The sequence below is a fragment of the Mixophyes fleayi genome, chromosome 1 (genome assembly GCF_038048845.1).
Source record: "Mixophyes fleayi isolate aMixFle1 chromosome 1, aMixFle1.hap1, whole genome shotgun sequence".
NCBI lineage: Eukaryota > Metazoa > Chordata > Amphibia > Anura > Limnodynastidae > Mixophyes > Mixophyes fleayi.
This window is the reverse complement of record NC_134402.1, coordinates 318,275,526-318,347,614: the sequence shown is the minus strand read 5'-3', so window position 1 is coordinate 318,347,614 and position 72,089 is coordinate 318,275,526. Positions and strand designations below refer to the sequence as shown.

Genomic DNA, 72,089 nt, shown 5'->3' with positions numbered 1-72,089 from the left:
ATGTACCTTTTATTGAGGCCTACTTCAGATTATGTAGGGTGTACAGAACATAGATATGGGTGTAATAATAATCCTAAATGAGCATCAAGAATTCATTACCATCTTGTATAGCAAAGCAAAAATACACAAGACTTGAACTGGAGTGGAACATTTGGTAGAAAACACAGGAAACACAGCGACACGAAGTCAACATTCAGCATTCACCTGCTACTCCATATTTTACTCCTGATGTCTCCATCTCTCTCTGGCTGCAAGCTTCACAACTCTAGAACTCTGTTTTGAACTTTGAGCTTATTTCCTTCTCACCTCAAGAAAGTTTGTTTTATCTGTCAGTTTATTTCACTGTATCATCCCCTCCGTTTTCTATATAATTCATTCATTGTATTTTCAAGCCTACTCAAGGCTTTGCCTGCAATCCATCACTAATATGATGAGTTGTAACTGAGTTTGAACTGGATCTGGACTGGACATTGTCCACTCTCCTATTTCATGATTCTGCAAAGTCTCAACTACTACATCTCCTGCACCTTATTTCTCTCTATTCAACGCTACCACCCATCCCCCCATATGGCTCCCCACATCATTACTCCATATTGCAGACCCAAGCCTATCGACTGTCGCTCCCACCTTCATTACATATCACCCTGTCCCCTTTGAACATCCAATCCCGCCAACTTTATTCCCATCCTTTCTGTCCTGCGCACTCTGGAGCGCAAGATTTGTCTGAAACAAACTGACTCCCATTCACGACCTCTTCCTCTCCAACTGCTTTGGTCTCCTGGCCCTTACTGAAACTTGGATCTCCCCCTCTGATATTATTTTCCCTGCTGCACTCTCCCACAGGGGGTCTCTCCTTCTCCCACACTCCCCGTCTTGGGGACCACCAAGGAGGTGGTGTAGGTGTCCTTCTGTCTCCTGGCTACATCTTCAGTGTTATTCTCCTTGAACCTTCCCTCTCCTTCTCCTGCTTTGAAGTTCACTCCATGTGCCTCTTCTCTCTATTTCACCTTCATGTTACTGTTATCTATCTCCCCCTCTGGCCCTTTCTCCCAATTTCTTGATAACTTTGCTGCCTAACTTTCCCATTTCCTCTGTTCTCATCTTTCCACTATTATTATTGGGGATTTTAACATCCCTACCGACTCTTCTATTACTACTGCTGGCTCTAAACTCCTAACACTCACGTCCTCCTGTGGCCTCTCCCAATGGACAACTTCCGCCACCCACCATGATGGTCACTCCCTGGACCTAGTGTTCTTTCATCTTTGTGACATCTCCAACCTCTCCAATTCTGTCTTCCGCATCTCTGACCACAATACCCTTTCCTTTACCCTCACCTTACCCCCTGGCCCCCCTCTGCCACCAACAGTTGCTCGCACGCTGCACCCCATAAACAGCATTGACTCCATCATCTTTGCATCCTACCTCGAACCCTTACTCGCTCCCATTTCTTCCCTATCATGTCTCAAAGCTGTTGTCTCTCTTTACAACTCCATGCTCTCTGTTGCCCTTGATACTGCAGCCCCCACCACCCTCCTTCGTCCCCGCCAATCTAAACGCCAACCCTGGCACTCCCCTTTTACTCGTCTCCTCCAAAAGTGCTCCCGCTCGTTTGAATGCCAATGGAATAAATCCTACTCCATTGCTGACTGCACCCACTATAAATTCATCCTTTCCTCCTACTATTCTGTCCTCTCTCTTGCCAAACAATCCTATTTCACATTCCTCATCTCTTCCCTGTGAAATAAACCCCAACGCCTCATTGCTACCATTAACTCTCTACTGTATCCTCCCCCACCTATTCTACCCTCGTCCTTCAGTGCTTTTGACTTCGCCACCTACTTCAAAGACAAAATTGACTCTCCCCACAATGATATCTGCCTCCCCAACCTGTCCTATGTAACACTCACTCTGCCACACTTGGCTCCTACCCTCCTGTAACTGTGTCAGAGATCCTCTTCTCTCCTCCTCTTCTTATACAACCTGTCTTCTCGATCCTCTCCACTCCAAGTTCCTCTGCTCCGTCACTCCCACTGACTGTTGTCACCTTGCTCACTTCTTTAACCTCTCTCTTTCCACTGGTATCTTCCCCTCGGCCTTCAATCATGCTCTCATCTCCCCTATTCTCAAGAAGCCTTCCCTTGACCCATCTTCTCTCTTCAAGTATCGCCCCACATCTCTGCTTTCCATTGCATCTAAAATTCTCGAACAACTTGTCTTCAATCATTTGACTGACTTTCTCTGTTCCCACTCTCTTCTTGACCCTTTCCAGTCTGGCTTCTGTCCCCTTCACTTAACTGAGAGTGCCCTCACTAAAGCAAAAATTAACTTACTCTCAGCTAATTCCGAAGGTCACTTCTCCCTTCTCGTACTCCTCGACCTCCCTGCTGCTTTTGACACTGTTGATCATTCTCTATTCCTCATCACCCTTCATTCCCTAGGACTTCGTGAAACAGCTCTCTCCTGGTTTGCCTCCTACCTCTCTGGCTGCTCTTTTAGCATGTCTGATTCCAACTCTTCCTCCCCCCTCTTCCCCTTTCTATTGGAGTCCTACAAGGCTCTGTCATTGGCCCTCTGCTTTTCTCTCTCAACACCACCTCTCAGTGAACTCATTCAATCACTTGGCCTCTAACACCAGCTCTATGCTGATGACACGCAAATCTATCTTTCCTCCCCTGATCTCTCTCCCGCCTTTCTAGCCCAGGTATCTAGTTGTCTCTCTGTTGTAACTACTTGGATGTCACAGCGATTCCCAAAACTCAACATGCCAATGTTGCTATCCCTTCCAATATCTCCCTCTTGGTTGACAACATCACTCTCTCTCCTGTCACCCAAGCCCATTGCCTTAGACTGACCCTTGACTCAGCCCTCAGCTTTACTCCCCATATCCAATTACTCACCAAATCCTGCCACCTCCTCCTCCATAACATTACAAAAATCTGTCCCTTTCCCTCTCTGGAAGCAACCAAAACCCTGGTCCATTCACTTCTCATTTCTCGTCACGACTATTGCAACCACCTTCTCACTGGCCTTTCTGACTCTCACATTTCTGACCTTCAATCCACACAGAATGCTGTGGCTAGGCTCATCTTCCTCTCCTGCTACACCTTTTCCACTACTCCTCTGTGTAAATCCCTTCATTGACTCCCTATCCAATTCAGAATTCAGTTCAAGCTCCTTACCCTCATTTACAAAACCCTTAACAACGCTTCTCCCCCTTACATCTCTGACTTTGTCTCAAGGTACATACCTACCAGGCCACTCTGCTCTGCCACTGACCTTCGCCTTAATTCACATCTAAATTCCTCCTCCCATGCTCGCCTCCAAGACTTCTGCCGTGCCTCCCCCATTCTTTGGAACTCCCTACCTCGTCTCACTCAACTCTCCGCCAACCTTCAGTGCTTCAAATGCTCACTCAAATCTCACCTTTTCAAGCTCTCCTATCTTACCACCTCCTAACAATTCTATCTCACCACCCCTCTCTTTAGAATGTAAGCTCTCGAGGTCCTCTCTACCTATTGTCCCATGTCTGTCCGCTGTCTGACTCACGTCCTGTCATGTATTTTCCGTGTGAGTCCCCATAACATTACTCGCACTCATCTGTGCTATTTACGTGTATAACTTCATCTGTTTGTTACCTGCCTCAGTATCCGGAGCTACAGAGTCTGTGGCGCTTTATAAATAAATAAATAAATGTTTAACTAGTAGCAGTACTGGAATGTGAAGGCAGTTTGTAGTGGCAAAGTAATCAAGTAGCAACGGCATCTTTACTTGTGGGACTTACATATACTTTTTATATAATGATAGTGCTGTTGATTTCTTTCTATGCTGTAATAAGAATAATGTACAATCAAATTCTTATTATTTCTTCTCTGATTTTGTTTCAAAATATTGCCTTGTATTGTCTTTACAGTTGTCTATCAAGCCAATTTAATGCTTTTTTGGGTGTGGTTTACAAGACATCCCTTGATAGATGTAAGCCCCTATACCTGGGAGGTTAGTTAACCTGATTATAAATAGATAAATAGCAACATGAAAGATATAAGGGAGATATTTTGGAAAGTTTTATTATAATATTATGGAGATATGAGGGAAAATGTAAGTACACAAAGGAGACATGAGGGAGAGGTGGAGGGACACAGACGAATGGTAATTGGACACGAGAGGTGGGGGACACATTGTGGATAGCCTTCCATCATTTAATATGTTTTATATATCATCATCATCATCATCATCATTTATTTATATAGCGCCACTAATTCCGCAGCGCTGTACAGAGAACTCATTCACATCAGTCCCTGCCCCATTGGAGCTCACAGTCTAAATTCCCTACTATACACACACTCACACACACAGACAGACAGAGAGGGAGGGAGAGACTAGGGTCAATTTTTTTTTTTTTTTTTTATTATTTTTTATTGCAGCTAATTAACCTACCAGTATGTTTTTGGAGTGTGGGAGGAAACCGGAGCACCCGGAGGAAACCCACGCAAACACAGGGAGAACATACAAACTCCACACAGATAAGGCCATGGTCGGGAATTGAACTCATGACCCCAATGCTGTGAGGCAGACGTGCTAACCACTACGCCACTGTGCTGTATAGTGTTAAAATACATCTAAAGTTAATTTCACTCTATCAAAATTCATAAACCTGGGCAGTCCCCCAGGGTGTTCATTTCAAAATTCCATACCAGAACTTATACATTTCCTTTACAACGTCTGCATAGATCCATTATATAATGATAGTGCAGTTAAATTCTTTCCGTTTTGTAATAAGAATAATGTACAATCAAATTCATTATTCAATTATAGGGCCAAACGGATGGCTAATTATTAGTAATTAACATACCTGTCAACAGTCCCAGTCTTCCAGAGGCAATCACGATTTTTGATGTGTAAAAGATGATTGGTCTGCTGAGAATGAGAAAAAAAATGGGTGTGGTTTGTCTGGATCTGGTAGTGGTTTGAATGGATCAGGGGTGTAGCCTATTTTGAACAGATTTTTAAATTGTGAATTTTGGCACCAGAAAAAGTATCTGATCCCAGTATACACCTTTCACTTAATTAGAAGCCCCTGAAAATCTACTTTGGATTGTTAGATACACTTTAGGGACTTCTTGTCTTCATTAAAATGTCATATCTGCTATTTCCCTTGATGTTGGGCAGATGCTGTGGTGGTGGTGGTAGTCAGCGGCTATCAGAGACAGGCAGGGCTGAGGGGCAGGGGGGAATCTGTCCTCAGGCCAGTCCCATAGTGGGCTACCTTAACCTGGGTCACTGGACCACCCACATTCTTTTCCTTTAAAATGTTCCTTATAGGCTGCTGAGTTCAGGGGCGGATCCAGAGGAGGGGGGGGGGTGATTGGGGCGATTGGCCCCCCCTAGCACACTGCTGCCTCCAGGGTTTTAAGAAAAATCCTGAGTAAAGTGAATACAAAAGGAAAGGTACAAACCGGAAGGGACGTCAATCTGAAAACCCTCTATACAACTAATAGAGGTCAGTTGTGATACTAGAAACAGTAGGCAGACAATACAAATGGCATATTTTTGTTTAGTTTTATCACCACAATTAGCTTGTGTTGCTTGCACACCCGACAATAACTTTGTACAGGTGCAAACTTTTCATATATGGATAGTTGGATTTCCTTTTTTAAGGAAAATTTCCCAGACAAAAATATTGCCATTCATTTTGATTAAAGATATCGTAAGCATTTGTCCTTTTATTACTTTCTAAATAAATTTAAGAAATCCTATAGCAATACAAATCTACAATACAAAAAATAAAATGTAATGTACCATTTGAAAATAATGTATATCTAAGGCTCATTAACATGTATCCACAGTGCTTTTGCAATTCAGCACATAGATTTTAACTTTCATTTGAAATAAAAATTTGATGCATTAATAACGCATTGAGAGCACATTTTCAGTGCATTCGATGGGACCCATGTAACTTTGGTGTGACCTGCAGATCTTGGCTGCTTATTACCAGAGAGCAGAAATACAGGTCCTGGATTTGACTTGCCTTAATTGCAATATTTAATAGCCAAATAGCCATCAATAATAGTTGTTCTTCATCTATATATTGTTAAAGAAAAGGCAAGTGTCACTTAAGGCTCATTTATGGGTGGTTAAGGAATTTGTAATGGAAATTGATGGATTATACCTGGATCATCATCATCTATTTATATAGTGCCACTAATTCCTCATCGCTGTACAGAGACTCAGTCACATCAGTCCCTTCCCCATTGGAGCTTACAGACTAAATTCCCTATCATACATACACCGAGAGAGAGAGAGAGAGAGAGAGAGAGACTAGGGTCAATTTGATAGCAGCCAATTAACCTGCTAGTATGTTTTTGGAGTGCGGGAGTAAACACCATTGTGATGAAGGTGGAAGCAGTGTGATGAAGGTGGCGCCGTGTGATGAAGATGGAAGCAGTGTGGTAATGGTGGAAGCAGTGTGATGAAGGTGGAAGCAGTGTGATGAAGGTGGAGCCGTGTGATGATGAAGATGGAAGCAGTGTGGTGATGGTGGAAGCAGTGTGGTGAAGGTGGAGCCGTGTGATGATGAAGATGGAAGCAGTGTGATGAAGGTGGAAGCAGTGTGATGAAGGTGGAAGCAGTGTGATGAAGGTGGAAGCAGTGTGATGAAGATGGCACCGTGTGATGAAGATGGAAGCAGTGTGGTGATGGTGGAAGCAGTGTGATGAAGGTGGAAGCAGTATGGTGATGGTGGAAGCAGTGTGATGAAGGTGGAAGCAGTGTGATGGAGATGGCGCCGTGTGATGAAGGTGGGAGCAGTGTGATGAGGGGAACAGTGTGATGAAGGGAACAGTGGTGTGATGAAGGTGGAAGCAGTGTGATGAAGGTGGAAGCAGTGTGATGAAGGTGGAAGCAGTATGGTGATGGTGGAAGCAGTGTGATGAAGGTGGAAGCAGTATGGTGATGGTGGAAGCAGTGTGATGAAGGTGGAAGCAGTGTGATGAGGGGAACAGTGTGATGAAGGGAACAGTGGTGTGATGAAGGTGGAAGCAGTGTGGTGAAGATGGAAGCAGTGTGGTGAAGGTGGGAGCAGTGTGGTGATGGTGGAAGCAGTGTGATGAAGGTGGAAGCAGTATGGTGATGGTGGAAGCAGTGTGATGAAGGTGGAAGCAGTGTGATGAGGGGAACAGTGTGATGAAGGGAACAGTGGTGTGATGAAGGTGGAAGCAGTGTGGTGAAGATGGAAGCAGTGTGGTGAAGGTGGGAGCAGTGTGGTGATGGTGGAAGCAGTGTGATGAAGGTGGAAGCAGTATGGTGATGGTGGAAGCAGTGTGATGAAGGTGGAAGCAGTGTGATGAGGGGAACAGTGTGATGAAGGGAACAGTGGTGTGATGAAGGTGGAAGCAGTGTGGTGAAGATGGAAGCAGTGTGGTGAAGGTGGGAGCAGTGTGGTGAAGGTAGGATGAAAGGGGCAGCAGTGTGATGATGGGGCATACATGTTATTTGTTGCTCTTATTGTTGTGATTTTATAGCTATATAGTGATTTATTTAAAATAAAGCAATGAACAAACCTGACTGTTACTACGGTAACAATTACTACGGTAATAGTGCTCATTATTACCCTTTAGAACAGTAATCTTTAACGCTGCTTTTTGCAGGAGCCGCAAGCAGAAATATGGGTGAAACTTACTGCATAAACGTTAATACTGCTAGCGCCGCGTTATTTCTAGAATAACATGGCTGAATTGGATCAGCCCCATAGTGTTGTAGGGCACAGGGCCGACAGGAGTTGGGACTGGAGAGGGGGAGGAGTTGGGACTGGAGAGGGGGAGGAGTCGGGACTGAAAAAGGGAAGGGCTGTAACTGTAGAGGGGGAGGGGTCAGGGATAATCTATAAACCGCGCCCCCTAAAAAGAAAAGCCTAGATCTGCCCCTGGCTGAGTTGAGTCTTGCCCACTGGGCTAAAATTTGCCAGCCTATCCTGGCGGCTATGGAGCATATAATTCAATTTAAAGCTGTACACAGTGGAGGCGGTCACTTCTAACCTATACTAATATTCATGAACATTTTGGCTTTCATTTCAGTAGGAACCAGTACCTCATAAATATTAGTGAAGCAGTGAACAGGCTGCATACAGCCCACAAAATGAATGTCTCCACCCTGTGTATATAACAGGCCCGTTTTAATGAAAAGGTAAAGACATTCGGAATGGCAAGTGTTTTATATACTTTCTGCTAAAAAAATGAAAGTAGCTATGCAAAAACTTAAATAATTAAAAATAGAACAGAGAGCCACATGGGGCCCGACAGAATATAAAGACAGGGGGGGCGTGATTCATGTGTGGGTGGATGACCATTTGCATAGCATATCTTGTGTGAAATAACACTGTGCATGCTCATAAGCAGACATCACGCCAGTAAAGGGGTGGATTAAGGTAATGTAATGTAGATAATGTAATGAAGGTAATGTGCAGTAAGGGTGTGCCATCTGCGATGTGGCATTTTCAAGTCCTGACTTTCTCGTGAGTATGCCTGGTTTCAGCCGTATCACTTGCACCAGCTACAGGGCAGGTGTAAGTGCCAACAATAGTGATGACTGTCACAGCTTAATCTTTGTATTAAAACAACACGACTGCATGCCACAAACTACCACAGAACATACGTATGCAAGCAAGATTTTAAAAATGCATTGTATGTACAGTACACACTAAAAGCATCTTGATTTATGTATTCAATGTAAACAATTAAAAAAATATACTTTTTAAATCCATATTTTTATTAATGATTTTTCTGCTAAGATTTGTTCATTTAATTTATAATTTCATTTTTTTTGTTCTGATGTGACCTTTTTTTGAACAGAAGCTTGTGTGTATGCTGCAGTCTGTTCTGTCTCTCTACATACGGCAAGTGATGTTTAGGAAAAGGGTAATTACACACAGATTCAAATTGAAACGTATCTTGGGATAACGTTTGGATTTGAATACGGTCATGACTAAACTCAAGTTCCAAGCTATTTTTGAAAGCGCAAGTTGCGTGCAGGTTGCATTCCAACATGAATCAGGCCCTGAGGGTGGGCCCACCATCCTAGTGTTAGAGACAAAAGAATAGATATTCTCCTCCCACCTTTTCCCACGGACTAAACAAGGTAAACATGTTTATTAGAAAAGGTAGCACAAGAGAAGGGGGGCTGAATGAAATGGAGGGGCAGACCAACCTGGGACACAATGGGAATGGGACGCTACAGGGAAACAAAGTTAACAAAATTAACAATAGTGTATGTGTGGAATTTAGACTGTAAGCTCCAATGAGGCAGGTACTGATGAGATTGACAATTGGTGGTGCTATATAAATAAATGGTGATGATGATAATACCGCTCACCTTTTGTCAGAAAGTGGGCGGATGGCGTAGGGTTTTTGGCCGATTGACCAATGTTAATGAGATGTTGGGAGGTATGTTTTACACCTGGGGCTGGCATCTTGCAGTGCTGTTCTTTTCCACCATTTCAAAATTCTAATCCAAATTTAATAAAAGCAGTGACTTTTTCCCCACAGTCAAGTCTTTTTATTTCTGCTTAATTATTCGTTCTGATGTAAGTGATTATAATATAAACAGGAGGGTAAGGGCATCAACCTTTACAATGAATATATATTATGATATGATTTCCATAAAGGTTCTTCAGGGATAAATCTAGAAATACTGATGCTGTTTTGACCATGTGAAGTGTAATACCGCCACCTCCTGTTCATATATGTAAAGTACAATCGTAAACTGTAAACCTTTAAGTAACAATATAATGAATTACTAATGTGAACTTCTTTGCAGTATAATTACTTAGTGTCTCATTAGGCATTTAAATCTTAGGGCTCATACCACTGATATTTTATAAAATGTGATTTACTAGCATTTTTAATTTTAGTAAAATACATTTAAACTAGAAACCATTGTTTCTAGTGTCACCATGACCACTGACATTTTTACTAGTGTTGCGCTGCATTCATATTGTTGTCCGTTTTCAGACAGCAGCCTATTTTTACTAGTGTGGCGTGGCATTCTGGTTGTGTTCCATTTTGCACAGTGCTTCTTTTTCTATTTTTTGTGTTAAAAATCGGTAAATGCCTACAGCGATCTTTTTAATATTTTACAAGAAAGCATGTCAAAAGCAAATGCTATTAATATTGTCAAGTACAGGTGCAGTATTATGAATTGAACGAATGTGACTATATTTGCAACAGAATTACTCAGCCTCTCATTTGACTCTTAACTTTTAGTGCACATCCACTATGGCATTTTTACATGTCTGTTACAAGCATTTTTAATTCTAATAAAATGTAAAACCATTGTTTCTAGTATCAACCTTTGGTATTTTTGATTGTGTTGCATTGCATTCCCTTGTGCAGGGTGATTTTACTAGTGTTGTGTTCTATTCTGTTTGTATTACATTTTTTGGAATGCAACTTGTTCTTCTTTTGAGTTTACCATTGGTAAATGCATCTTTTAAATGTTAGCAAGAATGCATGTCAAGTGCAAATGCAAGAAGTATATATTTGCAGTGTTAAAGTTGTGCCATTGGTTGATTCCTATGGCAATTGTTCCTTGAGTTGGCCAGGTGTCCTTCTTCAGGCTCTCGCCTCTAGACCTGTATAAACTGTTTCTTTTATGGAATCTCTGGACTTGCTATTTGATGTATAAGAAGTGATATTATTTATAACTAACGTTCGCACATGAATCATACTAGAAACATTCTCATGCAATTGTGAACATAATGATACCAAACTTTAAACATTAATTAGCCTCTTCACCACTTTATATTTTATATTAAAAGATAGACAATACGTTAGACATATTTAAATGATGCTCTGATAAATAATTTATGTACACTACAATCAGTTGCAATGCAATTAATACGCAACGTAATTATTATCGTAATGTGGGACTAGTACCCTTACCAATAAAATATCTCTGAGGTACTCAAATAACAGGGGGGAGATGAATAGAAGGGATCTATAATATTACAAGATCCCCTAGTTTGCCACTTCATCAATACACAGTAGCAAGGTCTTCGCCGTGTCCCTTTTATTGTATGCAAAGAAACTTGAGTATTGGAAAGCTGAACGGAACGTTCAAACAATAGCCCATCCCACAAGTTTTGTACAAAATGGTTAACTTCGAACTCCGAATAAGTATGTATTCTAAGGAGAATAGTTCCTGATCATGGAACTCTTTCCCATGATACAATGACTGAAAATTACAGATCAATCCCATCTCCTTATGTACACACACAGAATAACACAAAGTTAAAAGAAGTATGATGCCAAGGGAAGAACCATTAGCTGCAAATTTTATCATCATCATGCCATGGCTAATTGAAAACATTACCGAGATGTACGATGACACAATTAGGTATATGGGTCAGGAGCATAGTATGGCACTAAATTATCTCACACAATAACTGGTGAATATTGTGTGATGTTAGCCACCCAGTTTGATGATCAGTATTGTACCTACATAATGGGCACAAGAACTGGTTACTGGTATAGGTAAGCTCCTTATCTTTATAGTTGGTGTCTTTATAGTAATTGGCTTAAGTGTGAGAAAGTGGGAGGAGGGGGGGGGGGGCGATGTTCGCGCGCCCAAAACGCAGCTGGTGAAAAGGGCCCCTGTTCTCGTGTTCGGGTACTCGTTATGTTGTAAGGGAAAGTGGGAAAATACAGGAGGGGCAGCTCCGCAAGCTGAGTGCACCACGGGAACAGCCCTCACTGGGCTATACTCACGGAAGCAGGTCTGCGACGGCGACTCCCTCGATCCCTGCTACTCCTGGGGTTCTCACTTGCAGGTGTCTACTGAAGACCTTGACTGACAACCAAATGCCTGTAAAACAAGGGAGACCAAACCACACATAACAATCCCTTCCCCAACACGCCAGGTACTCACCCAATCCTGAGGGACCACTATGGGACACCATACCTTTCTTCTCCTTGAACGGAATCCTCCCACTCACATGTCCTCCAGGTCCACTAGCACTCTGTCGCTCCACAGGACTCCGCACGTGGTCCATGCCCCGGCTGTTAAGCCCGCCTTGTCTTGGGACTCAGGACTTTAAGTGCCCTTTCGGACGGGTAGAGGGACTTTGTAAGCCACTCCCAGCAACTTAACCACTTAACTATCAAGAGACCAAGTATAAGGGCCTCCTGCCCTGCTAACCACCAGGACCTACTGTCCCTCTAACCACAAGGACCCAATGTTCTTTTTACAACTACAGAGCTGCTGCCCTGCTGCTCTGTCAGGAGCCTAGCGCTCCACTAACTTAGAAGCCTGTGCCTCTCTACACTGAAGGGCCTTGCAACCTGCTATGCTCTCAATGGCCTTGCGCCCTGCTACGCTCCCGAGGGCCTTGCGCCCTGCTACACTTTTGAGAGCCTTGCGCCCTGCTACGCTCTCGAGAGCCTTGCGCCCTGCTGCGCACTCAAGGGCCTTGTGCTCTGCTAAACTCAAGGGCCTTGTGCCCTGCTACAACTACCTTTTTGGCCTTGTGCCCAAAGGCTATCACTGGGGTCTTGTGTCCGATACCTACCTAGGGGCCTGGTGCCCTGTCTCGCACCAGAGGCCTTGTCCCTTCCTAGCTATGGGCCTTGAGCCCAGATACACCTCAGGGCCTTATGCCCAATAAGAAAAACCTACCTAGCACCCAACTGCCCAGGGCCTATGCCCACCTAGCACAGCATGGGCCTAGTGCCCGGAAAATGCCCACGGGCCTTATGCCCAGCCTACCCAAGTAACTTTATACTCACCTGCTCCGCGCAGGAAAGTCCGCTTGCCTCGCCATTTTCAGATCTTCCAGACCCTCCAGCCGGTGGCACCTCTTCTCCGTTTTGGAGCTTGTATCCCCGCTGTCTTCTTGGCGGGGGCACTCTTAGCCCTTACAAGGGCTCCCCACCGGCGAACTCTTCTTTGGCTTGAACCCGATGTCTTCTTTCTTCTTTCCGGCGGACTTCTCTTGCGGCGTCTTCTTTTCTGTCCGTGCCGCTCCAGCGACATTGATCTCCCTCGCCGCAGGACTGTTCTCCCAAGATGGCCGCGCCCAGTGGCTTATAAAGTTGCAGGCACGCCAACGCCATTGGCCATCGCCGTGAGCCCTGATTGGCTCGCGACGGCGCCAAAAGTTGAAATGGTCGGAGGAGAGCCAGGATTGGCTCGCCTGTCCGGCCACTGATTGGCTAGCAGCGGGAAGTGAGCTCTGATTGGCTCACTTGCCCGCGGCCACCATGACCTGCAAGGAAAGTAGAAGAATATTCACCGCTGGAACGCCGGAACAGTGAGTAGCTTCCTCCTTCTTCGCTCTCTTCATGGGCACCTCATCTACGGGACACCTCTCCACATGAGAATCAGGTGTGTTCCTGCTGTGTTAAAGTATAGTAAATATTCGACTGAGGTTGTCACTCACCGGACTGTGAGTGCTTCTTCCCGTATATTTAGGAACCGTGGCCGTCCTCCATCCTGAGGGTCTGCGCATGCGCAGCCCTTTCAAACCCTTCAGTACCTGTTCCTTTAACTTAATTGGCAGATCAGGCAACACTCCCTATATTAAGCACCTGTGGTCAATACCACGTGGCCTGATCTTGGAGTCTCATTCCCATGAGCCTCTGAAGGTGTTTCCTCGTGTATTCAGCGCTGCTGATTCCTGTGGTTTCCAAACCACTTCTACCCCTGTGGTTTCCAGACCACTTCTACTCCTGTGGTTTCCTAACCACTTCAACCCTCCTGTGTATCATCGTGACTGTTAGCTGATTCCTATCCGCTGCCTCCGTGCACTACAGTCTTCAAGCCACTTCAACCCTCCTGTGTATCATCGTGACTGTTAGCTGATTCCTATCCGCTGCCTCCGTGCACTACAGTCTTCAAGCCACTTCAACTCTGCTATGTATCATCGTGACTGTTAGCTGATTCCTATCCGCTGCCTCCGTGCACTACAGTCTTCAATCTACTTCAACTCGCCTGTGTTTCATCGTGACTGTTTGGCTGATTCCTATCCGCTGCCTCCGTGCGCTTCAGTCTTCAGCTCATCTCATCTCTCCCGTGTTTCCTCGAGACTGCTACAACTGATTCCTATCCGCTACTCTCCGTGCTCAACAGTTCCAGCTCAGCTCTGCTCTCCCGTGTTTCATCGTTGCTGCACCTGCTGGTTGCCATCCACTACCTCCGTGTATCTGCAGAGTCCTGCTGCTGCTACTTCTCAGTTCTACTCGTCCTACAACAGCTGACCCGCTCTCCGTGCTTCTCCGTGTTCCCGCTGGTCTCTACTCGCCAGTCTGCATCGGATCTGCGCCTCACTGTTTTCATCTCATCTAGATCATCACTACTCTTCAGGGTCCTCCAGGAGTCCAGTCCTACATACTACTGCTTCCTGAGTATTTGTTCCCCTGCTGGTCTACCTACCTGTGCGCTGCACCTACTTGATTACTGCTTCACCCCTCCAGGGACTTCGCATCCTGCCGGCCTCCAGCCGTTCAGGTATCTCTGCACTCCTGTCTGACAGCCTGCTTCTGAACCACGGTATGCATACTTCTCATTGACTGTGCTGGTGTATTGCATATCTTGCTGGACTGAGTTTGTTCTCCTCTGGAGTTTACTATCCGCTGAGACTATTGCCATCATTGACTGTGTTATCTTGTGCCGGGTTACCTCAAGTGACTTTCTATTATTGCAGTGCTGTTCAGTCATTAATATATTGTGCATGTTATTGTGGATCAAGTTTAAGGTGCCCGTGTATCCCCTGTATTGCAGTCTCTCCCCGTGCTCCTCCTCACATATATATTCAGTGGTACAACTTGCTAGAGGCAGACCACTGATCCCTGTTTCCTGTGTCACCTGTTCCAGTATCCTCTCACATAGCAGTGGTACAACTTGCTAACGCAGACCACTGACTCCCCGGATACCTCCACGTGGATTCCATTCCTTCACTCAGACAGCGGTACAACTTGCTATCCGCAGACCGCTGACTCTCATCACCTCCTCGTTTCTGTTGGACATTCCTCCTCACTATAGCAGTGGTACAACTTGCTACCGCAGACCACTGACTACCTTCACGTGTCCTTTGTCCATACAGTTCCTCGTGTATTTCTACATCCATATTACCAGTGCTGCTAGTCATAGACTTTCCTGAGCATCTCCATCATCTGCTATTTCCTGTTCCGTGATCACCCTGCTACCAGAGTACCATATTACCATCTATACTGCTCTGGTAAGCCTATCACCTGGTGATCCCTGGGTAAAGACTCCTAGTGCCCGTGACAGAGGTGACCCCAAAAAATGATAATGTGATAGTTTTAAGATGGACAGGTATCACAGAAAATGAAGTGTTATATTACGATCCTACAATAGAATCTTGAAAGGGTGAGAGTGTTGGATATACTCTCAAAGGGTGGATTGTTGAAGTTTAATTATTGGACAATGGTGGTAATCAATTTCTGTACACTACCATCAGTTGAGATGAGATTAATAGGCATTATCGTAACACCATTTAAATATGTTTAACATATTTTCTATCTTTTAATATAAAATATAAAGTGGTGAAGAGGCTAATTAATGGTTCCAACATATAAATTACATTGCATTTGGTATCATTCTGACCACAATTGCATGAGAATGTTTCCGGTATTATTTATGTAGCATTCATACATTGCGAATGCTAGTTATAAATAATATCACTTTTCATACACCAAATAGCAAGTCCAGATATGTTATAAAAAAAACAGGTTATACAGATCTAGAGGCAGGAGACTGAAGGAGGACACTTGGCCACCTCAAGGAACAATGACCAGAGGAATCAACCAATGGCAGTTGAGCTCTTGGGTGGTCATGACCCATCGACCTATGAATGTGGACATTAATACTGTGATGTCACTGCTTTTTACAACTGCCTATACGCCGATGATATTCAACTTTACATCTCTTCTCCTGATCTTTCCCCTCTCCTCCTCTCTCGTGTATCTGACTGCCTCTCTGCCATCTCCTCTTGGATGTCCTCTCGCTTTCTCAAAATTAACATTGAAAAAACAGAACTTATTGTTTTCCCTCCGTCTCAGTCCTTATCCCATCTGGATCTCTCCATCACTATTAACAACTCGACCATTTCCTCCGTTCCCCAACTACGCTGCCTGGGCGTCACCCTCGACTCCTCCCTCTCTTTTACCCCCCACATTCAATCTCTTGCGCAATCCTGTCGCTTTCAACTTCGTAACATTGCCTGCACCCGGCCCTTCCTATCTAATGAAGCAACCAAAACTATTATCCACGCGCTCATCATTTCCCGGCTGGACTATTGCAATCTTCTCCTCACCGGCCTCCCCCGCTCTCGCCTTGCCCCCCTTCGTTCTATACTTAATGCAGCGGCGAGGCTTATCTTCCTTTCTCGCCGCTCCTCTTCTGCCTCCCCTCTCTGCCTTGCCCTTCACTGGCTCCCCTTCCCCCATCGAATTCTTTTCAAACTTCTTACCCTCACCTACAAGGCCCTCTCCCAGTCTACTGCCTCTAATATCTCCAATCTCCTCTCCATCCACACTCCCGCCCGTTCCCTGCGCTCGGCCAATGACCGTCGCCTCTCCTCCACTCTAATAACCTCATCCCACTCCAGAATTCAAGACTTCTCCCGAGCTGCCCCCTTGCACTGGAATGACCTTCCTCGCTCCATCCGTCTATCCCCTAACTTGTGCTCCTTCAAACGGGCACTCAAAACTCATCTCTTCCTCAAGACTTAGCAGCCCTCCACTTAACCCTCTTTCCATGCTCGCTCTCATCTCCTGGATCCTCCTTTGAAAAGGGTGTGCTTGCTCCCCTTCTCTGACTCCCTCTGTGCCGACTGTCTGTTGCCCTCCCTTTAGGATGTAAGCTCTAATGAGCAGGGCCCTTCTCCCTCCTGTCTCTCTACCTTCTCTTCTGCTCCAACCTCCATATTCTTGATTTTCCTGGAGCATCTGAAGTCTCGGTATTACTCGTTTATTGTTCTGTACTGTTATTCCCTGTACTGTCCATTGTTTGTACTGTGTTCGGCGCTGCGGATACCTTGTGGCGCCTTATAAATAAATAATAATAATAATAATAATAATAATAACTGTACAGTGTATAAATTATTCACCTCTGGCTTTGGAAATCAGAAATAATTGGAAATCAGAGCGCTCTGATAGAAGCTTGTGTTAGTGCTAACAGCGCATGCATATGTATTAGAAATTTTGCCCTGTAATATGGCTAAGCAAATAAAACCTCTGTGCTTTGGAACCACAGAATCTTTATTGTATATGCTATACAGGAACATAACAGCAGTTTGCACTATGTTTATTATGTGTGTATCCTTTCAGATGCTGTTAATAAAATAGTATTTTTTAAAGAAATGTAGAAAAAATGTCAGCAGAAATGTGGCCTTGTTCTGTGTCACATTTGGAACAATGATATATACTGTGCTGGTACAGCTCTGGATAAAGACATGTTTATTTGTTTAAGTTGCGTTTTGTTAATTTTTCTTTTCTTTTTATTGATGTTTTGGGTATTTTAGACTTTTCCCACATTTTGTACTGTTTAAAATATTACATCAATTTTCATGGTCCATCAAAAAACAAAATAGGGGGCAATAGTCTATAGGTGTTATGTACTGAAGCATGGAAGCTAAGCCCATACAATTTTGGGCTGGCCTACCTGCGGTCGCATTTCTTGTGGCTATGCCTGGCAGGTAGACACCTGTTAGCCAGCTGTTCTGATTGTGTTTTATTACAGGAGCATCCTCTGCCTGCCTCTTGTCACCAGTCATGGCAATGAATTTTGTTGACACAGGTAGGATGGCCCACAATTATACCCAATAGATGACTCCCCACACAGAGATCATGCTGAGTGGTTGGAACTATCCACCAATTAGTGTGTTAAGAGGAGACTACTGGATATAACTCACCAAAGATTTTAGCTGTCTACGCTCTAACACCACCAGAGATTTGGTGGACATGTATTGTAAAGCCACTAGCGATTTTAGGAACCTGCCTTGCAAAACCACTAGAGATTTAGGGTCTGCATTTTATATAGGTCTCCAGAAAAAAGATTGCCATTGAGTAGTAGCCACTGATATGCATTGTGCTTTGGCTAGTAGTCACAAGAATGTGCTGTATTGTACAGCAATCACTAGTATGTTCTCTTTATGTGTATTGTATATTGGTAAGTATGATGCTCCCCATATTGCATATTGATTATAAAGGAGCTCTCTGCATTGTATATCAGTCATTAGTATTGTATATAGATCATTACAATACTCTCTGTATTGTATAGAGGTCACAAAAATGCTGTCTGTATTGTATACTGGTCACTAGAATGCTCTCTGCGTTGTATATCAGTCAGTAGGATGATCTCTGTATTGTGTATTTGTAACTAGGATGCTCTCTGTATTGTTTAGAAGTCCCTAGAATACTCTATGTATTGTATATAGGTCACTAAAATGATCTCTATTGTATAGATGTTACTAGAATGCTCTCTGTATTGCATAGAGATCACTAGAAGTATGTCTGTATTGTATACCGATCACTAGTATGCTGTCTGTGTCGTGAACATAGAGAGCTTGCAGTTATTTATAAGGGATAAAATCATAACTGCAGTGTAAATATGTTATATCAAAGGAATCTATTGATAGGTTTAGTTAAAGTGTAAGATTTGAAGTCAGAGAGTCTGATGTAAATTTATTGGATGGCTTTGCACATCCCAGTGTGAGAAGATAGAAGTGTCACCTGGGGCAGCTTCAAAGAGCTCCCGGGGTGAGATCTAGCCTATTAGTGACACCTGAATAGACGTTTAGGTACCGCTCAGCATGTGGTCTGGCTCAAAAAGGCCATGAGCTGACATAGGCTATATGTAATATAGACCAAAAGAATTCAGTTTTAAAATATGCCCCTTAAAATCAATAAAAGTAGTGATCAACCACATATTCCGCAATAGCATGATGAAGGGCAGTTCATATGTTAAATTAAGAATTCTGCCCCACAGAGAAATGAAGGAAAGGAGTGTAAGCTCTGGAAATGCACTGTATTTAGGCCTGTTATATCACATAGTAGAATTGGTTAGAAAATCAGGCAACATGCAAATGGTGATTGAAAAAGTGTCCCAGGCCACAACCCCCGATTAGCATTAAACACTGACCCTGTGAAGACCATCCCATTTCATGTTGCTTAAAAACCTGTGTTCTGAAGGAACAAACTGTCTTTTGGGGAAATCAAGTTACATTGATAAGCTGTCCCTCTTCCTAGCCAATTCCCCATGGTACAGATTATGCAACTCATGTAAGTGCTATTCTGAATGTAACCCTTTTTATTTTAAATTGTTTTTGCTTGTTATGTCAATCTATTAATTGTTATTCATTATTTTTTTTTATCAGTATGTCCTGTATTTTTGTATATTAAATCTATAATTCAATAAGTTGCATTCTTGATACTCTAACAAATCCATTGGCCTGTTTAGAAGAGGCAGATTGCTTGACCAAGTTAACCCTTGGAATGCCAGTGTGTGATTTGTAGATACATTTTATTAACAAGCTGTGTGTGCTTGCATTTACATTTGTGTAACAGTCTGGAGGTGTGAAGAGTTAACCCTGTGTGTGCTGGTGTGGGTCTTGCTAGGTTGTGGATAACTAGAAGCCTGTGGGACAGTGTGGGACAGTATATTGGGGTCCTATTGCCCGTACTCAATAGGTGGTGGCAAAACCTGAAGTGTCTGGGGTGTGAGAGCGCTGTGTTTGGGGGCGATTCAGTAGGTCTATAACCTGTGTGATAGGTAGAGAGAGACTGTGGGCTAAAATCGTGTGTGACCTCATACAGCGAACACCCCAAAGTCAGGGTAGCTGGGAGCGTGTTCGTGACAGACTGTATTATATATGTGTGGCAGAAAAGGCAGTTTGCCACAGTCCGGTAAGGAAGAGACTAATAATGTCTCTGACAGTTTGCAGGCTCCTGATGCAGACAGAGTTGGATCTTCACACTTTTCTACACACAGAACACATGGGTGTGAGCATTTAAGGGTTTAACTAGTTAGTATTGGGGAAGAAGCATAAATCCTCACACAACTACAAGTAACATAAGTATGAGTATGTTTTTGGACAGTGTGGGTGGAAACCCACTAAAGCACTGGGAGAATATTCAAATTCTACACAGATAGGGCAATTGTAAGAATCAAACCCATGACCCTGGCACTTTGAGGCGAAATGCTAACCACTGTGCCACCATGCTCCCAACATAGGATTTTTTAGGCAAGGTTGTATGTGGAATATGAGGACATGTGAGGTATTTTGGGATTACTGGGAGCATTTTGTAGCAAGTGAGAGGTCCAAGTGACATATGGGGGATTTTCTGTGGGTTTTAAATACATTTAGAATGGTAAATTCAAGAAAAATGGATCTCAGGAGTCAAAATAGTCAGTACAGAATTACCAGGTCGAGAAAAATTAATTGGGATGATTATGTATACTGCTGGTAATGTATTCTATTGTATACATCTGCCAGATATTATTAATTATGTTTCAGACTGTAGGAGATTCAGGATTTTTCCAATTCTAGGCGACTAGGCATCTAGCTGCAGTAAGAATATGGCCAAGGAGCTTCCAGATCAATCTGTGGATTCCCGGAGGCAGTCGAGGTAGGAGATAGTAAGAAAGATGTAAGGGAATTTGTTGGAGGGTGACCTTACGAATCAGATTGGACACCTCATGCCAAAAGGACTTGATTTTAGGACAGGTGGGCAGGGTACCTCAGAGGCCACAGTTCCACCAGCAATGGTCTAAAGATGTAGGGAAGATTGCTTTCAATCTGGAAGGGACTAAACAACAGCGAAATAGAAGCTTATATAATTTTTTCTTAATCCAATTTCAGATAGAGGATTTAGCTACTGCTTTCCTGAGAGAACACCATTCTCCTAGATCTAGTGACTACCCATGTCCACTTTCTAACGTACTCGTGAGGTTCTTTATCTGGTAGGTTATATTGAAGCAACATCAAGTAAAATGTAGAAATGAGGAGGACCTGCATCAACAAAATGTTTCAAGTAGGAAGGGATGGTAAGGGGTATGCAGATTAATCTGGTTATTATAAAGATGATGAATTTAAAGGTATTGATAAAATGAAGTGGACAAAAGGTGAATTCGATCTCGGAGTTTAGTAAACTCAGGGAGGAAGCCAGAGGGAACTATATCAGGGAGGTATTTAAAGTTATGCTTAGTCCACTCAGGTTAGGCTTTAAGGTTGAGATCAAGTTGAAAGGACAGATTGTGCCACAAGGGAATCATTCTTTTTGGGTTTTCAATTAGCTTGAAAGCACGGACACAATACTTCCAAACAGAGAGAGAAGAGCGTACCACCGTGAGGGGAAGATGTTGCAGAGAAGATAATTGGGGTCCAGCCAATAAAGAGCATAGGGGGATGACCTGTATAATAAATCCACAACTACTTCCACCCACAATCTAGTGTGAAGATTGGTGTGTGCCTCAACAGCTTGCGTAAGGTTCGCCGATAAATAATGTTCGAGCCCAGGCCCCCCTCTTAGAGTGTCAGAAAATAATCTTCTGACAGACTCTCGGACGTCTTCCAGACCACATGAATTGGGAAATACTAGACTGGAGAAACAATAGAGTGACACAAGGAACTCGGACAGGCAACACCAAGTAGAACAATCTAGGGAGAAGATTCACCGCAGCAATTCTGCTAACCAAAGAAATAAAGTGGGAGTTCCAGGTGTTCAAATACGGTTTTAGAGTCACTTAATGGGGTGGGGGGGTTTGGGGCATTTTCCCACAAACAGTTTGTCATAGAGTTTAGTTAGATTAATACCCAGATGCTCAGTTTTATGAGGCTGCCAATTAAACTTGAAGGTGGATTGCAGATGTTGTTGAGTGTCAGGGGGCAGGTTGAGGGTGAGTACTTCAGTATTATCTGAGTTGATCTTAAAATTTGATAATAGTCCATAGTCTCTAATCTCAGTCATTAAGGATGGAATTGATACATGGGGATTTGTAAAGGTGAAAAGGACATGATCCACGTAGAGTTTAAGTTTGTGAGCTCACAAACTGGTTGGGATAGTGGAAATATTGGTATTATTCTGAATTATGGCTGCTAGTTGCTCCTTCATCAAGGCGAAGAGGAGGGGCAACAAAGGACAGCCCTGCCTTGTGCCATTTCAAATCGGGAACAGGAGGAAAGACAGCAATTTGCAAGTACTGAGGTCATAGGATTAAAATGTAAAGAGACTATACTCTTAAGAAAGGGGCCTCGGATTACAGCTGCGTTAATGACTTGATTCATCATGAAGGGCCAAGAAACTCTGTCAAAAGCTTTTTCAGCATCGAGGGTCACCAGCAGAACAGGGATCTTAGATTAAATCATAGAACCATATTACCAAAGTAAAGGGGACTGAGTGAAGGATTAAAATGTCTGTATCACTAGTTTTACAATCAGAGGTGGAATAAAAAGATTGTGTGTAGATCCCATTAGTGAGCCTTGGATGCATACGGGCAAAATGTGTTTCCTGAAGTAAGACTATATTCGCTTTTAAGAGTTTAAAACGTTGCATTGCCATTGCCTGGGGCATACCAAGCCTGTTCACATTATTTTAAGATTTATGATGGGAAGTGGGAGAGTGGACACTGCTTAAGGTGCAAAAGGACTCATACAAAGAATACATATAAGAAGGATGTGGGGGTAGTGTTAGGGAAACAGAATGAGGGGGAGACTAAAGACTGTCAAGCACATCTCAAGCCCATAGAGTTTGAAAGGACACATCCTGTGTTTGGAGAATCAGTGGGGTTAGTAACTGACGTCCAAATAATTAACTGAGGGTTTTTAGGAAGGGGAGGGACTGAACTCCAGGGGTCACACTCCTAAAAAATCCGTTGAAATTTAATAATTGGATGAAAGTGGTAATCACTATTTTCTGTAATATACAGAAAATGACAACAGCGCATCAGCTTCACAGTCAAAAATTAATTAAATAGGCCTCTAATAATAGAGGATCCCAACCTCTCAAATCAGACTAATTAATAACAACATTACAGCGCACAGCCAATAATAAAAAATATAAGAAAAAAAAAAGAATACAATATGCAAAGAGACAAGTGAAGTGATGTAAACAATATACAATGGTGGACTGATATATATAGAAATAGTGGATATATGACAATAAATGTCCTAAAAAATAATAAATGAGGTAATGCTCAACTGTCTCAATGTTGTCCTTAAAACACTCCTGTTGAAACTCGGGATCAAAATGTTTGTATGTAATCAAACTTCATATATATGGTGTTCCACGATGGAAATCCGTGGTGATATACAATATGAAGAAAGCCACAATCGAGTTACATGTAAATACCCAAATGATGAAATGGAATGTAGTTACTTACAGATAGCAAGATGAATCAATCCTGAAATAGACTGATCGAAGGGACTCCGTGGAGAACAGTGGGTAAAACGCCAAACGGGACAGGATGAATACGGAGGTGATGGATCAAACTGTGAAAACTTTATTGGCCCAATGATAAAATACACTTGTTCCAAACAACAATAAAAACTTAAATAAACGAGTTACCACTGAAAAATGGATATACATGTGTATATGTCGGCTCAACGCGTTTCGTTCTAATAAACAGAACTTTATCAAGAGCATTTTCTGTACACTAATATTGGTTTGCAATGCAATTAGTATGCAATTGAATAAGTATTTTAGCAAATAAGATTGGTCTATTTATTGTAGTTAATATAAATATAATGGGATGAAAAAGCCAATTAATGTTTCCAACATATTAATTATATTCTGTTCGCAATTGCATGAGTACGTTTCCGGTGTTATTAAGGTAGCGTTCGCACCTTGCGAACACTAGTTATAAGTAATAGCACTTTCTCATACACCAAATAGCCAGTTCACAGGGATCATAAAAACCATTTTATACAGGTTTAGAGGCAGGAATCTGAGAAGGATACCTGGCAATCTCAAGGAACAATGACCAGAGAAATCCAACAATGCCACGTCGAGTTCTTGGGAGGTCAAGACCCTTTAATCTATGAATGAAGACCTTACTACTGTAACTGTGTATCTTTGTGATGTCACTGCTTTTTACAACTGTACTGTGTATAAATTGTTCACCTCTGGCTTTGGATACCAGAGCGTTCTGACAGAAGCTTGTGTTAGTGCCAACAAGCGCATGCATACCAAACTTTGTCTTGTTATACTATTGCAAATAAAACACAGCGATCTCATTGGAGAATCTTTATTTTATACGATACTACAGACATTACACCTAACATAGAGAAACATGGTAGGCCATCCCATGGTTAGGAAAGGTAATAAAGCTGAGAAAATCTCAGCAGATTTGAAATAGTCCATGGGGTGACCGAGTACCGCCGTACTAGAACATCAGCGATAAATATTACATTGAACATTTTAAGAATTAAAAATAGAATACTGTTAATTAGCAACACACTTATCAAATGAAACAACAATGTAAAACACTGAACAAAGGGGGGGGGGGGGGTCCGGCCCCAGTCAAGAGGGTGTTACAACCGCAGTTGATATCTGAAGCTGTGCTGATCCTAATTAGCGCTAGCAAACCAAGGTTGCGGAATCTAAGGAGTTCCCCTTTATTCACCAAGAACCGATGCAACGCAGGATGGACTTCGCTGCTGAGAACTCGCAGATCACGGTCCCCTGGAATGCTTTAGGATGCAGCACCATGGAGCTGCGGAACGGGCTGAAGTACCCAGAAGGGAACATTGACCCCAGTGAGGTTGGAACAGATTACAGGTGATAAGCAGTGAATGGTCAGACAGGCAGAGTCGACACACAAGAGACCAGCAAAGCGTAGTCAGACGGGCAGGGTTTGCTACATGGGAGATCCAGCAGCGCGCAGACAGACAGGTAGGGTTTGTAAACAGAAGATCCAGCAGAATGTACTCACAGGGAGAACAGCGGTACCGATACAAAGGAACTGCAGGGATTCAGATGCACGGCAACTATGTTGCTCTGACACAGAATCAGTATCAGAGTGATGTTTAAGTAGAGGAAGAAATTTGAATTACCCGCCCCGACAGTCAGGTCATGTGACCCACTAACCAGAAGTGCCGATCGCAGCGCTAGCAGAAAACGGTGCTGGAACCCGGAGAGGTTAGTCTGTAACAGAGGGATAGGGAAATTTGCCTAGTATATGATGCAGAGAGCATTATATTAAAGTATTTGCAGAGTAATTGGGTGAATATAAATGAGAGAATTTACAGTTCAGAAGAGATGATCACTAAGGAGTCTTTCAATGTCCCCAGACAGGAGATCCAGCCAAAAGGGCATATAGATGTAGTGCTCTGCAGAATCTGTAAGAGAAGATTGAGAAATGCAATATAAAACAATAAAGCAAAGGCAAAATGTCTATAACAAATTGACTACGGGCCTAGACGGAGGTTCAGCCTTGGACCAGTTATGAGTTGGTGCCTTCTGGGCAAGTGGAGAAGGCAGTGTGGTCATTGTCTGGGGTGTAAGTGGAAGACCCAATTTCTCGAGCATAGTGAGGCGTTCTTCGGAAGTCTTTCTCCCGTGAAACGCACCATCGTGTTTAACTTGGAGATGGAAGAGATAGCTTCAAAGGTAGCGGATGTGGTTCTTAAGGGACTTTGTGATGTTGATCAAGTTCTGTTTTTTTCTGTAGGTTGAAGGAGCAAAGTCTTGATAAAGCTGCAGATTATGCCCAGAATAGGGAACGACTGGGGCATTGCGAGTTAAAGAAATGAACAGTTCCTTGATTCTGTAATAACGAAGCTGTACTACTACATTCCTTGGGGGTTGGGCAGCAGGCGGTTTAGAGCACAGTGCACAATGTGCACGGTCTAATTGAAAATCAAAGATTGTTGAGTCGGGAAGGTATTGTTGGAAAAGCCCTTATAGGTATTAAGGGAGTAAGTCAGCGTCAACAGACTCTGGGATATTCTTGATATGGTTATTATTTTGTTGTGAACAGTTTTCAGTGTGCTCTATATTATCCTGCCTGCTGACCATAGTTAGACAGACCTCCGCCAACTCCCGTTCGAACGTTTCTTGGTAGCTGCAGATATCATCTACTTTGTGCTCTAGGGAATCTGTTCGAGAGCCCAAAGCTGCCACATCCAATTTGAAATCCTGTATGATCTCTCTTATCTCAATTTGTATTGTGGCCTAGATAAGTTTCATCAACTCCGGAGTAGAACAGGGATTCCGTCAGGCCCAATTCAGGAGAGGGAGAGGCACCACAATAGGAGGCATCCTAAATCTGGTTTTTCCTTTTTAGTGGTTTTACAGATTTTTTTTTTGTCTGTGAGGGAAGCAAATGAAAGAGCTTCGATGAATGATACTCTGGTATGCAGGAAATGTAAGTGGTACATTCTGACCCTCAGTTGAGATTGGATCTATGACTGGTGTGCTCCTAAGAGCAGGGTATAGTTATTATCCCCTATTGCAATGAGTGATGGTTTCTTAGTTCAAGCATAAAAGTGACAAGATACTGAGCATCTTCAGATATGTGAAATGAAGCAGTGAGTTTTTAGGGATCCTATGCTGCAAATGACCACAAGGTAGAGCTGTAATTGCATTCCAGTTGGCTTATGGGCAAAGATAAGTAGAGATGCTCAGGCTTGGTTCCTCGAGAACCGAACACACCCGAACTTAGGGAATCCAGTACTTTTGCGCTTTTTCAGAATCGAAAACGAGGCAAAACGTCATTGTTACATCGTCTGATCTCACGAGTTTTGAAATCTATAAATACCGCCCTCCACGGCGATCTAGCGACATTTGAAAGAGGGACACAGAAGGGGTAGCACAGTGTGTAGAGAAGTTGGGCAGCCAAATAGATAGAACTGAAAGAGGAGGGGATAGCAGTGTTCAACAAAGTCTACAGCAGGGGTGTCCAACCTTTTAGCTTCCCTGGGCCACATTGGAAGACGACGAGTTGGTGTGGGCCGCACATAAGATACACTAACAATACCGATAGCTGATCATCCAAAAAACCATAGAAAACATAGTTAACATATATATATATATATATATGAGAAAAAAAGTGATTATATATATATATATATATATATATATATATATCACTTTTTTTTTCAAATCCCCCAATACTTACCTTTCAATCGCCCTGTTCAAAAAATCCTCTCTAGTTATTATACTATAATCACTTTTTGTATTGTTTCGATGCAATATCAATAAAGTGCATTTAAGCCAGGCATTGTATATCAGGGTGCCCTGACTAGGCCTGCGGTACCTGACATATACATCACTGTGACCCCAAATTGTGACCTGTTTTGCTAATTACACCACTATGTTAGTTAAGGGATAACAACTTATAATGGGCCAAAGATAATAATATATAATGCCCCATTAGTATTACAAGTAGAAGTATGTAGCAGGGAGATAAGGTCCATGATGCTCCAGGACCAGGTGACTTTTATGCACTTGTCAGCATCCTTTGAAATAATAAAAAAAAATCCCCCTTAACTTACCTTTTAATCGGCTTGTTCTCCTGTCCTCTTCTCTTCTTTTCTCCAATTCTGTGCTGCTGATTGTTCTTTTCGCACAGGTGACTCCTCTGTGCTGCGCTCCGCAATGGATGTTGGGCGTGATGACATCACGCCCGACATTCACTGCGAGCACCGCATGGAGGAAGAGACAAGGGAGGGAGCCGGAGTACCAGCTGACGTGACCGCATGACCGGAAGGTAAGCATTTTCTTTTCTTTTTTTGCAGGATTTTTTTTTCCATTAACAGTGCTGCCCCCTTGCCACAACCAAAACTCCTTCTGGGCCACATTTACAGGCGTGCTGGGCCGCATGCGGCCCACGGGCCACGGGTTGGACAACCCTGGTCTACAGTGACATTCAGAAGAATTCCATTGCTAATTTGCATTGCAGAAAAATACAAATACTAGTGCTGTCAGGGTTGGTGTAATTCTGCAGTCAAATTCTACTGTGTTATATAGGTAACACACAAAGAGAAGAGCTTCATTGCTCCATTGCTAATTGTCATTGCTGAAATACAAATACTAGGCCTTGCAGGTTTTTCTTCTGAATTTGCAGTCCAAGTGTACGGTGTTATCAAAATGGATTCACAGCAGTACACAGAAGAGCAGGAGCACCAAGCAGCTACTGCCACCAGTCATGATGACAGTAATTCCTGTATGTCATCTGGTAAAGCCCATGTAAAAGTACTTAGTGTTTTTAATCAGGGAAACAAAAATGTAAAAAAAAACACCTTATACCTTGGTCAAGAAAAAAGAGCTGTAATCCAAGCAAATTTGTCTGCAGAAAAAAATAAAATTGCCATCATGCCATTCTACACACGCAGTGGCAAAGAAAGAATGAGGCCTTCGCCTTTCTCTATGAGTGCGAGTTCTGCAACTGTTACTGAGGCATCTTCTTGTAACGTCAGTCGTGACCAAGCAAGACCTTGTCATTCGGACTCCAAAAGTGGTGCCCAAATACTTTTACGTGTAAAAGCCGAGCTGGAAGAAAACAATAAGGCATAAGAGGAAAATGTATGTTCAGATTCTGACATTACACAAATCCCTCAGGAGAGTCCATCCACGAGTGCTATGTGTTTTTGTGACCATTCCGATAGTGTACTCACAAAGAAGGCCCCTTTTGTTATGAATCCCAGTGCATTCACAAAGTGCAACGGAAGTGTAAGGCAAAGTGTCTTTATTCAGGTAAATATATTAACAAAGATAACTCAAATCCACGGATAACAGGTTCCAAAAGAGACTGTATAGTAAAATGGCAGGAACAAGTATAATAAGTTTACCCCAGTCCAGAAGGCACAAGGCTGTCCAGGAAAGCAGACAGAGTCCAGGGATCAAATAGAGACCAGACAAACAAATCCAAATAGCCAGGCAGAGATCAAGCAAATAGAGGAGGTCCAGAAGGCTGTCCAAAAGGTCAGGGCAACAGGCAAAACAGCGTGGTCCAAGGTACAGGCAAATGATTCGGGGTCTCAGGCAAGCAGGCAAGGTCCAAGGTACAGGCAGATGATTCGGGGTCTCAGGCAAGCAGGCAAGGTCCAAGGTACAGGCAGGGGTCATACACAGAAATACAATCCAGCAGGTATATACCAAACAGAACAGGAGCAGGTTAGCAGCAGCCAGGAACAAACGGATGAACTGCACAGAGCACAGCTCGAGGCAGGTACTTAAAGCAGTGCAACAGGTGCAGTTCTAATCAGGCATAATGCAAGGAGATTAACTCCTTCAGGCATGTAGAAGAGATCAGGAACAGAACAGCAGCACCTCTGGTGGTATGAGGCACTGCTGCTAGATACAAACAACAGACAGAGTTGTAACAGCTTTCAGCATTTCTGCAGATGCGTGCCTGATCCTGACACCTGCAATCTACACCCACAACACCGTCCTCATCAATATCCTCAGTAGCGATCGGAGTTAGTCCTGCATCCAAGTTGCTAAGGCTAGATGACTCCTCCACTATCCTGGATTCCTCAAAAGAACTCTTGAGCGCTAGTCCCACTGCTGCTGGGGATGAATCTTCATCCCAGAAGCAGACCAAGAAGAATACTAGTAGTTTACAACAATTGACTGTTAAACAATCCTTTGCAAGAGGAAGTAAGTATGAAAGCTGTCAACCAGTCACAAAGCGGATCACAGACGCCATGGCGATTATGCTAGTATTAGATCTGCGTCCAATATCCACTATTAATGCAGCAGGTTTTAGACTAGTGATGGGTAGTTCACGAATGATTAGTTCAAATGAACTAATCTTCAAAGTGAACTAAATCATTTAGTTCACAGCTCTACATAAAATACAGTTAACATACACTAAGCGCGCACCTTCTCACATACCCCAGGAGAAAGGGACTTCTGTATTCCCTTCACTGGATAGATGACCCTTATCTCTCTCCTCAAATGGAGTTCCTATAGTCTGAAAATCAGACTCATGGGAATATAAAACAAATGGAGAAGTAATAGTGCAGATTGTCTACAATATATATATATATATATATATATATATATATATATATAAAAGTCCACAAAGTTCCCGGACAGAAAGTATATTCTTCAACCTCGTGATGAAAACGAAGAAATACCACCGTAATTCTTGTGACTTATTACACCATCTCCCCCAAGGATGTATGCTTACAAGATGTTAGCTTTAATAGAGCATCTCTAGTAATCCTTCCTGTATACCGCTTTCAAGTTCCTCCACAGAGTATAAACATGATATGCCAGAAAAGAAGAAATAAGAACCATCTGGTGCATTATCATAAAACACCATTTAATAAAAATGTATTATCTCCAAAAACAGAGACCTATACACAGGGCCGTAACTAGGGCTGTGCGACAGGGGCGACCGCCCAGGGCACAACGCTGAAGGGGGGTGCAATTTAGGAATATTTTAGGTTAATTTGGTTAAAATTGAGGGCTAGGGGGGCGGCATTTGTCTTTCTCGCCCAGGGCGCTAGAATTCTAAGTTACGGCTCTGCCTATACATATGAAACATGACATCAAGGTTATCCAAAAATGGTAATGTGTATACTCATACCAGATGAATTCAGGATATTCGCAAAAAAATTTTTTCCTCCACGATGTCAGTTCACCAATGTAACGAAATCCCACTTACACTTATCCTTCCAACGCGTTTCGACTCTAGGTCAGAGTCTTTTTCAAGGTAGGATAATAGTGTATTATCGCCTCTATATATATCCATGTTTGTAGCGTGATTTTCATAGTAAACTCCGCCCTACTTCCTTTACCGTCATAACGAGGCTTGGATGTAAAAAAAAGCCCTCGTCACTTCCGGTATACACGCGTCCCATAACAAATCTAACCCTACTTCCTTATCAATCTGAAAACGAGGCTTGGATGTATTCCAGAGGCACTCGTCACTTCCGGTATAGGGGGTTATGCACCTAAGAACTTCATTAACAGGGACAAAACTATCCTAGTAGATTTCCTGTTGGCTCAAAAACGGGGATAGAAACAGCTAAATCATCTGTTTCAATTGCTGCCATAATTTGGACCTACTTAAAAAGGGGTTAATATGCGATCCTCCTTGATTCTATCTGAGGATACACATTTACCATGTACATAAAATAATAAAATACAAAATGCAAAATACAGAATAATTTAAAAACAAGCTAGGTGTATAAAAATGTTTAAACACACCTATATCAACAATCTGGGTACAAAAGAGTCTAAACAAAAATACACATGTACAAATATACATTTACATATATAGGAGTATAGGAGGGTAGGTAAGAATCCGGATCTCTTAAAATCTGTAGATCTTCCTTTTTTCCTCTTCAATTCTCATCATACTTCCCAATAAATTTCACACAAATTTCTCAGACAAATGAAAGATACATGGAGACATGGAGAGAGGAAAAAGACAAGAGCTTGATTAGAAATGCAAACAAAAAATCTGTTTGCATCATAAAGCTATTTTATTCTTTATTAACTCAATATAGAGGTTTTATAATCATATGAACCACTTCAATTCAAACTCTATATTAAGACCGTTAGGGGTTAAGGTCTTTAATAAAAAAAATCCATTTCATTTCAGCCTTTGAAAGGGAACCAGCCGTATCTCTATTTTTCCAACTACTCTCTATTACCTGTATGCCACAAAATTGTTTGATATGTTCTGGTTTACACATATGTTCAGTTTTAAAGTTATTTGACACTGAATGGGTATCCAGACCTTTTCGAATATTGTATATATGTTCGCGAATTCTGGTTTTCAGAGGGCGAGACGTCTTCCCTACATAGAATTTGCCAAATAGACACTCTATAATATATACAACATTAGCCGTGTGGCATGTAATGAACTGTTTTATCTCAAGTTGGTATCCATTGATGTCTAGACATGTAGTCTTACTTGATTTTGATTTTACTGTTTTACAAGCCAGACACAGTCCACATCTGTGGAAGCCAATAGTTCTTATTGATTTCCTATTTTCTTCTGGTAATGAACTTCTTACTAATTGGTCCTTAAGATTAGGGGCTTTTCTATATACAAAAACGGGTTTTTCTGGTAATGAACTTCCTATAATATTGTCCCTTAACAGAATACCCCAATATTTCGTAATAATTCTCTCAACATGTTTAAACTCCCTATTAAACTGAGATATGAACGCCCAGTCATACTTATGACTTCGATCTTTAATTTGTTTCTCTTTCAGAGTGAAAAGACTGTCCCTATCAATTTTTAACACTTTTTCATCCACTTGACTTAATGAATTAACATCATAACCTTTATTAGCAAAAACTGTCTTAAGATCTTTAATCTGTTCCCTACAAACATGATCATCACTGCAATTGCGTTTTATTCTTTTCATTTGACCATAGGGTATGTTGTCCAACCACCTATAATAATGATGACTGTCATACTGGATATACCCCATGGTATCAGTGGGCTTCTTATAAGTTTTAGTTTGAATACCTTTCTCATCTATATAGATGGTAATATCCAAAAAATGTATACATGACTCACTAAAATTGAAGGTGAGTTCAATAAACTGGTTATTCCTATTTAAATGCTCACAGAAGGCTTGGAGATCCGTCATTGAGCCTCTCCATACAAAGAAAATATCGTCAATGTATCGACATCAGGTGACCAGGTCCGCCCCAAAGTCATGCCCCCCCCAAACATGGCACTCCTCCCACGAGGATATGAATATGTTGGAATAACTAGGGGCGAACCTGGTCCCCATAGTCGGTGCCGACACACTGGAGGTAATAGGACTCTTGAAATTTAAAGTAACTATTAGAGAGAATGAATCTAATACTTTCAATTAGAAACCTCTTCAAACCTTCAGAGTGTGTAGTGATGTTTAGATGTTTTTCTACCGCTCTGATACCCAGATCGTGACGGATTATTGTATACAAGGACTTCACGTCCGCTGTCACTAAGATGTATCCCGGCTCCCAATCAATGGAACGTAATTTCTCCAGGAACCCACCAGTATCTTTAAGATATGATTCGGCATTTTGTGCCAGGGGTTGCAAATAATGGTCGACTACCTCGGATAAATTCATGGTAACCGAACCAATGCCCGATACTATCGGCCTCCCTGGGGGTTTCTTAGGGTCCTTATGAATTTTGTGGAGTGTATATAAAATAGGTATCTTAGGGTGTGGAATGTGGACAAAAAGGGCCAAATCCTCATCAATTATTCCCTCATTTTTGAATTTTAAAATGAAGAGTTCTAAATCTTTTGCAGTTTTATTTGTAGGATCACATTTTAATTTCTTATACGTGTCTTCTGCATTAAGTTGACTGAGGATTTCCTGAATATAGTAATCCACGTCCATAACCACAACCCCACCCCCCTTATCCGCCGGTTTAATTACAATCTGCTTATTATTCTTTAAATTTTTTAGAGCTGCTCTTTCCTTAAATGTAAGATTCAATTTTTTCTTTTTATGATGTTTTTCATTCATATTTAATTTGTCTAGATCTTCTGTAACAAGCTTATCAAACGTGTCAATAAAGTTACCTTTAACATATGTAGGAAAAAAAGATTTCTTTTTAAATCTATGATTCTCCACTATATTCTCATTCTCCTTCCCTATATCGTCACCTTCTTTAATCTTGAAAACATTTTTGATAGTAAGTCTCCTAATAAATTTCTGTACATTAATATACAAATTGAACGGATTGACCATATTGGTTGGGGCATATTTTAACCCTTTTCCCAAAAGTGAAATCTCTCCTTCAGATAAAAGGACAGAACTTAAATTGAACACTCTCACTGTCTAATTCTTATCTGTATCGATGTTTTCAACATTTTCAACATCTATATGCTGACATTTTGATTCTTGTGGTTGTGTTATCCTATTCTTATTTTTATTTTTCCTTCTCTTCTTCCCCCCTTTCTTTCCCCTTCGTCTCTTTTTGGGATAACCTGATATTACCTCCAAGTGCCCCTGTATCCTGTTCTGTCCAAAAAAGTCTGGGATGATGGACCCGGGGATTCCGTAGTCCACTCATCTAACACCTCAAATCTATTTTTAAGGGGGATGTGAGGACTCTGTCCATCTTGCCTAACTTGTCTATCAAATTCTCTCCTCATTCTCCATCTTTCTTTCAGAGGGTTCTCATCTGGTGAATAATATGTATCCCTTCTATTACCATATGAATAATATCTCTGAGTCCTATTTGGGGAGTATCTACGTTCTCTATATAGAGATTTCTGGTGCCACCTATCCTTCCTAGATGCACCATAATGTCCATCTTTATGGATCTGGGGATTCCTTTTTCTTTCTTTTCTGGGTGTAACCAAATCTCTTTTCTTTCTTGGTATATTCTCTTTATTATTCCCCCTCCTGGTTGGTATCAAATCCCTATTCTCCATAATGGTTTCCACATTAAGGACTGAAGCTTTATCTCTATAGAATTTCTTAATCTTTCTTTCCATTATTTCTTTTGAGTCTTTTTTAATCCTTCTTTCTATTTTATCTTCTATTTCTTTATATTCCTCTAAATCCTTAAATGGATGGACATTTTGTTTTAAATTCGAAATCTCCTCCTCCAATGAAGTGAGTTCCTTTCTCCTATCCTTCAATATTAATTGAATGAGCGAAAATGAACATGTACATAGAATAGACTCCTACTCTTTCTTAAACAATGGTGATGCTGTTGAAAAAGAGGGCTGTTTATCAATTTTAAGCCCCTTAGGGATTAATTGTTCAGCTATATAATTTTCTAAGGTAATGACCTCCCACCATATACGATTCTCTTTAATAAGTATTTTTTCTAATTTACCCATATTGGTATCTAAATCTTCTTCATTTTTGTTAATGTGTGTAAAATTTTTATGGAACATCTCTTCCATTAATTTCATTCTTTCTTCTCTATGTGCAAACATGATGCTGCCACTCAAGATCAATAAATGGACAATAAAACCTTATAACACTAGAAAGTAATTGATCTGATGTGGCGCTCCACTCAGTGTGCAGCCTGATGTATGTAGAGGAGTATCCACTGTTCTCCACAAATTAAACACAAACATAAAATACAGTTAACATACACTAAGCACGCACCTTCTCACATACCCCAGGAGAAAGGGACTTCTGTATTCCCTTCACTGGATAGATGACCCTTATCTTTCTCCTCAAATGGAGTTCCTATAGTCTGAAAATCAGACTCATGGGAATATAAAACAAATGGAGAAGTAATAGTCCAGATTGTCTACAATATATATATATATATATAAAAGTCCACAAAGTTCCCGGACAGAAAGTATATTCTTCAACCTCGTGATGAAAACGAAGAAATACCACCGTAATTCTTGTGACTTATTACACCATCTCCCCCAAGGATGTATGCTTACAAGATGTTAGCTTTAATAGAGCATCTCTAGTAATCCTTCCTGTATACCGCTTTCAAGTTCCTCCACAGAGTATAAACATGATATGCCAGAAAAGAAGAAATAAGAACCATCTGGTGCATTATCATAAAACACCATTTAATAAAAATGTATTATCTCCAAAAACAGAGACCTATACATATGAAACATGACATCAAGGTTATCCAAAAATGGTAATGTGTATACTCATACCAGATGAATTGAGGATATTCGCAAAAAAAAATTTTTCCTCCACGATGTCAGTTCACCAATGTAACGAAATCCCGCTTACACTTATCCTCCCAACGCGTTTCGACTCTAGGTCAGAGTCTTTTTCAAGGTAGGATAATAGTGTATTCACGCCTCTATATATATCCATGTTTGTAGCGTGATTTTCATAGTAAACTCCGCCCTACTTCCTTTACCGTCATAATGAGGCTTGGATGTAAAAAAAAGCCCTCGTCACTTCCGGTATACACGCGTCCCATAACAAATCTAACCCTACTTCCTTATCAATCTGAAAACGAGGCTTGGATGTATTCCAGAGGCACTCGTCACTTCCGGTATAGGGGGTTATGCACCTAAGAACTTTATTAACAGGAACAAAACTATCCTAGTAGATTTCCTGTTGGCTCAAAAACAGGGATAGAAACAGCTAAATCATCTGTTTCAATTGCTGTCATAATTTGGACCTACTTAAAAAGGGGTTAATATGCGATCCTCCTTGATTCCATCTAAGGATACACATTTACCATGTACATAAAATAATAAAATACAAAATGCAAAATACAGAATAATTTAAAAACAAGTTAGGTGTATAAAAACAGCTCTGGCAAAGATTAAAAACAGCTCTGGCAAAGATTAGTTCACCAGGAACTAAAACAAGTGGGAGGAGTTAGAGATAAAGCTGAGCAGCTCCAGCAGCCTCACTCACTGTCTCATTCACATTGGCTCTTTAGTTTCTATTCAGCTCTCTCATTTAATACTCGAGTCAGTACCTCTAAACTACCAAAGGTGGCACTGCTGTGCTCAGACATTGTGTGAGACTCTGGAGCTGATCACCGACTATGAGTCATTCTCTCAGGAGTGCATTAGTTCATCTAGTTCAATTCACTCTCCGAATCATTTCACTCTTCGAATCATTCCACTCTCCGAATCATTTCGCTCTCTGAATCATTTCAATCATTTAGCTCATGAGTCACAGGAAACATTCCCTTCCCTGTCAGCTCAAAACACACTGCACTGCTGAGTGCTGCATGCTATATACTGTAGTTCTGTTTACTGCACCATATATACAGGGGAGATGTATTAAACCTTCAAGAGAGATAAAGTGGAAATATTGCCCATAGCAACTAATCAGTTTCTGCCATTTTATAGACTCTGCTAGATAAATGACTGAAGCTGATTAGTCATAATTGCCAACATTATGTTGGTTACGTCTGGGAGTTCCTGGAGCGGGGTATGGGCGTAGGGGGTGGGGCTTTCGTGAATTGCGCCATTTTGGCACCATCCCCAGTGACGTGATGCCTATTTTGGGTCTTTTTACAGCTGTAAAAATTCCTCCCTAAGGTTTGATACATCTTCCCTATATCCTGATTGCACTGATCTCAATTTTAAAAGCAAAAAAGTGACACTTTATAATACTTTGAATTTGGGTCTTTTCATTTGCATATTATGGAAATAAAAAATAATAATGAAAATGTAATTAACTTTGCAGAGCTCAACATGTCACTACTAGTTTCTGTATAAGTGATTGCCCTTTTTAAAATATTAAAAAATTATCTGACATATTAAACTTATCTGATAATTTTAACAGGACTATAACTCATCTAATGAGGTAGTAGTAGATATGCCTACAGAATGTGTAATAGACTAGATCGATGTCTCCAATCACTTCTCTCAGCAGTGTTCCAGAGCCAGTGATCTAACTGAGCTAACTGAGCTAAATGAACTACTGAGTGAAATGAACTACTGAGTGAAATGAACTAGAGTGAAATGAACTACTGAGTGAAATGAACTAATCTTTTGTGTGAACTAGATAAGAATGAACTAATCTTCAAAATGAACTAGATTTCCCATCACTATTTTAGACAGTTACTTAAGGTCTTCTATCCCCGTTACCAAATTTCATCACAACACCATTTTACTAGAAAAGCTATTCCTCACCTCTATACTAGAAGGTTCATAAAAATGTAATTATTGGGCTACAAATGCCATTCTACTCACTGTACACTTAACCACAGATATGTGGACAAGCGGAAGTGGGCAAACTAAAGACTATAGGACTGTGACAGCCCACTGGGTTGGTGATTCGCCTTCACCAGCATGTACCCAAGCATGTCATATTTTTCAGAGGCAGGCTACTCTGTGTATCACCGGCTTCACTAAGAGGCAGACAGCTGACCATCTGTTACAAAAACTAAGGGATGTCATTGCAACATGGCTTATCCTGCTTGGACTCCCCTCAGGATATGTCATTTCTGATAACGCCACCAATATTGTGAGAGCATTACAGCTGGGTGAATTCCATCACATTCCCTGTTTTGCTCACACAATAAACTTGGTGGTGCAGAGCTTTTTAAAAAATGACAGGGATGTGCAGTAGATGCTGTCTGTGGCCCAAAAAATATCTGTACATTTCCAGCATTCAGCATGTAGAAGATTGCAGTAGCTACAAGAGCACTTTCATTTGCCCTGCCACCAACTGAAGCCAGAGGTGGTGACAAGGTGGAATTCCACCCTGTATATGCTTCTGTGGATGGAAGAACAGAGAAAAGCCATCCACGCTTACCCCACAAGCCATGACATTGGGAAAGGAGGGGAATGTATTTTACTCAAGCGCAGTGGAGAATACTTTCCGTGTTGTGCCAGGTGCTGAAACCATTCGAAGTAGTCACCTGTGGAGTGAGTTCAGACACTGCTAGCTTGAGGCAGGGGATTCCTTTAATTATACTTTTGTAAAAGCAGCTTGAGAAACTGAAGGTGATTAAACAAAGCAATTACGCTAAGTATGTCAGACTTGTAGATCAAGTACTTTATTTGCTTCGCCAGGATCCAAGTTATCAAAATCTTAAAAATGGACATTTTGGCGACTGTGCTTGATCCTAGGTTTAAGAGCTATGTCTTCTCTTTGTTTCCAACTGACCCAGATCTGAAGAGATGCAAGGAGCTCCTGGGGAGCAAGATGACAGCTCAAATGTTACATGACAGGGCGGTGTCTCCTCCTTCAGTTTCTCAGTCAACTGCTGCTAAAAAAAAAAACCGTCGCTTTCCCAAGAGACCCAGGGATGATTCAGCACAACATTTTGACATCTGGTCTGGTCTAAAAGAATTGACCAAAAAATGTGACACCTCTGCCGTAACTCCACCTGATCCTACTATCAACATCCAAAGGATGGTGGAGGATTATTTTCACAACAGCATAGAAATAGAAACATCAGACAGTCCCTTTACATACTGGGAGATAAAAAAAAAAAAAAAGCCAATTTGGAGACCCATGTACCAACTCGCTTTGCACTGCCTAAGCTGCCTACCCTCCAGTGTGTACTCGAAAAGTTTTCAGCACAGCCGGGAACCTTGTCAGTGATCGGCGTAAGAGGCCAATTCCTCAAAATGTGGAAAAGATGATGTTCATAAAAATTAACTTCAATTTCCAAAAAGAAGGCCTTTCCCGCTAATTGCATCAAAATACTGAGACTTCTGTAATGGTGAATTCCAGCGGTGAAAGATTTATGTGTGAAGATGATGTATAAACTGATGAGGGAGAGGATGAGGCCGAGGATAATGATATCTTGCCACAGTAGTTCATTAACAGCACTGTTACCTTAAGGCCATTGTTAGCTTGTTTTGTGGGGAACCAAACAAACAAAGCACATGAACCTCAAAATTGTCGCTGAAGTGCTCGGTTTGTTAAAGTGTGCATGTCCTTTATAAAATCCAACATAAGGGTGTGTAGGAGGGCCCAAGGACAATTCCATCTTGCACCACTTTTCCTTTCAGCAAACGGTGTGCCAATGTTACCTACATGTGCTATACTGTTGTGTGCTTTGTAAATATCTTAGACACCCATTGATGATGCAGATGACTTAAGACAACATGTTGACATCTGGTCTTGTCTACTGTAAAAGAACTGACCAAAATTAGTGACACCTCTGCTGTAACTCCACCTGATCCTACTATCAACATCCAAAGAATGGTGGAGGATTATTTTTTTTAAAAAAATGAACAGTATAAATACAACAGTTTTAATAATAAAGAACGTTGCTTGCAGAAATAATGTGTCCAGGGACAATTTCACCTTATACTACTTTTCTTTTCTGCCACTGCTGTGTGGCAATGTTTCCTAGATGTGCTATGAACTGCCATGTGTTTGTGTCATTGCTCTGTCACTTAGCATCCAGCCAGGTCGCTGCAGTCTTTGTTTGAAAGTGTATGAAAATAATATGGTGTCCTGCGAGGTTGTCAAAAGTCACTGCAAATGACTTGAAATTAGTGTTACTGAGGTTAATAATAATGTAGGGGGAAGAAAAAAAAAAAGCAAAATTATGTGATTTTAGATAAAAAACAAACCACAGGGAATCAAAACCAAAACACGCAAGGGCGGTTTTGCCAACTCATGAAGTCAATCCAGATCCAAAACCAGAACACGGGGTCAGTGAAACATCTCCAGTAATTATAAAACACAGGAAAAGTGACAGACAAGCTAGCAGCAAAGGTACTGGAAAACTTGTAGGAATGTGCTCTAACCTGGGTAATCCTGAGATGTATCCAAGCAGTCTAGGCGGTATATTTACTAAACTGCGGGTTTGAAAAAGTGGAGATGTTGCCTATAGCAACCAATCCGATTCTAGCCATCATTTATTTAGTGCATTGTACAAATGAAAGCTAGAATCGGATTGGTTGCTATAGGCAACATCTCTAACTCTAGCCCTAGGTCTCTTTCAAGAACATCGCATTTAGGTGCAAAATGTGCACTAAACCATAACAACCATGCATTTAATTTAATTGGAAAATGTGCATTAGGCAGATAAAAGCCAAATGGTTGATGTGGTTCACCCAAAAATTTTGCAACTAAATGCAATGGTAGTAAGCGAGTCAGGGTCTAACACTAAAAATTTCCAGCTATTATAAATAGGTATTATTGTGCCCTTCAGGAACATGCAAGCTACACACAGTATTTTCACAGAAATGTTTTTCATCATGTTTTTGTAGTAAAAGATACATGTATATAGAGAGACCATTTTTTTTTATTCCATTACTAGTTAGTTATTTTACACTAGTACAATCTGCACATTAACCAGAGACTGGGTTTAAGAAATAGGGTGGTCCAACATACATATTGCTATACAGAAAAACCAGCGCTCGACACATACACACATAAAAATAATAATTTTTATGTGTGTATGTATATGTCTGTGTTGAGCGCTGGTTTTTCTCCTTTTTCTACTTCGTTATTTTAAACCATGTAAATTGCATTTTCAAAGTAATTAATCAATAGCCTTTGGTTTAATATTTTATTTTTCAGTGTGAGGGAAAAATAAAACTAACAGAAAAAGAACATGAATCCTATACAGAATGCCTCCTGCTACACATCCATCTTAATATCCAAGCTGAAGACATAACGTAGCTCATCCTCGTCTCCTATTCTGTCCAATACATGTAAAGCTGGATAGGTCACTGTCAAATGGAGAACAGAGTACATTTGCTCTTCTTTTGTACCCACTTTACACACGGACAGAAGTGTGTGTATATGTATAAAATACACACGCAAAAGAGCAGCAACTTTTTATAAACTGCTTTTCCCTTTATTCTGTGCTACAGTTGTTTAGCACATTCTGCCCGATGAATCCTGGAACTTGTAAAATACCCAATGATAGGTCATATGGGATGTAGTTATATGGAGCAATAGTATTACAGCTATCCAACATACCTACTGTTTGGACAGTCTCAAAACAGTAAATTCTTGTGAAAAATTATTTCTTTCAACAAAGGAAAGCCATCAGTCACCACTCTAGCTGTGGCTGAAATAGGGCAAATCTCCCGGTATGTTCAACAACAGCTGGGAGTACAAAGGCTTGTCCATCCTTGCTCTTGAATGTGAAGTCTTCTAAACCCATACACACAATTAAATTAAAAAGGATTTTATTTTAATTCTACACAATTCATAAAGTAGTATGTGACTTTAATGTAAGCATATGTATAACAATCCTTCTTAAAGTAAAATCTGTGTACATATAGATTTGTTTAGTGTGTGCTTAAAGGACAAGTAGTCAAAACCAATGTAATCATTTGAGTTATGTTGGCACTATGGTTTCACTTAATGTAATACTGAACCTATTCTCAATTATGTTTTGAACTTGACAGTAGCAATTCTGAACAGGTTGTGAGATGTTAACAGATATTCTTAATTGCCAAAGATACAATTTAGTACATTGTGACATTTACCCTTCTGACATAACATAACAAAATATCTAACAAAAAAAAACAAAAAACTTCTTAATGCGGTATAAAATATATAAAGATGCATACTGCCAGGTAAGAATTACTGATGTCTGGTCAAATTATAAATGTCCTAGAAGTTGCCCCCAATCCTAACCTTTATGTGTAATAAGTATGTCAAAATGTCAATTTCTTATTGGTGTTCTGCCTGGACGGCAACATCACTAGCGTGTATTGACATTAGGGCGGTTTAACGGTAGGACGCCAGGTGGAAGTTTGTGACACTTGTAATCTTCTACTTTTATATGTCTCTAACCAAACTACACTTAATTTAAAAAAAAAAAAAAAAAAAAGCCTCTACCATGTGCTTTATCTACATGTTTTGTTTTTTTTTTTTCTTTTGTTTTTTTACAACTTAAAAGCATGTGCTAGTCTTGTAATGCCTCCCCTCTAAGACTCACGGAAGCAACCCTGAGCAAGTGGCAGCGGGGGAAGAAAAAAAAAAAAAAGTCACCCAAGCACTACAACTACAAGGTAAAGGGAGTCGGGTACAGTAAAAGACATTAGCTCTAAGCTTCTTAGAAGCATGAACAGTCTTCCTTTGTGCTGCAACCTTTACAGTGACCTCAAAAATGACTAAAGAGTATTCCAGTGGCTGGACCTTTGAGATCTCTCCCCACCAGTTTCTTACCCCCTTCACTTTGCCCTGGGCATAGAGGATCTTAGGAGGGGTTGTTAACCCATAAGATAACATTATGTGCCAGGGAAGGGGGGTGAAGAAGCCTGCTAGGGTAATAAAAATTATTAAGAAAACCACATGAAGGTGGAGCTGTAGAAAGCTGTCCTGCAGTCTGCCTGACCATGGAGAGTTTGAAATAGGGAAGGACAATAGGAAGAGAAAACCAGTGCAGAAGGAATACATGGAAGAAAAAAAGCATTAGTTCTAGCTACCCCATTGCGAGCCAAGGTTAATCTATCCAACTGTAAGTTAATGCAAAATAAACAAACCCTGCAATTTTGTTTACAAAGGTATATGAATCGTAATACAAAATAAGAAAAGGCAAAGTGATCAGAAAATTACAGTAAAAATCTTGAGATAGGAGAGAAACACAGGTACAGACATCTTGTTATCTTCCATGAGAAGACTGGGTTTGTTTTTAGTTTTCTAATTAGCACAATTGCTCCGCTAAAATGCCTTTCCCCTCACGCAGAGTGGGAGTGATCACATGTCCCCAGCATCGTCACTTCTCAGCAGGTCACCTCCGTGAACGTTCCGGCCGGTCCTCCCCCCGACTCGCTGCTCTGCGACAGGGTACGAGAGCGTGAGCGATTCCCCTCGCTGGACAGAGAGGCGGTGCGGGAGCGAGACAGACGAGTCATGCAGGAGGAAGCCACTGCAATCAAACAAGAATGAAGTTAGCAGTGGAATGGGTAAAAGGGACAATGATTAATGAATTAAATATTTATTTGGTGGTTTAGGCAGTGCAGCTTAAATTGCTGAATCTCTTATGCATAGAAAACTACAGAGCCCTGTCCTCACCACTTCTTGAATTACCATACTCCATTTTTCTTAGCAATGCCAATAAACATAGAAATGCATGTATGTATGGTTATTTATATATTACATATTGAAATCTGAAGCACGGTCAATGTATTCAGTATTGTAATTTCACATAATGTTTTGTTTGGTACTATGCATACCTCCCAACTCACCAGATTTCAGTGGGACAGTCCCAATTTTAGAGATCTGACCCACTGTCCTGCGAGTGGGTATGTTGGGGGAAGGGATGTATGTAATAGGCAGCCTAGCGCTTTACTGCACTAAGTAGCCCTCTGGGGGTGTGGCCACAGAAGATATTTACTATGTTCTCCAAGTTTGAAGCTCCTTTCTCTCATACCAATTAACAACAGATAAAGAATGTCAGAAATGAGTGATATACAGAATAAACATGACAGGTTGTGGGGCTGGTGGGATCTTGCAAATTACAGGTCAGCAGTCTAAAGAAGGTTAGCCATGCTTAAAAGGTAATAGGTAAAAGATCACAGGGTTATAATATACTAAATAAGTACTCCTCTGTCCAAGAAAGCTTTAATACATATAACATATTGCATTGTTGGCTCCTCTGACACTGAAGGCATTATAGCTAGGTATTCAGGTGTCCGTTCACAAAAAGAATATATACACATCATATTCACACAAAAGGTGGGGGTGAGTGTCTCATGCCCGAGCACCTTTACAGAAGAGGGTGAGGAGGGTGAGAAGAAGAAGCAAGGGTGCAAGGACCGAGAGCAGTGAAGGAAGGAAGGGGGTGGTAGGATTGACAAGTTCTTCAAAAAGATACTTCACCCCATACTGCGCTTCTTATCCAGGATGTGGGGGACTGGGGAGAAGAAATAGCAAGACAAATGAATACTTCTGGAACTATTAAGATCATCATTAATTGTAGGGCCTGTGTAAGGCTGTTGAGTGGGACAATCAGCAAAAATGGATATCTTTGCTCTGTTATTGTCATATTAAGCATCCACAGTTATAGAAGAGGAAGATACTAACAATATTTTAGAATATTCTCACAAGAGAAGTAGGAAAATATTTGCCATTTCAGAATATCTAGAGCCAGGAGGATTTTTTTTAGAACAGGTAATGTAGTGTGAGCATATCCAGCAGGCCCAAATGGCCCACAGAGTGAATATGCCTAAGGCTTGGAAGTGCTAGGTGGACTTGGGGACAGGTCCATGGTTTCCAGCTCTGACCTATTCGTTCTCAACGGACTCTGTTCTCACGCAGCACTGAGTCACAGAAGAGGTTGATGTTAAAGGTTAATGTGAAATGTATATACTAGCTGAGAGAATTGAGTGTGATTTACAATGGCTATAAAATCCTACGGTCTTTCTCAGATAAAGACGATGGAAAATGAAACACAAGTCAGACTTATCCTGTACTTTCTGTGTTAAATGTGATCTACTAAGTATTTAACTGTAAAACCTTCCTGTCACAAAATAGTAGCACTGTGGAGCATGGGGTCTTGCAGCCCTGGAAGGTTGGACAGTCACATCCTGGTGCTTCTGTAATGGATCATACGCCTACAGTGGATGGCAGGACATTGTGAAATTGCTCTGCTACTGGAACCTTATGTGTTGAGAGCACTGATTGGACAACTGTAGCAGCCAATCAGTCAGATGCTCTTGTTACAGAGGAACCAGACATAAGACTCATACCATTCTGCTAGCGTTGTGAGAGGAGTTAGCATTAATTAATGAGTGGACATCTCTGAAATAAAAAATAAACGGTCATATCGAGAGATGATTGATTCAATGTAAGTAGTGGTATCACTCTTGGAAAACAAGTGGCTGATATAAAATGGAGACATTTATAATGAAACTAATCAGGGAAGCATATACAGCAGGCAGGGTGATGGGAAATAAGGTATGATGAGGCATGTTTATCTGCTTGTAACATACGGGGTTTTCAGAAAGTGGCAGACAATATGGAGACATTTCTAACTTGTCTGTTGAACCTATGTGATAAAATGTGGAAAACATTTACCTTCATTTTAGTGTACATGAACCATATAAGATCACATTATATTTGAATGGTTTCCAAAAACAGTGATACTGTAACATATACTCTCTTCAGCTGTTTAGAATAGATTCATATTCTATTTGACAAAGCATTGTCTTGTGTTTGAGTAACTTACAACCATCAATAATGAAAAGAAAGTATTGGCTGAAGCTGAAAGAGTAATATCTGCCTGGCCATGCAGCATAAGGTAGCAGGGGCACTGTAGACTTAATGGTGAATAGCTATGAAGCCACCGTGTTCATAGTACTGGACAGCTTCATTGCAACTACCTACTTTACAAACAAGGAAGTTTGACCCTATGTATGACAGAGCAATAGAGCACAAAACACTGTCAACAACATGTAAAAAAAAAAAAAAAACAACAAACAAATGGAAGTTAAACAAAATCAAAGAAAATAAAATTTTAGCAATACTCACTGTATCCCATTCCCTGCACAAAGTACTTGAATGCCTCAGCGAGTTTCCCAGGCTAAAATTTTATAGAAAGAATAATTAAAAATATAAACAAACACTATTCACTTATGAAATGAGGATCTTAATTTAAACATTGTTATAACCTTATGTGTGACTTTGTACATACATAATAGAATGTTATTTTTCGTATTTCAGTTTTGCTTAGTTAATGAACATCCATTAATAGATACATTGACCGAAATAGAAGTGCTCAAATTTCAGGAACACTTAACCTGACATGATAAAACATATTGCTGTAAGGTTAATAGTACTTAACCACAATATCAGCACTTGTAGTATATTGCCTTTGACCAGTAAAGGGGAGAATCGGGGGTATTAAACATGAAAAAAAGTAAAGTGCTAAAAATTTAGCTGAAGTAACGTGTGGTGGTAAGGTTACCTAACCCTTGTGATTGAGGTCTGATAAGCTTTTATGGATTGTACTGCATTGTAAAACAAATACTGGCTATGCATGAAGCCTAAATGTGTATTAGTAATGCTAGATCTACTATTTCGCACATTTGTGTAGCTCTTGTCCTCGATTATTCTAGAAAGCCTTCCAGCAGCCTCTGATTTCCTGCAAAGTCACTACTATTCAACTAAAAGAATAAACATTTTATTCCTTATCACATGCAACATACAATGTAGCACAATATTTTATAGCTAGGTTGTGTGCGCTACAGTTGCCTTTACTAAAGTAAATAAACTATCATGAGTACTACATGTCATATGGTAATAAAGCAAATGCATAAAGCGATTGTTCAGTAATAATACCTGTGTAATCTGTGGCTGTCCACCAGAATCTGCCATCTAAAAAACAAAATTCACAATACAATGAGGATATTGTGGGCCTCTCCTGCCAGATCATACATTTGTGTTGTGTCATCAGAATTATATCAAGCATATAGTACCCTATCAGTAAGTGCATGCTTTCCAACACGCACATCTCAGATATACTGTAATCCAGCCCTTCTGTAAGCTCTTACTACCCTTTGTTTTCATGTCTACATTAACGTTGTCCACCTCATGTGTCTCCGTTTTACATATATCCCTATTGTCCAGCAATGTGGAACACTGATGCCAATAATAATAATGCTAATATTATTATATTATATATATATTATATATATATTATATTATATTATAAAATAGTATCAAACACTAGAACATTTGTATTCTTTACAAATAATATATTAGCTCGCACCATCCCTAACAAATGTCAAAATGACCTTGCCACAGTTTTCTCAGTAACACTCTAAATCTCATTACCAGGACCACTATTTATCTACCTGATGTATCCGTTAGCTCCCCGTGTAGAACAATTTCAGATACCACACTGAAATCTAAATGACTACTTGTAGATCAGCTATAAACCATTTCCACTCTTAGGTACTTCTAGTTGTGTGATCCATCAGTGCGTGCACATTTTCCTCGTCACACTTTTTAAGCTCACCTTCAAGAATGATGTCTGTGTTGGATCCAGTTTTGAGTTGCATTCCACCTGTAAGCACACAGAAGGTTACCCAAGAAGAATCACCCACACCTAAAGAAAACTCATGTGAAGTATAAATCCACCCGTGCTTACCACTGCATCCTCATGAGGAGCCTGATCACCAACTACTAGCATCACAGGACATCTGAAAATATAACCAAAATATGTCAGAGGGGCATACCGCCAATTACATCTATGAGCAATATAGGATCAGAGAGACACTCACTTTAAGGTGATATCACTTCCACGTTCCAAGTTCAAATCTCGACGACTGCAGAACACAGAAAGTTGACAACAGTTGAAATGTGTATACAACAAAGTTACATTTCATGAGACAACACAAAATCAAAATTGTGTAAAGACATGGGGGTATGTAGCAAAGTGTGGTAATTTAAAATGAATCTTTTTGTGTGGTTTTCAAAAACTAAATCATCATAGTAAAAGCATAAAAAAATTTTTGCTTTAACACAGCAGATTGCAAATGCCGGTTTTGCGACCTGCAATCCATACAAACTGCAATGAATCAAAAAGCGGTCTGAAAAACTACACCGACAACCATATAAAAATATTTTTTTTAGATTAGATAATAATTGACTAGACTGGTCAAATCATATGCATTTTCAGTATGATGCCTTTATAAAAGTGCTCGACCTATAGCTGACAGCTCAAATGTGGTCACAATGTAACTGCAAAATATTTTTAGACACAAATCTCGACATTTTCAACCTTAAATATAGTATGCAGATGCATCAATCAAGTAAATTTGCAGCAGGCCAATGGGATGCACGAGATACTCCTCCTAAAAGGTGTATATTGAGCATGAAATTGAGTCAAAATTAGTTGCATCACAAAGTTAAATCTGTAGTGAACAGATTGTGTCTTTCAAACCTTACACACAGAAAGATTTCTAAGCAAACACAGATTTATAAATACTGTTGGTGCGAGTTTGAAAACCACACCCAAAATTAAATTGATGGCAGTTTTAATATGACAGAATAAACCACACTTTGATAATTACCCCTACTTTCTTGAGCCAACACCAAGTAAGCCTTAGATTCAACTTCAGCACTCATGTTTCAGTCTTCAATTGATAAAGTATTCACCATTGTAGCTTATGAATATTATTTTTTTTATAAACTTTAAACTGTTGTAAATGTAAATACTTATAAAAGTTTTTGGGTTGTGTCCAACACAATATTAAAAAGGCAATGCACCTGAACAGAGCAAGTAACAACATTTATTCTTGTTTAGCTTACCTATTGTAGCTGTTCCAGTACAGCTGGTTGTTGCTCACAATAGGGGAGTTTAAAATGCTAGTTTTGTACTGACGCACAATGTCTGTATTCCCTGAAATGTCTTCCTACACAAACAAAACATCATATCAGAACGATTCACTACTAGCAGTGCAAAAAAAGCTTATGTCAACTGGAAGGTGGTTCTACTTACTGCACTGAAAAGATGAGAGAGGATCATTTCTGGGATTGATGATGTGAGACCGGATAGCTAGAGTAGAGAAAGCCACATAACCAAAGGGGTTAAGAGATGATATGTGCAAAAATATAGTATTAGTAAGGGAAATATTTATAAATGCATCAAAATGGAATATGATATCCAGGCAAAGAGTCTTCGTCAAAGATAAGAATGCTACACGTGCATAACAATCCAAGACTGACCAGATTTTTGGTTATTTAATCTCCTCTGAGCCTGAAAGAGTGGTTAAACAGGATAGACCTCTATAAGATCATGGATGATATTTCCATATTAAGTAGAGAGCGATTTACAAAATTTGCAGCAATTTGGTTCCATTGGTTAGAGTGCAAGGAGACTCCTTCCTATCGTACCCTCATCAAGTATGAATAATCTATTTTTGTATTGTCTGGGAAGCTCGGACATTCTTCCCTATGTTGTAGGCGAGGCATAATCAGATGACTCAACTGTACTGGTAACATCAGGCCAGACAGGCCCATCTGGTAACCCTTTTTAAATAGGAGAATTTTTACCCTTTTATTATCAGGATTGCTCCGAGGCTCACCACACTTCATCCTCCTTTTTCTTACCTGCCCCCTTCCCCCACTTGTTTTTCTTTGTTTTTTAGGAAAAAAAAGGAAAATTTGAGGATTGTTTCTGTTTATTTGTTTACTGATGTACAGATGTACACTATATGGACAAAAGCATTCGAACGCTTGACCATTACACAAACAGGGACTGTAATGACATTGTACTCAAATACATATATTTTAATATGGCGTTGGTCCCCCTTTTGCAGCGATAACAGCTTCCACTCTTCTTGGAAGGCTTTCCACAAGATGTTGGAGTGTTTCTGTGGGAATTTGTGCGTATTTATTCTGTAGAGCATTTATAAGGACAGGCACTGATGTTGGAAAAGAAGGTCTGGCTTGCAATCTCCTTTCCAGTTCATCCCAAAGGTGTTTGATTAGGTTGAGGCCAGGGCTCTGTGCGGGCCAATCAATTTTTTCCACACCGAACTCATCAAACCATGTCTTTGTAGTCCTTGCTTTGTGCACTGGGGCACAGTCATATCGGAATAAAAAAGGGCCTTCCCAAAACTGTTGCCACAAAGTTGGAAGCATAGCATTGTGCAAATTGACTTGGTATGCTGAAGCATTAAGATTGCCCTTCACTGGAGATAAGGGACCTAAGTCCAAACCCTGAAAAACAGCCCCATAGCATTATCCTCTTTCACCAAACTTCACAGTTTGCATAATGCAGTCAGGCAGGTAACGTCCCAGCATCTGTCAAACCCAGACTCGCCCATCTGACTGCCAAACAGAGAAGCGTCATTCGTCACTCCACAGAACACGATTCCACTGCTCCACAGTCCAGTGTCGGGTGTTTTACACCACTCCATCCGACGCATGGAATTGGTCATGATGATGTGAGGCTTGCATGCAGCTGCTTGGCCATGGAAACCCATTCCATTAAGTTCCTGTCCCACAGTTTTTGCGCTTACATTAATGCCAGTGGAAATTCGTAACTCTTCAGCTATGGAATCAGCAGAACGTTGACGACTTTTATGCACCATGCGCCTTAGCAGCCGTTGACCCCGCTCTGTAATTTTATGTGGTCTTCAGCTTTCACTTTATAATAATATAACTTACAGTTGACCATGGTATACCCAGTAGGGATGAAATTTCACGAACCGTCTTATTGCAAAGGTGGCATCCTATCACAGTACTATGCTTGAAGTCACTGAGCTCTTCAGAATGACCCATTTTGTATCACAAATATTTGTAACTGGAGACTGCATGACTAGGTGCTTGATTTTATACACCTCTGGCAATGGGTCTAATTGAAACACCTCAATTCAATAATTAACAGAAGTGGCCAAATACTTTTGTCCATATAGTGTATATTGTTTTACGTGTTTAATCTTTCTCTCTTTATTGAGGAATAGTTAAACACAAACAATAAAAAACAACAAAACAGCCAGATTGAGAAACAGATTTTTATACATGCCTTACTTAATATCAGTTTCCCATAGTTGCGGGTGCACTAATTGAGCTTGGCTAGTGTGAGGAATTAGAATGTCAAACAAAGACAACAATCTAAGAGAGATAGGCAAAGCAGACACTTATAGAATTAACAAATATAGTTCTAAATACCACTTATAGTGTGTCCAAAAAAACAGACTCATATTTACCTTATGTGCTGCCCAGTCCATCCAGCCTTTGGCATTTGGGTCAATATTAACGAGAACTAGACCTTCCACAGTGTTAGGATGTGAAAGCTGTGGGGAGAATGACGTGAGAATGTGATAGGGTGACAGCCCTGAGACTAATTCCCCCTTAAAGCAATAAGAAAACACCTGTCAACATTTGAACAATCAGAACTTTGGTTGTATTGATAGTTGTGTGCAGTATTGTGTGCAGTATTGTGTGCAGTATTGAGTTGCAGATTTTCACTACACCATAATGAGAAACATTTGTGTTATGCCTATTACAGTACTTTTAAATACTAAGAACATTTTTGTTATGTAATACGTTCCTATCCAACAAAATGACCCTACTCCTCAGTTTGTGCTGGTCTTCAGTCAGAGGCCCTACTGGGGAATGCAGTGTTCCCACATTAAGGCTCTCCCTATCTTCGACTTTAAAGAAAATCGACAGCTGCTATTATGCCGATGCAGTCCCACTCCCTATACATTAAAGGAATTATAATTGGTTGAGTATTGAAAGAAGCAGAAGATAAAAATGAGATTTTTGACAATTGTTTAATGAAGGCTCCTGGCAGGGTAATTTTCCAGTGGAGATGCCTGAGGCTAGAATAGTGACGATACCCAAGCCATGTAAGGATCTGACTGTGTGCCAAAATTATAGACCTATTGCTTTACTTAACTCTGATATAAAGATATTTGCTAAACTAATTGCAAATGGCCTTAGCCCCCTAATTCCATCATTAATACATCCAGATCAGGTGGGTTTTGTTATGGGTAGGCCAGTGCCGTAACTAGACATTTTAGTGCCCTGGGCGAGACAGGGCACCGGCGCCCCCCCCATCTATGTGGGCGTGACATTTGCCGAGTGTGTGTGGCCAGCTTAATGTGGGGGTGTAGTTGGCACTTTACAGAAAAAATTCTGTTACACATATTTGCAAATGCATGAAAAGCTAAATGCATGTATATATATTTATATCTATATAGATATATGGCACTGGTTCTATATTAAAGTACAAACCAAATTATTGATATTAGAGGACAGATGGAAAATCAGAGAACATTGTCTCATGAGAGATCTTAATCAAAAAGGTACTGACAGAAGCAAAAACAGGATATTTTATAGGGGAGAATACATGATTTTTATAGAGGTGGAAATCAACTTTCCCTTTCACCAAAACAATCTGAATCATATTGGATGTATATAATCTGCTAAATTCTACATTTACTATCAGTAGCAAGCATTAGAGACAAATCCTCTATAAGAAAGTCAGTGCAACTTCATATTTTGCTCACTAAATCCTGTCTGGAGGGGAGATCCCAGGCACATACAGCTCCCTCCACTACCCTCCGTTTCCTATCACTGTAATATCTGTAACAAAGATCTACAAAAGTCACAACCTTACCGTGCGGGATATACAGGGGACACTTTGGTAAGTTGTGTATCCGGGAATTGTGAGTAAGTTGTGTATCCGGTAGGTTACAATTCATTCAGGGCATCAGAAGCAGTGGAACGCATGTGCGTTCCACCGAAAACAGGAAGTTCGACATTTGGAACGCAAATGCGTTCCAAATGCCGAACTTCCTGCTTTCGGTGGAACGCACATGCGTTCCACTGAACTGCTTCTGATGCCCTGAATGAATTGTTGCTTAAATTAGAGCGTGGTTTCTTCTGGGCACAGAGGCAGGTAACGGGCGGCTGCGCCCCCTTGGGCTTGCGCCCTGGGCGGTCGCACCGCTAGCACCGCCGTCGTTACGGCTCTGGGGTAGGCAGACATCTCATAACACTCGTAGAACAATTAACATACTGGAACAAGTTAATAAATCCTCTAACGAACTATTAATTTTATCTAGGGATGTGCACCGGCCACTTTTGGTGTCTCGTGTTTTGGATTCGGATTTGCTTGAGGTTTTGGGTTCGGATTTGTTTCGCAAAACACCTGACGAAAGGTTTTGGTTCGGATTTAAGGATTTGGATTCATTTTGAAAAAAAACATAAAAAGTGCTAAAAACCAGTTTTGTGGTTTTTTTTTTTCACACCTACGCTATTATTAACCTCAATAACATTCCTTTCCACTAATTTCCAGTCTATTCTGAACACCTCACAATATTGTTTTTAGGCCAAAAGGTTGCACCGAGGTAGCTTGAGCACATAATGCCAAAAAAAGAGGTACAAGATGGAATTGTTCTGGGCCCTCCCTCCCACCCCTCGCGAGATTCGACAGAGCCTCGTTTTCATTTTTTTGCCTGCCGGAAATATCCGAACAGTGCTCGGATCCGCACTGTTCGGGTGGGCTCGGATTAGCGGAATCCGAGCCCGCTCATCTCTAATTTTATCCTTAGATGCAGAAAAAGCCTTTGACAGGCTGCATTGGGGATATATGAGGTAGGTCCTTATCCGGTTTGGTTCTAGTCAAGTGGTCCTGAACTCTATCATGGCACTATACAATGGTCCGTCTGCATCGGTTTATAGTAATGGTTTTACGTCAGACAAAATTTTTGATCACCAACAGTACTAGGCAGGGATGCCCCCTGTCACCCCTCATATTTGTGTTGGCTATAGAACCTTTAGCGGGAAAAAAAAATAGACAGCATCCTCAGTTTCCTGGCGTCACTTTGGCTTCATCCTCCTACAAACTTTGTTTATTCGCTGGTGATATTTTACTGTATGTTACCAAGTCTCGCTGCCGTTCCTTCACGACCTGCTACTTAAATTTGGTGATGCATAATTCTATAAATTAAATACCTCTAAAACAGATGCTCTACCTGTTAATATATCGGGCCCTCTTCTGACTCACTTGAAGGCATCCTATCCGTACTCTTGGTGAACCACCTCAATATCGTATCTAGGGATATTGATTACTCCACATATAGATTCTTTAATTGAGGCAAATTATATTCCGTTACAGTTACAATTGGCTAATTTAGCAAAGTCATGGCAGTGCAGCGAGATATCCTGGCTTGGTAAAATTGCTGCTTTCAAAAGGTCAATACTTCCCAAATTAATGTATCTGTTTCGCACAATTCCCCTCATTTTACCTAAATTGTATATGGATAAACTTTGTCATATTAAGATACTATGTGTGGAGGGAGAAACCTCCAAAGCTTTCCCATACAGCTATGACACGATCCAAAAGAATGGGTGGTCTGGCCCTTCCCGATTTAGCTAGATACCAGGAGGCAACCATACTTGCGCAACTCTGATTGGTCTCTCCCGACTGCTCATAAACCATGGGTAGATTTAGAAAGCATTAGTTCAGGCATTTCCATTGCAAGATCTTTTAGGAGTCCCTAAACTTTGGCGCCCATCCTCATCTGAATTCCCTAGACTTGTAAAAGATGCGCTACTGGTGTGGGATAAGGCTTTGAAGTCTACAGGAATTATGACTCTCCCTACCTCTAACCTCTCCATCTTAGTCCTTCGAAGGCTCATCCCAGATCTTAATCTTAAATATGGTTCGCTAAAGGGGTTACGCCTGTTAAATCATTATTTTCAGACCAAACTATATTATCCTTTTCGCAATTACGGGACCAGTTCCATATAGCATACCAAGACTTTTATAAATATTTACAGGTCTGTCATTGGTTAACTTCTTTATGATCCCAACAACTCCCCCTGCAACAGCCTCCCTCGCACATCCATGCTAGATTAACAACAGGGGCAAACAGGGCAGCCACTTCTTTTTGGTACACGATCCTTACTTCTGGGAGAGAACCGTTGAAGCTACCTTCCCAAAGTGCTTGGGAGAGAGACCTCGGCCTAGTATTAGACGAGAATCAATGTGACCATATCTTTCATAATGCTTATAGGACAGGGTTTCCCAAACCCAGTCCTCAGGGCTCCCCAACAGTGCAGGTTTTCCATATCTCCTTGCTGGAGCACAGGTGTATTCATTACTGAGACACATTGTAACAGATCCACAGGTGGTCCTAATTATGTTACATGTGATCCAGAAAACCTGCACTGTTGTGGAGCGCTGAGGACTGGGTTTGGGAAACCCTGTTATAGGATGTCTAGGTGTTTGAACCATTCGGAGATGTTTTATAAACTACTCCATAGACTATATCTGACCCCTGACAGGCTTCATAAGATGTGGCCAACACACTCTAAGGCCTGTTGGAGGAACTGTGGAGGGACGGGAGATGATATACACATGTTCTGGAGCTGCCCTGTTGCAAATAGTCTGTGGATTGAAGTATATGCTCTGGTAGCCCAGGTTATCAAGACTTCAATTCCTTCTACAGTTATTTCCCTCGCAACTATCTTATGGAGAGCCATATGTTGCTGGCCATATATTTATAGCAACTAGGGCAGTGATCGCTCAAGCATGGAATAAGACTGCCAACAAGGGAGCCCCCACATGACCCTCTTTGGCAGAAAGAGGCACTGATCGCGATACCTTTGCTGCCCACTCCACACACACCAGTCCTCACCATGGTCGAGGAGACGTCTAATAGAAAAAACACTTTGCCTCCCCCCCAAAAAAAAAAAAAAATTATGGCAGCTACAAAAAACAAACCCTGTTCTTGTAGGCACTTAAAAGAATGAAAAAAAAAAAATGGAGTTGCTAGCAGCCAATGGGGGTTATAGAGGGGGAGGCCTGTTAATTTAAAGTACCCAAGCTCCACGTCATCGCCCCCCTACACCCCAGTGCCCCCCATAGGAAAAATTGGGTTTAGTGGGGAGAAATTAAAAAGAATGGCTGGTGGAGGAGAGAAAACAAAAACAGCTAGATATTTATATTAATACACTAGAAACAATAGGAACATTTTCAAATCAGAGTAAAAAGATGGTCCTGTAGTAATTCCTGACTATTAGTTCTAATCAGTGTTATTTACCGTATATCTGGCGAGGACGTAAGCGCCAGCACCTACACCAATCCCAATAATACTGGGGAAACTGCAGCGGAGAAAGAGGAATAGTTACATACAACCCATGAAAAGTGAAAGTGTGTTCCAGATGTCTGTCTACAGGATCACTCACTTCAGGTATTGCAGCACACATGGGATGGTTTCAGCCAACTGATCAAGTGATGGGTATTGATACCTGAATGAGGTAGAGGCAAAATTAGAGTGTTAGGATTAGGAACATACTGTTCTAAAAAATGCTAATGTACCCTTCATGCACTTAGCATTTCACGACACTTTGCTATATACAGTATAATAACTTATGTACATTTTTATTAACTATGAACATAAGAGGGAAGAATAAAATTACATTTTGCTAGGATCCGATACAAGCTGCACAGCATGTAGATCAAACTAGCTGTTTTTTTCACATGTCATATACACTCACCCAGGAGGATAGACAGCTGCCCCCTCCTCTTGTCCTGGAGCATCAATGTGGCAAACAACAAAATTCTTCACAATCTCATACATGTCCTCATAATTAAAGAGTGTTTCAAAGCACATCTTATCTAAAAGACAATAGACAAAAGTAAGTCATAAGGGAAAGAAAGCTGAAGATGATAGATAGGTGTGCTGGGAGTGGAACAAGCAAAATCAAACACCGTTTATTACTCTGAGCTCACCGACATAAATAAGTATATAATATTTCAACCTGCAGATATACTGCAATGATTAATGGTTTAAAAGATAAAGATTTCCAAAATGTGAATCTCCAGTTTCTGCTCTGATGTCTAATTTTTGGAAGTTTGCAGAAACAGAGGAGCAGTCAATGGTATAATGACTCCGTTCTCCCAATTATGCAACTTATCTCAGTAATTACATTGTTGCAGCTATAAAATAGCTAAAGCGAGATCATCATTTTTGTGAGCAAATTAGATACAGATCCTGTTGAACGTTCATGCATAGTGACAGGACTGGCTAGCGTATGGCCCGTTTAAAACACCATGTCTACAAGTATTTACTCTATTTGTTCTTCAGTAAACAAGTTTTATTTTGCCAACTAGGATTACTGTCAATGCAGATTAGCAGGATAAAACTATAAATAATAAACAAAGGAGTAAGAAGACAGAAGAATTAGTAACTGCCCTTTAATGTGACACAGAACAGCAATGATTTGGATTCAGAGAACACATTATTTCTACATAATTACAGAAACATTGTCAGTCACAGACAGTGGTCAGACAAACACAGAGAGAGCACTACAAGTAACAATCAGACACAAACACAAGTTTGATGCAGACAGACGCACACAGAAGTTGACAACAGGTCAGCTGAATACAGACAGCCCTCATACTCACGGTCCATCCCTACATCATGGAATGTTACAATCGCTGGCCGCTTGGGTTTGGGGGTGCCCTGAATTGTGACTGTCACCATCCCATAGGGAGTCTCGATAGAATGCTTCTACACCGCGAGATACAGAGATGGAGATAGGGATAAGTATATACCAGAATTCTAGAGTGATGTAAATACACCGCAAGGGACAGAATAAATGCACACTGTAACATCAATAACTATAAAGTGCAAAACTGGGTTCCCACAGGTCTAATGCTGTTTGAGCCTTTTTTTTTTTTGACAAATACACCCAATTTTTGAGCAAGGCACCTGGTTTTACTCATGAAAGCATCACCACCTGTGGGGGATGCTAAGTTTAGCATATTCTGGTGGGAGAAATTGGAATTTTGTGGCAGAAATCAGGCTTCATCTGTGATGTTCTATGCACTTTCCAGGCTCATCTCATATAGCAATGGGAATTACCAGGTGCACTTCAACCAGTGCAAAAACAACAAACCCTCAAAACAAAATATACAATAGTGACACATGCAGATAAAGATAGTTCTGATGTTCATGTTTTATTCAAGGACAAAAAACGAAAAAAGTTTAGTGTAATGAAGGAGGAGATCCTAAAGTTGCAGTAGGTTGCACTATAAAATGGCGTTTTTACAATTTCCTCCATGCGCATGTTCAGGTGGACCTACAGATCAGGAAGTAGGCATCGGCTTTGAAATGCACTTGGCGGGCAAAAGTGTACATCTGTGCAAATAGAAAGGCTTTAGAAAAAAATAAAAATAATGCTGGCCTACAAATTTGCAGTTGGTAAATGCGTTTTCTTTAAGGAGCTCCTGCACAGAACATAAACCACATTATTATATAAAAACATTGTATACCAAACTTTCAATGCCATATAGTAAAATACAAGCAATATCACACACTAAGACAACTCAACACCCAAGCTATAGCTGAAACACGCACATCACATTGAGCACAACTCCAACTATTGTTTGTACCAGACTCCCATCAGCTCGTACAGTAACACACGATCCTTTGGCATGTCATTTTTATTCTGCCCAGACAAATGAGAAGGGTGTCCAGACAGCAAAATAACAAGGTTTAGAAAAATACTAATCAGGGATGATAATTTTGATAAACTAACTACGTAAGTTAAGAACCTGGCTATGTCTGTAAACCTGACTTAGATCTAAAGGTTTGTGAATATACAGAAATTTGAGTGCACACATTTTAAGAGTAAATAAACTCCGTCCGCTCTCTTAGCTACAATAGGTGTCATTTCCCTAGCTGAAGTATAAATAGTGTGTATTACACCAGTAGTACACTATGTACGATTTATTAAACAGATGTTAGATAACCTGTCACTTTTGTTTTTCACAAAGTGCTTTGCATGCTATGTCAGTATATTTAAAAAAATAAATAATAAAAATAAAATGATATACCCCATGAATGCGATCAAAACCCTATGTGGCGCTGTATGCAACCGCTACGACTGAAGCACGGTCAAGTTGTATACGCTATACTCGCGCTCCTAGGTGGCTTTCTGCATCACAGACCCCTCGCCAACCAGAGGAACAGAATGAAGGAACAAGTCTGAGCAGTTGGCACGCTGACTCTGAAGCGGAATCAGGATATTATCATACAGCACACATAGTTTTGCAATGCTTTCGCCTGAATTTATAGTTTTACACAGCTTGACGTTTTTTACATACTAACAGTTGACAGTAGTGATAGTGTTTTTTTTAACATACTTACAAGTGCCCTTCAAGCTGATAAGTGACGAGGCACTATTTGAAAATACACACTTCTTCCAAACATGTGAAAGCTGATTAGTTTATACACACATACAATTTGGTGTATTTTCAAGGAGCACACAAACAAACACACTGAAGTTCACCACTGCCCACACTCATGCACACTCTAAAGAACATATGCATACCTGCTCTTGCACTTGAAGTAGTTTTGCGGCTAGCTCAGCTGCCTAAAAAAAACAAAAACAAAACAGAGGTTGAAGGATCATATGGAGGTTTATAAGTTTAAAGAAACAAAGAAAAAAACAAAAACTAAAAACACTCAGAGACAAAGTCTTACCTTTAAAGGGTCCAGCATAAGAGCATTATCCTCCGTGATTTGAACTTCTTGTAACTCCGCCATCTCCAGATCTACAACACAGCACAATATTTCACACACTAAATCATCTTCAATAGCAGAGCAATAAAATAAAACATGTAAATACAAGCAAATGCCGTTTATTTACAGCAGCGGAGCTATAAAATGGTGCACTTATTACAGAACTGGACACCTCAACATCTGATCTATTTTTAGACACCAGTGGTCCTCCTCCATAATTCACCTCCTATAACCTTAAATAGGATACAGCAGCAATGTACAATAGCAGAAAAATAGCCAATGTGTCATTTCTCCCTCTGCTGGAAAGAGAATTTTGCGATTGTGTCACAGACACTTGTTCTACAGCAAGACATGGTAGTTTGTTGACATATATACACATGCTTCTTGCATCCTAAAATTATGTTACACTATATCATGCTGTCATATCAATCCAATGACTATGTAACAACTTCCTGAAACTTATATCTCAAGTTCCCAGAATTTTCATCACAAAACCTAACCTCTACTTACAAAAAACTGCAACCTCAGACAACCAGTAAGAACACAATCCCTGCAGTGTACCATACAATATCTAGTACTTTTGTTGCAGAACACTGCAGTTTTTATCCATACTCTTCTCTAATTGGCATGGTATATTCAGGAAATGATGGGAATACCAAGCTGTGCAGGTAGGACAAGTAAAAAAAAACCAAAAAACAATACAGTACTGCGCACATATAACATAATGTACTGTTTACAGTACAGCTGCTTTGTAGAAGCAAATGCAATACAGCAACAACAACAAAAAAAAACATCTCACTGTATTGTGCCACATTCAGGGCCAGGCAATGCTATGTCTTGTTTTGCTCACATACAAATATTTTGGGAGTTTTTTGCAATCTACATATTCATACAACGTGTCTTTGTAGTTAAAGACAAAAAAGACATTAATAGGATGGTCAGGGTTCCCAGACAATATCTGATTTTTGGTGTCTATATACATTTATTTATATAGCACCATTATATGCCATAGCACTATACAAGTGGGAACAAACTGTAATAAAACAAGACTGGGTATTACAGATAGACAGAAAAGCAAGAGGGCCCTGCTTACAATCTATTGGACAATTACTTAAATAGCACCAACAAATTCCGCAGTGTTTTACAGACAATAGTTCATCATTCACACCAGTCTCAGCCCCAGTGGAACTTACAGTCTATACTCCCTACCACACAGGTTAATTTACTCAGAAGCCAATTAACCCATCAGTATGTCTTTGGAGTGTGGGAGGAAACCCATGCAAACACGGGGAGAACATTAACTCCACACACGGAACCTAACCCATGTCCCCAATGATGTGAGACAACAGTGCTAAGCACTGTGCCATCTTAATGCCCTTTACAAAAGGCAATTATAACAGTCACTATGAAAATCAGATATCCCAGAGGAAAAGTCCACCAGGAAAAAAAAGGATGTGTCCTTGCAAGTAGCACCATCAGTCTTGCTAGATGGTTATTGTTGGGGAACGAGGTGTTAAAACTGTTCATATCCACCTGGTACCTCATTTTCACTCAAGAATGTGTTCATATGTTTTGTCCTATGTTCCCTGGGTGTCCTCATGAGCAATGGGAGGTTGGTATCAGGTACTTTCTATAAAGTTTAAGCCAGTTGGAATAATGTCACTTCACCAAGGTTTTTGTTGTTCTGTAGTAGTTTTAATATGTAAAGAGCCTCATCCTCCCTGGGGTAATCCTACAGATAGTAGCGGAACTATGCAATTAGAGGACCAGTCAGATTTCGCCCAGAAGTGCCATTTATCCCAAATCTTGTAAACCTGGAAAATGGACTAAATGGGGTAAATCTAGGGAAGGTACCGTGATTATCTGCATCTCCAGTGATTATGTCACTCTGAACCATTGTGTGTGCCCCCAGACCTCATGGAGCCAAACCCAGCAGGAGAGGAAGTGCCACTGAACAAGGTAGCCAAAGAAGATTGTTTCCCCCCATACCCTGAACTTACTGCACTGGAAATCGGAGAGGTGACCAATGAGAGTGCAAACAGGAATGGCTAGGGTTGTTGCCGTTACTGTTGCCGCTTAATTGTCGAAGACCAGAATGAGGACTACAAGTACCGGATATCCACGTCTTTCATAGCCCAAGTTTTGCAGTGGTGTTTCTGTTAAAGCGGGGGTGACGGCTAAACGGACCGCTGCCCTAACAGCACTCAATCCATTACACTGTATCAGAGAAGGATACCCCAGTTCACAGTGTGGTGGTTTGAGATCCCCATCTCACGTAGGTGAATAAAATAAAAACAAACAAGTTTGCCTAAACACACACTCACGAAAAAGCATAATATATGCATGTGCAAAGAAGAAAGCACCTAGCAGTGTCACTGGCGGAATCGCAGGGGCTTGCTGCCGGCGGCTGCACACTGCAGGTCTGTTCAGCAGTGACAGTGTGCTACCCAGCTGCTCTGATTGTGTTTTAAACACAATCAGAGCAGCGGGGCAGCACACTGTCACTGCCGAGCGGACCTGCACATACTGTGCAGCCGCCGGCAGCCTTAGAAATTAGAAAGGGGGCGGGGCCTAAATCCCCCCCCCCCCCTAAAATCGCCCGGGGTATAGCAATAGTCTGGATCCGCCCCTGGTCACTGTAGCATTACAAGCGGTTCTGTATTGTTGGCGTCCATCATCATCCGCTACTTGTACCCACCCTTAACAACTTGCAAACAATACAGCTTGGACAGTCGTATATGCGTCTGTGCCCGGTATGCATCTGCTCACAATTGAGCAAACACCCTCTTACTGTACTATGCCTACGTTAGAACTCACCTTCCCTCCCTCATTATACCTGCTGTCGCCTGGAGAGGCGTAAGTCAGGATCACACAAATCTGCATAGCACATATGCATGCAGACACTTTTCTGGGATGTGCAAAGCAATTTCACACATGACACTGCAAAATGGACGTAGTACTCACTTTGCATAATCCCCATTGATCTAAAGGAGTTTATTTTTTCATGTGTTTTTCCTTTAGTTTTCACAAGCTCAAAAGGCATTAAAAATAGAGCAGACAGATTCCTCTCTTACTACCAAGAGATATAATGCCCATCTCACCCACCAGCCAGTGGTACATTCCCTCACCACTTGTATGAAGAATGCTTGTAATCATCTAGGATGGATGTCACTTCAACACCTAAAAAGAATGGTTGTCTCACTCCAATGTCCCCCACACTGCCTTGTATGGATACACCTAGTTGAATGGTTTGATTAGTATTACTATCGCCCATATTACGCAATGCTGAATATAAAATTTAAATATATAATTATACACATCAGCCCCTGTCCCATTGGAACTTACATTCTAAATTCCTAACAAGCACACACTGGTCCATTTTGTGAGGAACCAATTAATCTACCAGTATGTTTTTGGACTATGGGGGAGGGGAGGCACACAAACTCCACACTGATAGAGACTTTGTTTGAGTTAAATCCATGATCCCATCGCTATGAGGCAGCAATGCTAACCACTGTGCCATAGTACTCCTTAGTCTCATGCGAGTAACATTTATGTGTGCTTACTGTAATTTGGTTATACAGAAACTTTAAATATTATGGTTTAGGATAATACTATTTTACTATGTATAGTGAAATGTAAACATGTAATACAGGAAAAATACTAGGTATGGAAATAAGATGGATAAAAGGAAAAATCAGTAAATAAGAGTGTGGTTTACACAACAAAGAAATTTGCCGTTTTGATTGGTTACTGTACAAATCTGAGCTTGTGACAAAAACAATAGAGAAGGACTATTAATTATACCACAGGACAGTCCCCATCCTCCTCCACCTGGCACAGATCCTTCTCCCCATACACTGACCAGCATTGCCAAGGACTACAAAACATTGCTTCTGACACAATTGTGTGTTTCCCGTCAGCCTCACCCACTATAAACAATTGAAGTAGATGTGGCACAGATTATTATATTGTCTTACTGAACCAAGGCAGAACCCGTGAAAGCCTTCTTATAAGCAGAAGGTCCATTTTATATACAGTAAATCAGCAAGTCCAGTCATTCCTCAGAAACCAATTTCATGGGATCTTTTAGGTTTCTGAATTGGGGAATTACAGATAGGGTATTTTTCCAAAATTTGAAGCTTGCCTCAAATAGACTAAATTACATTTAAAAACTGCCACTCGTATTATTGTGATGTGCTCCTCACATAATCACTGCAGCAATTATTCATCTTGTCCCCTTTCCAGAACATTCCGGAAAAGTGATTTCCAGAAGGAAATTATACCAATACATACATTTTTCCCTCAGTATCATTCAATATATGTGTCATTTACTGACTATTTCAAGTAAACAAAGCTACATAGCACTAACAATACATCTGAGGAGAGTCTTATGAAATAAGATACTTTGGAAAACAACCATTTATACTGTATAATAAGATAGTATATGTGCTATATTATATTCATCCTTTCTGCCAGTCATGTGACAAGGTCAGTAGGTAAATCTAGCAGTATGCCTGCACAATAAACAATGTGCCACCGTTTCCCAAGCTCCAGAACATGCAATAACAGCTATGTCACCCATGGTCAATGTTAGCTTTTGTTAGTTCTGTGTTTGCTGAAGTGAGAAACATTTATTCCTTTTGTAGTGGTAAAATTGGATTTTAAATTAGGTCTTGGAAGGGTGACTCCATTTCTTTTACCAATATCATTGTGGCTCTTCACGTACTGTACATACAGTAAACCACATTTACAATGGCAGATGTACACTAGTGTGCATAGATGGTCAGCCCCTAGCATTTCTAGGTACATGCCTACTTTTGTGGTCTTTGTGGAGTTTCCTACACAAATTAGAAGAGTGCCTAGATTTGAAGAGGCAGAAAAAAATCTGCACTGTGCAAAACAATTAGCCACATTTAATACATATATTAATCATGAGTGAGGAGACATCAGACTTATTATATGTTGCACTTGTGTGTGTTACATGCGTTTTCACGTTGATCGAAGTGCCCTTCATCACAGAAGTGCAATTGAAAGTTGCAATAAGCATAGGAAGAGACCTGAAGACCTCCAAATTCATGTTTTCCCGTCTCATTTTAACGCTAAAAACCATGAATATAAATTTTGGAACATGCATTTGATTAGACTCACTGGATCTGATGCAGAGTAAGTACTATGCCTTTTTGCGTTGCGTATCTTGCGTAAAATCGCTCTGCGCAACCACAGAAAGTAGGCCTTCCGCTAACCTGTGCCTGGAGAGGTGGGACAGGGCTGCTCAAATGTAGGCAGAGTACAGTAAGGACGTGTTAGCGCAATTTCAAATAAATGCAGACCAGGGCACAGATCTGTATACACCTGTGAAAGCTGTATTATTAGCATCAGGAGTAGGTGCAAATAGCAGATGATGATGATGATAATAGTCTCCGAGACTAGTGAACCGCTTGTCTTGTGACCTGCTGACACTGATTTGTGCTTTCATCTTCTACAGTATCTTACATATATTGTGCGTGTGTGTGTGTGTGTGTGTTTAAGGAAAACTATTTTTTGTTATTAGAGACCAGGATAATTATTAGTTTTTTTAAAGTTCTATTGATGCTTAATAGCAAATGGGTTAGTTGCACAAAAAACATATGGTTAAAAACCATGTTCATAAGCAAGACGTTTTTGTGACATGTGCCTAGCGTATTTACAGGGCCCTGTATTATCAGACCCTTAATGGATGTTTTCATTAGTGCATGCTAATGAATCTGACACACCTAAACAAGGATCTAGCCTTAGGAGCTCAGGGCTGCATATTGGGAAACACTGTATACCTTTTTCACTCTTCTCCAATCCTTTCATATGATCCAGTCAATAGGGAGCAGAGCAATAACATAGTTACTCCCCTTTCATCATGCTATGCTCTTGCTACAAATGGTTTTTTTATCACATGACCTCCCCTTCAAATAATGGTATGTCCCTGCCAGCATGGGCTGGAGCTGTGGCAGGGCTCCCAGGAGTTACGCAGCTTTTGCCCTTCAAATCTTGAAGGTCACGAGATCAATCTCATGAGCCACAAAAACAGACTGTCAAAATGTAAACATACAATGACACATAAATATTAAAACAAACCAATACAAACAAGTAAATATCATTAACAAATAAAAAAACACAGATACAGAGGCATACATAGATAGGTTACTAGACTGACCCCGAATAACCAGGGACATATGACTGTACTGCATTTAGTTTGCCTGTCTGTAGTTCTTACTATGAAGCTGGCATGAGACTTAAATACAAGATATGTTTTATGTGTCAGGATTTACATAGGTTACTGGAGACTTGTCCAGGTCTCCTTGATCAGAACAGTTCAATCTGGTTGTTTGAAAATGTTAAAGGTTCTCACTGATTAGTGACAAACATAATTTTGAAGAGAAATAAAACTATTTTAATGTTATTCCACTTCTAAAGATAACCATCTCTGTAAAAAAAAAAACCATGTTCTGTAGCCCTGACAATTTGCTTTTTGAATGCAGATCAACAAGTGTAGCAAGATTGATTGTGGTATGTGGCCATTCAATACAGAACTGGTCCTATCCAGACTAAACAAAGCTGGAAGAACAACAAGGACCCAAGGCTCCCACTAACACAGCTACTGTTGGATCTACTTTCTCTTGTTCTGTGTATTAATCATAAGTTATAAATAATAAACAAATAAAAAAAGTCAACAGAACGGGATTGATGGAGGTCAAATCACAAGCCACGCCCTCTTGGGGGCGAGAGAGCTCTGCGCTACCAACCTTTTACAATGTATTAGTGGAGCTTTAGTTGGTGTGTGATCGAGCAAATGATCTCTGTTTTTTATTGGACATTAGTTGCAGCACATTTTTTTTTTCTAGGTCTGAGCACTTAAACAGCTTGCGTGACAACCTTCTAAGAAGATATATTTATGGCTATAAAGAGGTTTAGTAGCAAATTTGCACCAGACTTGCATTACACCACCATAATGTAGAGGACTACGGAAAGAAACAAATCTGTTGCACTAGAAAACACCAGCATCAATAATATCTTCCAAAGTTATTTTATGAACTAATTAGGAGTAGAGATGTGAAAAACGTTCACTGTTCCACAAAATATTCGCCTTGTTTTGCAATTGGACGCAACATGTTTCACTGTGGTAATTTGGCCTTAAATTTTCTCAGTCCTACCCCAAACCACAACATACAGCAAAATTAATTGATTGTTGTCATCCCAGCTTTCTTCATAGACTATACATTCTGCAAAATGTAAAATACAGCGCACAGAATGGCAGGAGCGAAACCCTAAGGGGATGGAATTCAGTTCCCTGCAATGTGGTGTTAGACATCACGGCAAAAACTGGCAGAGTTAATTTCTGGGTACTACAGTACCTGAACATCACCAAGTTCTCTGTTCCTCTATAAAACTAGAATTGCATGAAATGTTGACATACTATCATTAATCTCGCATTAAGAAATGGGCTAAAACAGATAGATCTGCTGACAAGTATTACTTTTTTTGCTGACAAAACAAAATGAATAATAAAATAAAATTCAACATATTTAAACGAAAGTGCAGAAGTAAGGAATTAAGCATAAATCTCTTCACTTTATATATTAGTAACCCTGATTTATCGGATTGTTTCCTATATCCTCAGGGTAACATTTCAGGTTCTACATACAACATGACAAATTATCACAGAAAAGTTTGATTTTTCTCACGTATATTTTGTAAAACAATAAATGATGAAGTATAAGACTAGTTGCTTAAGGACTATTTTACAGGGGGATCAGCTGTGACTAATGGGCTACTACAGTACTCCTGTCATTCATACTTTATACAGGCCCAGTGTTAAACTATTTGCCTAGTGTTCTTCTACATACATTATCTTACAGAACACCCTAAGCCATAAAGCTGTCTCTACAATTTCCACCACTTATTTTAACATATGGGTTGCAAGTGCCATGAATTTCCTCAACCCCATAGAACACCTTCGATATACACATGTTATACAGTAATAATGCATAAGCATTTCTAGTTAAAATAAACCAAATAAATGGAATTCAAATTTAGAGACCATATTAATTTGCTTCTCATCATTACACCTACTATGCAGGAGTAAATAAGACATTTAATTAATATACTAATGTTTTTATATTACTTTCACTTCTAGAATTATTGATATAAAATGTAAAAGCACCCTAATGATTTACATACTTTCTATCTATAGATTTTTCATGTTGTAATGGTAAAAATGTATTTAACTCAAGATACATGTGGTCCCATGTAGTAAACAAAAGAAAACAGGTAAACAGTGACAATTAGTTTTCCTAGTATGTACTAATCATCCCACTCGTATGTCTAGAACGTATGTTAGTGTGTTCACAGTATAAAACATGTGAATAATGATATTTTTGCCTCAGCAATGGGTTACTTCCTAGCTCAGTCACACAGACAGAGGTTGTTGTGTTGTTACTACACGTGGATAGATAGGAGGGGTTACAGGCGGTGTCAGGGTGTTTGTGAGTGTGGCCACAAGCAATGTGGGAGGGATGATATTGTTGTGGAGGGTGTAAGTGAGAATGGGGTGTGAGTTACTGCGTCTAGTAATTACATAGATTTTATTTTACTATCTGACGTGATGTGTTTAGTACAGACCCAGAGTGAGTGTCAGGTACTAACCAATGTGTCTATGTAGATAAATGTTGTAGTAATGTAGTGTCCATATAACTGTTGATCATGAGCAGGGAGTAGGATGTGCTGTAAGATGTATCTTCCTAGTACAGAGCTGATACAAGAGATATGACGCTGGCGGACACTAATTACACACAAGGACACGACGTTCCAAGCGCACAATATAAAGGAGTTCCAGGTCTTAGGGACCTCACTCATGATCGGTGCACACGACGCGCACATAACTGTCATCGACACAGAACGTAAAAGGACACAACACACTGCACACCGACCATCTGCTGTGTGAGAACAGACACAGACATCACACAGACAAAACACACACACACACACACACACACACACACACACACACACACAGGATCACCGCGTCGTCCCCACTGCACAGGTCGTGTGACACACCATGTACATACCGTTACACACGAGAGATCCTCTAACACACAGGACACACTAGGCATCATAATGATAACTGCAAGGCCCGATGGGACTTAATGACACTACAGGGTTAAGGACAGTGACATTGCACGCACGCAGTCTAACCCAGGCTGACACGACACTAGTCTGGGGACACTCACTGCGATCTGGTGTTGTTTCTCCGCAAGCTCTCCCTCGCCTCCTGTGTCCTTTCTGTGGAGCAGTCTGTAAGATCTGAGAGACTACCAGACAAAGGCACATTGACACTCCCAGGGAAAGAGACAGCAAGGGGCGGGGCTGCAGGGGGGGAAGTCCACGGAGAGACTGCTACAGGGGCAAAGCGAGACTTCCACCATACAGAGAGATCAGTGAGAGGGGGAACGAGACTAATAATAGTGAGAGATTTAGATGGGACGAAGATGGACAGTCCGACAGCAGAAAGTATAGAAGGAAACAGAACTATCAACAGACATTCAACAAGTGAAATTAAAAAATGAAAAGAGATTTTGGGCCTATTTATCAATCAGTTTTTAAATAAAAAAAAAAAAAACATAGTTGGATAGCTGCTTTTTAAGTATAGTTGAAATTTATTAATAGGGCATTGCAGCAGATATCGTAGGGGCATATTCAATTAGCCACGTTACTCGCAAAAGTAACGTGTCCTTAAAAGTATTACGGTAATTCTAACCCGGATTTCGGCCCGCAGCCGACGTTAAAGGTACCGTAATAACAGTAATAGTGCGCAAGCCGCGTTACTTTTGACAGTAACGCGGCCAATTGAATATGCCTCTTTGCCTTTTTCTTCAAACTCAAAAAAGAAGTCTCCATAGATGTCTATGGGGAATGCTATTTGCCACAATTTAACAAGTTCTGAAAATCAAAGATTTTTGTAACTTGTGCCCGATGACTAACACCAGCCATTGAAGCCTTTGGGGGCATATTTAAGAAATATTGCTATCAAACTTTCACACACTTACCTTAACTCCAACGCAAGTTGGAGTGTTTCCCGCATATTTATGAATGGTGCATCACAGCAGATATCGTGGATATCTGCTGCTTTGCATTCTGTTCTCTCTCTGCAACTATAGTTGCAGAGAGAACAGAAATGTTTGTGCGCATGCCCAGGTCTTCGAACTGCACATGCGCAATTGCAGTATCATCATCAACATTTATTTATATAGCATCAGCAAATTCCGTAGCGCTTTATAATTGGGAACAAACATTAATAAAACAATACTGGGTAATACATACAGACAGAGAAGTAAGAGAACCCTGCTCGCAAGCTTACAATCTATGAAGAGGAACGAAGAAGACAAGGAGGAGATCTGGAGACAGCGCATTCCGAAGAGGACGTGGTAAGTATTTTTTTTTATCACAGAAACAGCAGTTTATCACAGCTGCTGTTTCTGTGTTTCGTTCTTCATAAATTTGAGAAATGGTTCAATCCTTATCAATGCGATAAGGATTGAAAACTTTTCCACTTTCTGAGAACATTGATAAATGTGCCCCTTGGGAGAGCATTGCGGTAGCGGGATATTCGGATCCCTCACCACATTTACCTGCTCTCCCCTCAGGTCACTATCACAAAGGTGGCCACTTTACGATAGTGACCATAGAGGACATAAGAGACAGATCTTCACAAGAACAGCTGTTTTTCATGACTGCTGTTCCAAAAGAAGAACTTTAAAAATTAGACACAATATTTCATAACTTAACTATGCAATAAGAAATTAAATTGATCATGTTTAAATGGGGTTCATAATAAATATGCCCCAGTGATAACCAAAAATAGAAAGGGAAAGTAAGAAAAGAAGTACATATCGATTCTTTAAAATATGGTAGAAGCAACAGCTGTTTGAGACCTGAGCACACCTTAGATAATACTCCACCATAAAAAGGACAGTTGGCTAGAACAGCAGAGCGATGGAGGCACTGTTAGGGGATTAGATACACACATCAATAGGAAGCTTTTTAAAAGGTTGCTTAGGAGACTGTACTCACAAATGTATTACTGCCTGCAAGATTAATAAGAATCAGTAATGGTTGTGTGAAAAGCAGGTCATGCAAACAGATCTACCAGTGTTCACGATGAGAAATTCGACTTTCTGCAGCAACTTATTCATATAATTTCTATTTATGAGTCTTCTGCATAATTATGTTCAGATGAAGTTATGTGTACTACTGATGCTTGTTTAAAAAATGTTCTGCAATGTACTTGTTTATTTAATGATAGTCATTTTATAAGAAAACAAAAATCAGCTTACGCAACGTACCGCTTAGGTAAGTCTAGGAGTAACAGTATGGATGGGGGTATCTGTTGCTGACAAGAGGAATGCTCATTGGCATTCAATGTCAGTGAACGTAAGAGATCTCTTGTCATATAGGAATGTTATTAATCTCTGCAAAACTTTGGTTAGGTATCACTTTGAAGATGGGATACAGTTTGCATTAAAGTATATCATCATCAACATCATCGTCAACATTTATATAGCGCCAACAAATTCTGTAGCACTTAATTTTATATAAAGGTATATTATTTGGCTATAAAAAAAAGGTAAACAAAAAAACAATGTACAGCATATTATTATATTATGAAACTGAAGTTTTGAAATGTTGTTGTCCACAAATGGAAAAAAACTCACATGAATATGCCCCCCACATGTATATACCACGTACAAATGTATGTGCTCATCCTCCACTGCTACCTTTAGCCAAGAGCTAGCTACGCTGAATCATGCTCATATTTGCAGAGAAAACTAGCATAATATACAGTTATAGCTATTCAGTGCTGTCAACCATGCATCGGCTGGCTCTCTATTTCAGCATATAAAGTGTACCAAGGGATCCACCATATTTACCAATCATGGGAGTTGTAAAAAGGGTCTGTAAGTGTAACAGCATTAATTTGAATGCTCCGGCATGTAACAAATGTGCAAAAGTACACCTTTGTATATTATTAGTGGAAATGACAAACCTTGGCAAAATACATAAAGCACCTATCCCAATCGCTTAGACTATATATATAGTCTGTTGACACAAACAAGGAGAGTACAGTCTCTTTGTCGTGGGTTACTCATAGATCAGGATTTAAAGAATATCTTCTTTATTGGAATTGGAGTTGAAGGCCATTTGGCCTATGGGGTAGCAGGTATTATTAATATTAATATTACAAGCACATGTCTGAATTCTAGCTCTTTAAGAATTTCTTCTGAAGTGTTTCTGTGATAGATACAGAATACTACACCTGATGCTGGAAACAGCCATCTTATTCTATTCACAGATAGGTAGTCACTAATTTGGCCTAAATACTTGTTTATTTCAGTCATTTTGTAACTTAAAAACATGAATAAATCACGGAAAACAAAATAACCTGGGCACAGACATTCTAGTATTATATGGCTAGCTGCACAAAAATAGGGCAAGTAGCATTATTAGTTTTCTGACAAAGTATGAGTGCATAGAATGTCCTGTTCCTACTTGGGATCAATGATACTTATTTCAGAACCCATTAGCGAATCATTTTCACTGTTGTGAACACAGAAGAGCACAGCAGAACCTGAGCAGATATGTGTGTCATCGGCCTACAGGCTTCTTCATATTACAACTTCATTTTCATTTTATTTAAAATATCCATTGATGGTAATGGTACAATGCTGGAGAAATTAAA

At 40.6% G+C, this 72,089-nt stretch overlaps 1 protein-coding gene across 2 annotated transcripts; it reads right to left on the bottom strand.

Moving 5' to 3' along the window:
- Window positions 1-40,855: 40,855 nt before the first annotated feature.
- Window positions 40,856-68,719, bottom strand: NDRG2 (NDRG family member 2). 2 transcript variants are annotated; one of them, XM_075212789.1, is made up of 17 exons: window positions 68,584-68,719; window positions 59,282-59,352; window positions 59,130-59,171; window positions 57,199-57,304; window positions 56,289-56,409; window positions 55,977-56,039; window positions 55,832-55,892; window positions 50,981-51,067; window positions 48,766-48,822; window positions 48,576-48,679; window positions 47,546-47,590; window positions 47,413-47,464; window positions 47,281-47,328; window positions 46,602-46,637; window positions 45,792-45,843; window positions 44,142-44,175; window positions 40,856-43,188 (listed from the first exon to the last, which is right to left on the bottom strand). In XM_075212789.1, the coding sequence occupies exons 1-17, from the start codon at window positions 68,681-68,683 to the stop codon at window positions 43,017-43,019; spliced, it is 1,251 nt and encodes a 416-aa protein (XP_075068890.1). In that variant the 5' UTR covers window positions 68,684-68,719; the 3' UTR covers window positions 40,856-43,016. The 2 variants fall into 2 exon arrangements, with proteins under 2 accessions (XP_075068890.1, XP_075068899.1); XM_075212798.1 differs by lacking the exon at window positions 44,142-44,175.
- Window positions 68,720-72,089: the final 3,370 nt, after the last annotated feature.

Bases quoted from the DNA above. Each gene is read 5' to 3' on its own strand.
- NDRG2 (XM_075212789.1), bottom strand. From the start codon at position 68,683: ATGTGCCTTTGTCTGGTAGTCTCTCAGATCTTACAGACTGCTCCACAG. The intron at 59,353-68,583 runs GTGAGTGTCCCC...GCTGTGTTGTAG, and splicing joins AGAAACAACACCAGATCGCA to ATCTGGAGATGGCGGAGTTA. The intron at 47,591-48,575 runs GTAAGCTAAACA...TGTGTTCTGCAG, and splicing joins TACTGGAACAGCTACAATAG to TCGTCGAGATTTGAACTTGG.